The following is a 51,741-nucleotide window of genomic DNA, read 5'->3' as shown; positions in this document are numbered from 1 at the left end:
TAACTTGGGTCAAATGTTTCGTGTAGCCTTCCACAAGCTTCCCACAATAAGTTGGGTGAATTTTGGCCCATTCCTCCTGACAGAGCTGGTGTAACTGAGTCAGGTTTGTAGGCCTTTTTGCTCACACACACTTTTTCTGTTCTGCCCACACATTTTCTATAGGATTGAGGTCAGGGCTTTGTGATGGCCACTCCAATACCTTGACTTTGTTGTCCTTAAGCCATTTTGCTACAACTTTGGAAGTATGCTTGGGGTCATTGTCCATTTGGAAGACCCATTTGCGACCAATATTTAACTTCCTGACTGATGTCTTGAGATGTTGCTTCAATATATCCACATAATTTTCCTCCTCATGATGCCGTCTATTTTGTGAAGTGCACCAGTCCCTCCTGCAGCAAAGCACCCCCACAACATGATGCTGCCACCCCTGTGCTTTACGGTTGGGATGGTGTTCTTCGGCTTGCAAGCCTCCCCCTTTTTCTTCCAGAAATAACGATGGTCATTTTGGCCAAACAGTTCTATTGTTGTTTCATCAGACCAGAGGACATTTCTCCAAAAAGTATGATCTTTGTCCCATGTGCAGCTGCAAACCGTAGTCTGGCTTTTTTATGGCAGTTTTGGAGCAGTGGCTTCTTCCTTGCTGAGCGGCCTTTCAGGTTATGTCGATATAGGACTCGTTTTACTGTGGAGGTCCTTTGCTGTTGTTCTGGGATTGATTTGCACTTTTCACACCAAAGTACGTTCGTCTCTAGGAGACAGAACGCGTCTCTTTCCTGAGCGGTATGGCGGCTGTGTGGTCCCATGGTGTTTATACTTGCATACTATTGTTTGTGCAGATGAACGTGGTACCTTCAGGCGTTTGGAAGTTGCTCCCAATGATGAGCTAGACTTGTGGAGGTCTACAAATTTTTTTCTGAGGTCTTGGCTGATTTCTTTGGATTTTCCCATGATGTTAAGCAGAGAGATACTGAGTTATGATACAGTGAATTATAAGTGAAATAAGCTGTCTGTAAGCAGTTGTTGGAAAAATGACTTGTGTCATGCACAAAGTAGATGTCCTAACCGACTTGCCAAAACTATAGTTTGTTAACAAGAAATTTGTGGAGTGGTTGAAAAACAAGTTTTACTGATTCCAACCTAAGTGTATGTAAACTTCCGACTGCATCGGATGACCTGGCCTCCACAATCACCCGACCTCAACCCATTTGAGATGGTTTGAGATGAGTTGGACCGTAAAGTGAAGGAAAAGCAGCCAACAAGTGCTCAGGGTATGTGGAAACTCCTTCAAGACTGTTGGAAAAGCATTCCTCATGAAGCTGGTTGAGAGAATGCCAAGAGTGTGCAAAGCTGTCATCAAGGCAAAGGGTGGCTACTTTGAAGAATCTCAAATATGAAATATATTTTGATATGTGTAACACTTTGGTTACTACATGATTCCATATGTGTTATTTCATAGTTTTGTCTTCACTATTATTCTACAAAGTAGAAAATCGTAAAAAATAAAGAAAAACCCTGGAATGAGTAGGTATCCAAACCTTTGACTGGTACTGTATGTAAATTTGATATTTCAGTTTTTTTGTATTTATACATTTCCTAAAATAAAAAAAAAAGAGGTTGAGGTCTTTACTTTCCGAATGCACTGTACATAGCCTATACTACGCTGTATCAATGTAAGTTATCACCCGACGTAGGTTAGTAAGATGGTATGCTTCTGATGTAGGTTATGTTCTTCTCATGTAATAATATGTTCTTATTCTCCTGTCTCCCACAGAAGACGAGTCTGTGGGATCCATTTTAGAATAAGGCTGTAACGTAACAAAATGTTGAAAAAGTCAAGGGGTCTGAATACTTTCCGAATGCACAGTGTGTAGGCTGGTGTAGGTATGTAGGGTAATGTATAGGCTCAGGGAGGGAGCTTTAGATCTCTCCCTTTAATTATGTATCTCAAAGCCAATCTGTCTGAAACATTGGAGGGTAGAGGTGCTGTGTTCGAGAAATAGGGTAAAGCTGGAATGAAACTGCCAATCGAATGAAGAATTCCACTGTAATCCACTTAAAGTTGAAAGATATGGGCATGTAGTAGATGCTTTTATCCAAAGCGACTGATGCGGAGTAACAACAAAGACATTTGAGATGTGTATGGGAATCAAAACCACAACTGATATTGAAAGCGCCATGCTCCATTCTATAGAGCCATCAGCACTGCCCCAACTAATCACATCCCTATCTTCCCTCGAGGCAGAACAGGATGTACAACTCCAATCTGCATTGAACTGAGATAGTGGAATTGTACATATATCTACTGTATGTGTTGTATATACAAGGTACAGAGCTGTAGAGCTTTGTGCATCTAATTATGTGTTATAACTCTTGATGTTATTAGTCTCTGTTACTTTTTCAGACTGTTCCAAACTCTCTCTGGCCACAGGAGCATGATGACTACTTTCCCCAACGAGACAGATGAGACAGGCTTCTCCTCCCTCTCTCCGTCATCCCCCCCCTCCCTCTCCTCTCCCACACCGTCCCTCTCCATCTCCCTCACCTCCAACCCTTTCTCTTCCTTCGCCGTCTCCCTCTCCACCACCTCCTTCTCTCCGTCCAACTGCTCCAGCTCTCCGTTGCCCTCCTCCCCTCCCTATAACTTCTACGCTGTGCTGCTGGTGCTGCTCATCTTCTGTGTGGTGTTCGGCAACGTGCTAGTGTGTGTGGCAGTGTCGCGCGAGCGCGCCCTCCAGACTACCACCAACTACCTCATTGTCTCCCTGGCCGTGTCCGACCTGCTGCTGGCCACCCTGGTCATGCCCTGGGGCGTCTACCTGGAGGTGGGTGGGGTGTGTGTGGGTTTGTGCGTGCGTGTTTCTATCCATCTGGCAGCCAGTGTTTTTCTGTCTCTCTTTCATTTGTCTGTCTCGTTCCCTGTCTTTACCTCCTAGTCTCTCTACACTAGTTCATTCATAGGTGTTTCAAAAGCCCTCTCAGATAATGTCAAGGTAGCAGTCAATAATGTGCCAGCGTGTCTGCGTCTCAAATGGTACCCTATTCCCTATGTAGGGCACTCATTTTGATTGGGGCCATGAATTACGAAGCCCTGCTGTCGCGGAGGCACATGTAATAATCACTCACGTGTGTTATTGTTCACACTGTATGTGTCCCTTTCCTAGGTGGTAGGGGAGTGGCGCTTCAGTCTCATCCACTGTGACATCCTCCTGACCCTGGACGTCATGATGTGTACTGCCAGCATCCTCAACCTCTGTGCCATCAGCATCGACAGGTACTCTTTCTCTATATCTATCCCCAGTCTCTATCTATCTAACTACAGTATTTATCTAGAGTATCTATCTTACTACAGTATATCTCTCTCTCCAGTATCTATCGCTCTATCTACAATGTCTGTCTGTCTGTCTGTCTCGCTCGCTCTCCTCCCATCACTCTCTTCTCACACTGTCTTCAAAATCTGGATTGATTTCATTATGCCCTTGCAGCAAAAAACGTATTTTAAGGTGATGGTAATGTCTCCTAATGGGAAATGTCTTTTTTTATGGTTTGCTATTGTTGTTTTCCCATAAAGAAAACAATTTCCCATCAGAAAAACATTTCCTGTCTTTTTGGGTACCCTCCTCACTTCGCAAGTATCATTATCTTCTTCTTAACATGAGCTTTTTTTGTCAAACCAAATCCTTCCCCTTTTAAAACCAGTGAAAGAAATGGACAATTTCAGCAGCCTCAATAGTTGTAGCCTAGTTTGTCCCTTTGTAGATTGATTCGCTCTGAATGGGAAGCCATGTCTCAGGGCTTAGTGTGGGTACTGTTCCTCTTTCGTATCTGTCCCTGACCACCAGCCCTTTGGAGGGATGACAGTCTCCTCTCCTCACACCAGGCTTTCTATGGAGGGCTCTTAGAGTGGTTTGTCACGCTGCTGCACCGTGAAACTGACTTGGACAGCTTTTGTTTGTGTTTGACCGGTGAATGAGACTAACTGACAATGCAACTGAACTGTGTGTGGGCGGTGGTGGGCAAAGTGTTTGTGTGCGGGATTCTTTATGCGCACGTGCGTGTGTGTAGGCGTTAGCTCTAAATACTGCATGTGTGTGTGTGTGCAGATACATGGCGGTGGCGATGCCCATGCTGTATAACACCAGATACAGCTCCAGGAGGAGGGTGGCTCTGATGATTGCTGTTGTGTGGTTCCTCTCCTTCGCCATCTCCAGCCCTCTGCTGTTTGGACTCAACAACACAGGTCTGTCTGTCTCTGTATATGTATCTGTCTCTCAGTTCCTCCCCCCCCCCGGAGAAAACACAATAACTCCAAAACAGTGGAAAGATTGGTCCTTTATGTCCGAATGTCATCAGTTTAAAAGGAAATGAAAAGCTGAGAAAAAGACGAAACACATTTCTGATAAGACCGTTCTTCTTGGGTGCATAGTGTATGCTTGCATAAGTGTCTAAGATAACACATTACACACGCTTTCACATTTTCTCAAGAGATGCTGAAAGAAAGAAATATTTCTCCACTCCTGTTCCCGAGACAACATTCTTAATTTGGTGTTTAATTTCACTGCTTGAAATGCATATTTCTGCAGGAGTTAATATTGTATTACGCTACAGATGAGCGGTTATAGGCCTACAGTCAGGGTTTATATTTCAGTTACTATTCCATTTAACCCATATATTTAAATGAGGTAAATTCTGATTATTCATGGTTCCTCATGAGCGGGATATCAAAGGTGCATGTCAACAGCTCATCCCGGATAAGACCTGAAGCGAGATATGAGCTACTATCCGTTATTCTGTGTGCATGTAAACATGGTCAATGACTAGGCCGAGGCTACAAAGAAAACAATTTTCCCCCTGTCCCGCCCTTCTGGAAACTTCATTCTAAAATCTAAGGATCCGAATCACGTTCTGCGCATGTGTTATTTTACACACATTCACATTTCTCTCTTTGCTCACCCTCAACCAATTTCATCGGTATGATGCTGTAGCCCGTTTCTGCCTCATATTTCTGAAATAGCTGCAATTTGACCGAATGTTCCAAAAATATATATATAGAGGCAGGAACCTTCTCTGTCTGTTGTAACGGATATTGCCGTAGAAGCAAGACGCGGTCTACACATTGCACTGGGGCAAAACAATTAACGTTTTGTATGATGGTGTAATCTTTATAGTTATGCTGCCATATAGCCAGCAATCTGCCTCCTGTTTAGCCAACGTTTCCAATGATGTTGAAAAAAGGACATTAAATCGCTAGACAACCGCCTTGTGTCGTGCTTATGTTTGCCATAGCCTACGGTTACAACAGACAAAGAACTACCTTTGTTTGAACTGTTTTTTGTGTACAAGCGACAGCGGAGTGACTGAGCCTCAGCTGAAAGGAGGTAGGCTAGTGGATCCCGCATGCACAGAAATCTATGTATTTTTAGCAACAGCAAGTCGGGTTCCAGAGAATCCGGAACCGCAGCCACTCCGATGAATCTATTCAATCACAAGTGCTCTAGTCTAATTTACTCATTTAAGTCTAGGGGAGACATAAACATGGCCCGGGAAGCCACGCGTGCAGAAACCCACACTCCTTTTGTTATAAGCTATGTAAAATAACCATTGCGATCTTCCTGTCCATCTGTAGTCAGCCTGGAAGAAGATTAAAGCCCTACAGGATATCTGGGTATCACCAGTTGGTGAGAGACCGAATGAATAATCAGTTAGATAGGCCTACATCTGTTTAATCATGACGCCCAGCTATGCAGTAACTGCAATCACTAACACCACACGCACATGCACACACAGACACACTACTGCTTACGAACAGCTTTCAGCTCTGTGTGCTTTAATCAGTCAACAAGTTTCAATGAAAGAGGGGCTCATTGATTAGCCTGTCAGTCGACATCCACAATACAGAATGTTTATCAGTGATGCGGCTGACATTTTAAGTCGGATAACGTGCACATCATCACGTTTTGCTCGAAATGGTATTTTGATTTTTTTGTTTTAACTATTATTGCACTGTCTCGTCGGAGCGGTAGCTCGTGCAAAAAGAAGCGGGCCGAGGTTTTGAACATAAGCTCCTACCTTGAGGATGGGGCTGAAGAGAGTACTGCTTTCGTATGCAAATACTGCACAGCTTGGTGCAACAACCACTCGCTCGAGCTGGAGTGGCCAACACTAAAAGCCCATTTATTCTTGATCAGAAAATGTGGTCGGAGGCTTCGTATGGAGGCATGCAGAGGCCAAATCCCCATGGCTGTGTGCCTCTCAAATATTGTAACAATGCGGAGGGCTCCGTATCGCTCCGCATTGACATGATTGGTTGAGGGCGGGAGGTCCTGTATAAACACAAACTCACTTCCTTGACAACAGCTCTGTGCTGCTCGGCAAAGCACAAGAAGTATAAATGCCCTGGCTTCTGCAGACGCCATATCACATATCACACTACCTCATCCCCATATTGTTACTTATCCTCTTGCTCTTTTGCACCCCAGTATCTCTACTTGCACATCATCATCTGCACATCTATCACTCCAGTGTTAATGCTCATTTGTAATTATTTCGCTTCTATGGCCTATTTATTGCCTTACCTCCCTACTCTTCTACATTTGCACACAATGTACATAGATTTTTCTATTGTGTTATTGACTGTACGTTTGTTTATGTGTAACTCTGTGTTGTTTTTGTCGCACTGCTTTGCTTTATCTTGGCCAGGTTGCAGTTGTAAATGAGAACTGGCCTACCTGGTTAAATAAAGGTGAAATATAATATATATATATATATATATATATATATATTTTTTTTTTAAACAGTAAATGCTCTACGGCCACTGCAGATATAAGATTGACCATGCAGCGCCTTTAATCTGCCTGTTAACATTCAGTAACCTTCGAGAGCCCCTTGAACACACCTTTGAACACACCGCTGGGAAAACGAGATGATTGGCGTTCAGGGTCACCATGTGTCCTCTAGAAAGGCTATGGTTATACTGTATATGGGGAAGCTTGCGTTTATTGGACCAGACCTACCACCTAAACATCCAATTCAACAGAAAGGCAGTATTTAAGGCACCTTCTTACAGTGTACAGCATATAGTAATTTGCTAGCAGCTGTATACTGTTGAAAGGATTCAACTAGACTGTAGTGTGTTATGCGATAGGCCGTGGCCTGGCCTTATAAGAAGCAGATTTTATATGCCTTTCAGACGTTGCATCCAGCCTGAATATGGAGAGAAACGGCCAATGCCGGATGCCTATGTACCTGTCTTCCCTTGAGCTAAACCAGGCATTTACTTGGTTGTCACACCATTACGGAGTGGACTTTGACATATTTAACAGCTAGGGTTGACATCTTTGGCTATCTGACCAGAACTGTAGAGGAAAACTTCTCTCTTGCTTTAACATTCACCTCCTCCCACCTGTTCCCAATCAACATCTCTGTATTTCTATCCACCTCTTCTCATCCCCTTTACTCCATCAGCCAGTCGGGAGGAGACCAAGTGTGCCTTCGCTGATCCGTCCTTCGTGGTCTACTCATCCGTGGCCTCCTTCTACGTTCCTTTCATCGTGACCCTGCTGGTGTACGCACAGATCTGTGTGGTGCTGCGGAGGCGGGGCCGACGCACCGTGCCCCGCAGACACGGCCTGTACCCACAGGGAGGAGGCAAGACGGGGGAGGGCCACAGGCACAGGAAGGTTCATGATTAGTCAATCAATCTATCAGTCAACTAATCAGCCAGTCATCAATCAATTAACCCCATAAAACAGCCAGCCAATAAATCAGAGGATGAGGAAGTTATGAGGAAGTTAAAAAAGTTAGATTTAAAAAAAACTTTCTATCTCTCATTCTTTTCTCTCCCTTCATCCTCTCAGAATAAGTGTACCCTCCCTGAGGATGTGAAGTTGTGCACTCTGATCACGAGGCCCCCCACCACCGCCCCCCAACACAAGAAAGTGGTAAGTCGCTGGAACACTGTACAGGGGACCACTGTGACCATGAAATTGGATTACGAAATCTCCTACAATATGAGCCTACAGTACATATCTCTGCATCGCTTGCTGTTTCTCTGTCTCTTATTTGTCTTTCCCTCCCTCCCCCCTCCTCTCCCTGCCTCTCTCCCCCTGCCCTATTAGACGTTAGTGAAGGAGGCGGTGGTGCACCCCCTGGAGGAGGAGCCGGTGGGGCGTGGTTTCCTGTCCCAGTTAGACCAGAGCCTCCCCCTGCCTCACCCCCCTCCCCCCTCCGGACGAGCCACCAAGATCTCCCTTTCTATCTCGGTGGTGCCCGCGCCCTTCCCGTCACCGTCGGTGGCACCACGCTCCGCCCTCGTACCCCGCCGTGCCACCTTCGAGGACGGCATGAGTGGCCGCGAGCGATGGAGGGAGCGCAATGCAGACAGGAAGAAGGGAGTGATGGCGAAAGAGAGGGTGAAAGGGACTCTGTCGCAGCAGAAGGAGAGGAAGGCGACCCAGATGCTGGTTATTGTGCTAGGTGAGAGAAACAGGAGGAGACAATGAGGGTGGCTGAATAGAGAATGTTTCAGCCAGTCCCAATTCACTCCTTACCCCTTCCCCTTGGCTCTTCAATGTTTGATGATCTGAAGGGAAGTGGCAGGGAGTGAATTGAGGCCTGCTCACACCCTTTCATTCTCCTCCTTCCTCCATCAGGTGTGTTCATCATCTGCTGGCTGCCCTTCTTCCTGACCCACGTGCTGAAGGCCCACTGTGGCAGCTGCTGTATCTCCCCCTCGCTGTACAGTGCTGTCACCTGGCTGGGCTACCTCAACAGTGCCGTCAACCCCGTCATCTACACCACCTTCAACATCGAGTTCCGCAAGACCTTCATCAAGATCCTAAACTGCTGAGTACAGGGAAGAAGAGGAGGGGGGGGAGAGTGGGAGGAAGGACAAGTGTGAAAAGTGTTTGTGTAGTGGAGGGAGGCAAAAAAGGTCAGAGACTAGAAATAAAACTAAAGAAGGGAAAGAGAGGGGTGAAAACAAAGACAAGAAGGGAATGGAAGGAGAGATGGAGGGGAAGAAGGGGGCAGAGAAAGAGGCGACAGAACATAAAAAAAAGAATCTAAGAGGTCAAACAGACGAGCAAGTGAAGCAAGACAGATATACCAAATCAAAACAGACTTGGGAATTATAAAGAGATTATGTACACTTCTGTAAATCTAAAACATAGCAGGGAGAGAGTGATATTCTGAAGGATCTATGGGAAGAGATGGGGTAGGGCACAAACAGAGGCAGAAGACTGTCCCACTCTTTATGAGGATGACTAAGTAACTGTATTACTCTCTGATACCCCTCTGAAGTATACTGTCAAAGCGACTGCAGACATTGTAATTTAATTAACGGAGTAAAAACAGGACAGAGGTAATCTTTTAAGGAGATACACAATCAATCTGCACAATTGTTCTCCAATAGCAGTCTTGTTGCGTCGTCCCAGTGTAAACAAGCCTGTAAGAGATGTATTATATTAAGAACGTGTTGGTGAAGATATGATGCCATAATAACATGGTGATATGATGCAATATGATGAGCGACTAATCAAGGTTTGTTCATGCAGTATATGTATATATTGTTGTTTAGAGTTAATGTGAGCTCTGCTGTAAATATCTGTATTACTGTTATTGTACAGATAAATGTAATAAATTATGTTCTACTCATATTGTTGCTAGTCTATTTCAAGTGTTCTGTACTGCAGGGTTGGGGTCAATTCGAATTGAAGTCAGTCAATTCTGGAAGTAAAGATATTTTTCATATTTTCATTGACAACTTAATCAGCTGAGGAGAAGCTATTTCAAAAGTCTTCCCGTTTTTGGATTTTAAATTCAAATGACTTCCTGAATTGACTGACTTCAATTCAAATTGATCCCAACCCTGCATTACTGTAGTGGTCAAACAATAGACAGAAATGGATTGACTAATTTGTTTTCAAAACTGTTTAAATACATTTGCTCTCTACATTGATCTTTGGCTCTTCTCTCATCGCTTCTTTAACCCCTCTGGTGGTGAAGCAGTGTGGATGCTCCCCATGCTTGTCTGCCTACACCTGGCCTCTCACATTACTGTAGCAGACAAACAAATGCTGCTGATGTGAAACAGGACACACACACACACACACAAAGATAGTGGGTCAGTGTAAGTCATGGTTAGGTCACTATGACTGTGCGTTTGTGCGTGCCTCCCATTGACAACTCCTGTCCCATCGATGAACATAGACATGGTTTGTATGGGACAGTTTGTCTATGTGTTTTTGTCATACTGTATGCAAACCAACCTAGGAGAATATTTCAAATGAGAAGCCCTTCAAATACGAATGGATTCATTGTATATTTAAAACTTAAGTATGTTTTCATTCAGTATACTGTGTCTGTGTAACTGAGTCCCTGCGAGTGAATGACACGGCGGTGCAGTATACATTACCCTCTGTTGTTAAACTCTGACCCTGGCTCACAATTATTCACATCCATATTTCATGATCCCCGATGACGAGAGTGTACATATCTGTTACAGCCCTACCTTGTCCTGTCCTGCTCGCACCTACCTACAGTACCCCCTTCAGAGGAGGAGAGAAAAATTAAGGAGAGGTAAAATGGTGGAACTCATGAGAGGAGAAGAAGAGGGATGATGGGGGGGGTGAGATAATGAAAAGATTAGGAAAGCAACTAGGTTGGGTACGGAAGGATGAGTGCAGGTAGAAGAAGAGACAACAGAGGAGCGGTCTGGCGAAAATGAACTGAAAAAGACCAAGCCTGGGATAGACAATGCATTTGACAGAATTGTTGCCACTATTTCAAGGATGTTGTTCTTGTGACTTTGGAATTCCAACTTTGAGTGAAGGAATAATAGATTCAGTTGAATAATCCCTGATGAAGTAGAGACACACAGCTCTCTATGGCTTACATTCAGGTAAAATCTATTTAGTAACTACACTTTTTTTGGAAACAAAATGTCCTTGCCTAATCTACAGTGGGTGGTATTTGATTTCCCAGCAAACTTCTAATTTTTTATTCAAATTCCTTATAGCTCTATTATAGCAATTATGCTCTTTATAATAATTTTCTCTTTAACTCTCATTCATGCACAATTCTGTTGATTCTACCGACAGCACAAAACTTGTGGAGGACTTAATGTGTATACAGATATGTTAAAAAATCCTGTGTGTACTTGTTTATAAGAACAGAGATTATATCAAGATGTAAACATTCACCCTCAAAACACATTGTACAGGTTCTTAAAAGCTTGTCTATATCTCTGCTAAAGGGCACCTGTGGTACCAATTCATCTGGGATAGGCCCAGAGCTCCCCTCTCTGGTCTGCTCTCCTGCCCAGCCTCAGACCCTCTCTGCTGGATCCCACTCAGGGCAGACTCCCCCTGGTCAGATCCATCCTCCACCACCTGTCGCACACCTCCAACCCCTACAGCATCAGTCTACTATCACCCCCCTTGCCCAACCACTCCTCACACCACCCCCCCAGAAACTCCTATACCCAGACCTCACAAGTATAGATATGAAGGCCTCCATTTTCCTTCCACGTGCACAACATCCACGCAATGAACCCATCACCCCATCCCTCGGAACCTTCCCCTCGGTTTCCCTCAATGTTGCGACTGGGGGTGTACCAGTGGGGGTATTCCAGGAACCATTCTCTACACTCTTTGCACTCATGGGAATTCCCACTTACCACTTGGGAATGGGCATACCACCACCACCTCCCAATGCCCATCAGACAGACACAACCCCAACACCTCGCCCCTCTGAGGTGAATCTAAAGGCCCAACAGCCCCGAACAGAAGCACAACTTGATCCCCCTACGTCCTCCTCTGAGGTACCCATGGAGGCCCAACCCCAAATGGTAGTCCCCTCGCCTCCCCAACCCCCGGACATGGCCTGCTCAGAGGACCCAAATTCAGAGACCACCTCGCCCCTCCCTCCCTGTGATGGTGGCTCTCTGGAGGTCCCACAGAGGAAGCCATCTGAAGTGAATGAAGGATCTGTTGGGCTAACACTCCCCAAAGACTGCCCTGATGAAGAGCCAGGTAGGCTAATGTGCAGTATTGGAGAGAGAGACTTGAATACCCGGGCGTATTCATTACGGAAACCGTTTACCGTTTAAAAACCAAATGGAAGCAAACAGAGCAAAACAAGAGTTTCTATTGGACAAATTCAGGTAGGTCCTTTCCCGTTTTGTTCCGTTTGCTTCCATTTAATGAAAATCTTGCAACATTTTGCAACAGAATTGGAGTATTGAATATGCCCCAAGTCTTACTGGGCTTTTGGTTGATTAGCTTGTGTTCATGTCAAGCACCACAGTCCCCCCGGCTGTACCATGAACCTTTCCACGGTTGTATAATCCACATTGTTGATGGCATAAAATGTTCCAACCTATTCCTGGGCAACCATGAAAGCTTGCCGACACGTCAACCACACAGGGACAGATATTATACGTCTCTGAAACGTATTGTACTTTTCTATAAAGGTTATGCACGTACTTGTTAAAAGCACTTGAATGTCCAAGGTATCCAAAGAATGCAGCAGTTTATTCAAAATAACGTATGTTTTATTCTATTCCCTTCTTACTGTAGATCTTGAGGCCCCGCTGTGCACTTGCCCCTCACGTCTGACAATGCTGACGACCTTCATCGCCGTCTTCATCATTCTTTTCATTTTCTTCGCCATTTTAGGTAACCTCACTGACAATACAGTGCTTGGCATTGTAGACCCGGGCTGTGTCTGAAAACGTCACGAGCCTTTTTCACTCGACTCCTCTCAAAGCTCGTTGGGGGAGGAGGTCCCTTGCATCTTCTCCTCCAATAAGCTTTGCGAAAGCAAGGATTTTATGGCTAGTAACATTTACAGCCACAATGTCATATCTTATTATATTTACAGTCATTTAGCAGACACTCTTATCCAGGCCGACTTACAGGCACAATTAGGGTTACATTGACAGAGTTTACAGGCGCAATAAGGGCATATCAATTGGTTTTTCACCTAGCCAGGTCAGGGATTCGAACCAGCAACCTTTCAGTTGTATAATATAATCCACATTGTTGATTGCATAAATGTTCCAACCTATTCCTGGGCAACCATGAAAACTTGCAGACAAGCAGACAGACGCTCTTAACTGCTAGGCTACCTGCCGCCCAAGACAAGATGCATTTGACAGTAAAAAAAAGGATGCAAGCATTCAACAAACACCCATTTTACCTCGTCCTCGCTCACTCTCCTTCGCATCTTGTTTGTCTCCTCCTCAGTCAAGTTCCTGTGTTTCCCACCCAATCTGACAGACATTGTGCAGCCATGTGGCGTTAAAGGGAACTGCAGTGTCCCAATGCCAGTCCTGCTGCCCAAGCAACCCATCAACCAGACAGGTAACACCAGTGCAGGTAATGCCATCCGATCCACTGATATATCCGAATTGTATAGGTCTTCTTGGTACATTCAAATTCACAAGCAATCTGTAGACAACTGGCCAAATGACTGGCTATCACGCAATGACAATAAGTAACTGATCCCACAAGTCAATATTGTACAAACGGAACAATGTCTTGCATAACCGAATAACGTGTTCAGGTTATGTCTGTGTTGACAGTTAATTTGTAGAAGCACCCATCCCCCCATCCCACTATGCCTCAGGTTGCCTAGGTCCAGTTGGTGCTGGTCGGAAGGCTTGGAGGATTGTCGGGGGGATGTTAGCAGAAGATAAGTGGGGCTGGCAGAGCAGTTTACACTGGAGAGGGAAACATGTGTGCGGGGGAGCCATCATCACCCCACGTTGGATCATTACTGCAGCCCACTGCTTCATCCAGTAAGGGGGAGGGAAAGAGAATAAATGCTTTATCTATTTATTTATTTTCATTACGGTGTCCATATTAGGACATCCTCAACAACTCCTTTTGACTCTGAGGCTGTCTTAATATGGAAACTGTACTTATTACATTAGATAATATGTGCCTTCTATTTCCCGGCATTCTCCATAACCCAGGTACAACATGTTGCAAGAGTCAGAGTGGCAGGTGGTTGTGGACACGCTCAGTTTGGCAGACACATCAGCGGGCCAACGCTACAGAGCACTGCAGATCCTCTATCACCCCAGCTTCTCCATAAACAACAACGACTATGACCTGGGGCTACTGCGCACTGTGGCTGACATAGACATGGGAGGTGAGAGGAATTCATGATGAAAGTTGTTCAGCGGAGGTTATATGGCTATATGTATGGTTGGTCCTATTCTGATTTAACCTGTTCCTGTTTGGCATTTGTCATGTACATGGTTTCTCTCAAGCATGAAATCTAACTGACAACTTAACACTATGTCAACACAAAAAGAATATCAGTTGGTAGAGCATGGTGCTTGCAAAACTAAGATGGTGGGTTCGATTTGTTATATTAAATGTGAAATAAGTAGAATGAAGTAGAATGTGAAAATACTACCTCACAGAATCGCTTTTGATTTAACCGCTGATTTATTGGGTACATGTGAGCTTATCGTCAGTGCAGTACAGTCAATGTGCTGCACAAAATGGAGAAAACTGTCAGAAACTGAATGAAATGGGGAGGTACTATTTGAACTTGTTTAATAAGGAACCAGTTTTCCGTTGCAAAACGTTTTGCTACGGTGTGTCCTAATTAACATGACCCTGGTGTTGGGTTATGTGTTGCTTTAGGTGGGGTTCGACCAGTGTGTATGCCCAGTCCTAGAGAGTCCTTCCTTCCTGGTGCCCCCTGTTGGGTCACTGGCTGGGGCTTCACTAAAGAAGGGGGTGAGTCACGTTCACAAGTATTCCCACACCACTTCCTTATGATTTTTGATTCAACTGATTGGATGATCACTCTAATAATTCTGCCTTACTTGTCTTCCATTTTTCCCACTTTTTCCATAATCACATCAAATTGCCTGACATTTGTCGCAGAATGAAGACAATGTTCCCTGCCATCCCAAAATCTCATTCAATAACCTGACAATTGTCTCTTCATTCTCTTCGCATTAATACACTCATATTTGTATAATCTCTCATCTGTCTTTAACCCTCCATTCTCTACTCCACCTCTGTCTGTCTGTCTACCTGTCTCTCTCTCTCGCTCTCTGTCTCTCAGGCTCTGTATCGTCTGAGCTGCGACAGGCTCAGGTGCAAGTGATAGCCCAGTCCACGTGTTCCCGCCCGAATGTCTACGGCTCCTTCCTCACTCCCAGGATGCTTTGTGCTGGCACCATGGAGGGAGGGGTGGACTCATGCCAGGTACACACACACAAGCACACACACGCACACCAAGAACTGCAAAACAAAATACTGAGGAATCTGTTTATTCCATGAGAAAGAAAGGCCTCTCTGTTACTCCAGATGTCAATGGCTATACTCAGCTGGCCTATGCTCTCTACATATCAAAATGGTTCCCTGTCTAGTAAGCAGATCCACTTAGCTGGCACCAAATAGGCCTATACAGTATATGGCATATTTTGATGTGTTCTATCATATAAATAGAAAAAAAGAATTACACACATCTTACAAGAAAACTAACATCACAGTGCATGCAGCGCACCAATATGCATAGAAAAAAATATCATATTGATTGATTGATGCATGTACACTGAGTGTACAAAACATTAGGAACACCTGCTCTTTCCATGATATAGACTGACCAGGTGAATCCAGATGAAGCTATGATCCCGTATTGATGTCACTTGTTAAATCAACTTCAATCAGTGTAGATGATGGGGAAGAGACAGGTTAAAGAAGGATTTTTAAGCCTTGAGACAATTTAGACATGGATTGTGTATGTGTGACATTGAGGGTGAATGGGCAAGACAAAAGATTGCATTGCCTTTGAACAGGGTATGGTAGTAGATGCCAGGCGCACCGGTTTGAGTGTGAAGAACTGCAACGCTGCTGGGTTTTTCACGCTCAACAGTTTCCCTTGTGTATTAAGAATGGTCCACCACCCAAAGGACATCCAGCCAACATGACACAACTGTGGGAAGCATTGGAGTCAACATGGTCCAGCATCCCTGTGGAACGATTTCGACACCTTGTAGAGTCCATGCCCAGACGAATTGAGGCTGTTCTGAGAGCAAAATGGGGGGGTTATGCATGCAGGCATTAATTCACGTGGTCTTCTCTGGTTGTAAGGGAGATAGTGGAGGCCCTCTGGTGTGTGAGACAGGGAAGGGGGACTGGAGGCTGGCTGGGATAGTGAGCTGGGGAGATGGCTGTGGTCGGCCCAACAAACCAGGAGTCTACACCAGAGTCACCCAGCTGCTCCCCTGGATGTACAAATACATAGAGGTACATAGTTACAGTAGATGCACCAGCCACACAGAACTGGGTCAGTGCTTCTCTGAATGTGAAAATGCACCACTCCCTGTCATCATTTTGACTCTTTTACAGATGGACACATTTGAAGAATCTGGAACCCCAACAATAATGAATTATACCTCTCTCTGACAGCTAGATTTTATTAGCAGTAATGCGACCACTTAAATTTATGCAAAATATTAAAGTATTATGTATTTTTGCTTGGCATTCAATATTTGTAATTTTATTGAAAGCACATTCTCATTCAAACCATTATGGTTAATTACTGGTAATAATGCATGGATTGTTGGATTCAACTGGGACTGGGTTTGTTTCCTTTCTGGAGTTGCTGACAATAGTCACGTAGGGCAGAAAGCAGTGCCAAATAACTTGTTATATAAATACACCTATGTGCAAAGTCATAGTGACACACTGAACTCTGACTAACCATGACCCTATAAACTCAGCAAAAAAAGAAACGTCAACTGCGTTTATTTTCAGCAAACTTAACATGTGTAAATATTTGTATGAACATAACAAGATTCAACAACTGAGACATAAACTGAACAAGTTCCACAGACATGTGACTAACAGAAATGGAATAATGTGTCCCTGAACAAAGTGGGGGTCAAAATCAAAAGTAACAGTCAGTATCTGGTGTGGCCACCAGCTGCATTAAGTACTGCAGTGCATCACCTCCTTATGGACTGCACCAGATTTGCCAGTTCTTGCTGTGAGATGTTACCCCACTCTTCCACCAAGGCACTTGCAAGTTCCCGGACATTTCTCGGGGGAATGGCCCTAGCCCTCACCCTCCGATCCAACAGGTCCCAGACATGCTCATTGGGATTGATATCCTGGCTCTTCGCTGGCCATGGCAGAACACTGACATTCCTGTCTTGCAGAAAATCACGCACAGAACGAGCAGTATGGCTGGTGGCATTGTCATGCTGGAGGGTCATGTCAGGATGAGCCTGCAGGAAGGGTACCACATGATGGAGGAGGAGGTCTTCGCTGTAACGCACAGCATTGAGATTGCCTGCAATGACAACAAGCTCAGTCCGAAGATGCTGTGACACATCGCCCCAGACCATGACGGACCCTCCACCTCCATATCGCTCCAGAGTTCACGCAGATGAGCAGGGACCCTGGGCATCTTTCTTTTTGTGTTTTTCAGTCAGTAGAAAGGCCTCTTTAGTATCCTAAGTTTTCATAACTGTGACCTTAATTGCCTACAATCTGTAAGCTGTTAGTGTCTTAACGACCGTTCCGCTGGTGCATGTTCATTAATTGTTTATGGTTCATTGAACAAGCATGGGAAACAGTGTTTAAACCCTTTACAATGAAGATCTGTGGAATTTTACGAATTATCTTTGAAAGACTGGGTCCTGAAAAAGGGACGTTTCTTTTTTTGCTGAGTTTATGTGTGTGGGCGCGCGTTGAAGTGTTGACATCTTGCACATGTCCACTGCTCTTGTTTAGTGCTTGGAGGTTCGCAAGGAGTAGGCTCCCTTATCAGATTTTGTTGGACTTCCTGGCTACATGCACAATAAGTCAGTATAGCTACAACATTTGTGCCTACCATGCTAATTTTGTTTTAGGCTATAGCCAAATATACTGCAAAGGCAACGGACCGCTACAAAGGATTGGGACACAACAAACTCGTCGGCTCAGTTCTGGGATTTCTACCCTGCCCGTCGCAGTGTCAGTTAAATCACCGTGGAGGAAAAATGTGTTTAATTGTAAACCGACTGAAACCTGCTCTGGCCTACACGCTGTGCCTCCAAACAACCGGACACTTGCGTAAAGTTCCTGCCCACATGGGCCCGGGCTTACGCACCAGCAAGCAGCCTCTGGAATCAGTCATCATACGACCTTACTGCGCCAGGATGGAGTTGGGAAAAGGGCCTTTCTTCAGGCAGGTGAGTTAGCCACTGCAATAATGTATATATATTTTTTGCTTTGGGCCAACGTTTGGCAAGTTATAGGCTGAAGTTTCAATTGGGCTCCGACTTTTTGGAAGCACTGTGAAAATAGGAATACTTTTTTTCACTGCATGTAAACAAGTATTTTGCAATAGGTCAACGTGAGAATTCATTAAAATGAGTCTTAGCTCACAAAATTAGGGGGAACGTATTTTCCAGACATCCTTAGTTGTTTTGTTTTCAAACAATTGTACAACAATGTAGAAAGCTAGCGGAACTGTAGCAGTAGATGGGGCGTATTCAAATGGGAATGTTTACACATTTTCTGGCAAAAAAAACCCCACCTAAGATTTGTAATAACTCAAATCTAAACAAACCGAACTAGATAACCATTACATTATAACACAAGCACGCCATCTTCATGCTTGTGTGACTCTGGATTTCCCCTGATTGTCTATGCGATTAAAATCCACCCTACCCTCTGTGTCAAAACGGAAATAAGTGTTATCTGAGTTTTTCGGGGGCGAATGACACTGTCTACCGGCGTCCTAGCTAGCTAGTTAGCTACTAGTGTTTGCTGTGTACCGGAGCGTCGTTCACTCCCGCTTGCGAACACCTGCCGTCGTTAGCAGAACTGCGGGAAACCAGTGCCCGACACGCGGGGGCAAAGTACACGGTCTACCGGTGTGCTAGCTACCTCTCCCACCGGCTGTGTACCGGATTCCTAGGTTGTTAGTGTCTTACACGTCTACTGAACAACTATCCTCGTTAACGGAAATGCGAAGGACACTGTCTACCGTTGTCCTAGCTAGCTACGGTTGTTGCTCCCGCTTCTTCTTCTGTGGTGTTTACCTGCGCTTGGCATTCAACTTTATGCTGTATTACCGCCACCTACTGTACATGAGCGCCTCCTACGGGAGTCCTAGCTTAAAAATGGACCAATAGAAAGATACATGGGGGTTCCTGTAGATGCAGGAATGCCCACATGCAGGACTGTCTCCAATTGCTGGCCGCAATTGCACCCTTCTCTTGTATGAAAATCCACCTTGACAGTGACACTTGACACAGAAAACAGCAATACCACTTATCACCATAAAAGACCACACCCACATGTTATCATCCATGACTAATATACAGGCAGGATGTGCGTTAGGTAATAGCATACTGTACTGCGCCCTCACCTTTTATAACCTGTAGTTACTCACTCACTTGTCCTTGCTTGTTCCAACCTTTACAGCTGTTTGAGTCGGTGAGCAGCACTTACACCTATCTACTGGCAGATACAGAGAGCAGGGAGGCAGTCCTCATTGATCCAGTACTGGAGACAGTGGACAGGGATCTGAAACTTGTAGAGGAACTGGGTTTCAACCTGAAAGTGGCAGGTAACTTGGATGTCTCTAAAACATGGACAAACACACAAGCATGCGCTCGCTAACACGTCCACACACATATAGACATGCACACACTGACTCACTCACCCACCCACTTACACTCTAACTCACTCCTCACACACACACACACACACACTAATCCTACATCCATTTTGATCTCCTTGTTTATCGTATTCTTGCTTAGGATGACATACGACTCACACTGTACACTGTTTATTTCCCCCCCGATTAGTGAACACTCACTGCCATGCAGACCACATCACAGGCACGGGACAGCTGAAGAACAGGCTGTTTGGGATGAAGAGTGCCATCTCCAAGCACAGCGGGGCCAGTGCAGACATCCTGCTATCAGAGGGAGATAAGATCAGCTTTGGCAAACATGTGAGGACAGACCTACCTACAGCCATATAGCTATAGAGAATACAGTATGGGTCTGGACCTACCCCAATTTGTGGTCACACAAAATCACTGGTCCTGGAGAGTCATAGGTTTACAGGGTTTTGGTTCAACTGAGTACGAGTGCTGGGCTGAAACAAAAGCCTACACATCATGTACTGTTGCTCTCCTGGACCAGGGTTGTTGATGATGCTTTGGCTGTATTCACCTTCATCTCTCCTTCACACTCCCTTTCTCCTCTTTACTTCCCCTCACTTGTTATCTGTAATCCCTCTTACTGCCTCTCTCGTCCCTCAGTATCTGACGGTGAGGGAGACTCCAGGACACACAGACGGCTGTGTGACGTTGGTGACAGGGGACCAGAGCATGGCTTTCACTGGGGACACACTGCTAATCAGGGGCTGTGGAAGGACAGACTTCCAGCAGGGTAACCTTTTCCACAGTACATAGCTAAACCGAGCAGAACCAAGACAAAATGTACTGTAATGCATTGGCCTGGTTGTCTAAGCTAACACAGTACTATAGTGTGACTCAGTCATATTCTCTCTGATTTTTGGCCTCTGTAGTGATATATCTAGTCATGGAGATATTATCAGGGTATATCACAGACTTTCATCCCTATACACTATTGTTTCCCAATTCTTTGGTCAGGACTTATTTTAAACAATGCATGACAAGTTTGTGGATCATTGCCTCACCCACACTTGTTGGATTGTTTTTGTAGTTATGCTTAGTGGACACAAGGTGGCAGTATTGTAACCTTTTTTTCAGTGTAGTCTGATCACAAATAGTCATTGTACTGTAGCCTACTCCTGGGTTATGTTCAATAGGGCAAGCAACGGGAAAAGTTTTGGAACAGAAAAACGTGAATGAGTGTTTCTTATCGGACAAGTCCAGGTAGTCACTCCCTGTTTCAGTCCGTTTGTTTGGGGTCCAATGAAAACAACCCTGATCTGTTTGTTTCTCTACTTCCCAGGCTGCTCTAGAAGGCTCTATGAATCAGTCCACCAGAAGATCTTTACATTACCTCCTCAGTGTCTCGTCTTCCCTGCACATGACTACAAAGGTTGACAAGACATCCTCTTTATGCAATGTGTTTGTATTCCACTATAATGTGTATATCCTTGTGTATTCCCTGACCCCCTTTCCTTGCAAGATTTCCTTTTTTACATTTATGCTGTTGGGGACAGCCTCACCAACTATTTTGTACAAGCATACCCAGAAGGCTTGTATACTCTCACAATGCTATGACTATCCTTTCCATAGACTTTACGAAGTTAACTTGTCCAGTGTACTGTACCACCACTCTTCACCATTTGTCTACTTTCATTTTCAACTCTGTTCTCTTCTCAGTCATTCCTAAGCCAGATCAGACTGTGTTCTACAGTTGAGTGTAGTCATTGAATCATCATTGGGTTGTATTGCTAACAGGTCTGTTAACCCTGTGCTGTAGGTCAGACGGCCTCCACCGTGGGCGAGGAGAGGAGGTTTAACCCCCGCCTGACCAAGAGCGTGGAAGAGTTTGTGGACATCATGACCAACCTGAACCTCCCCAAGCCTGCTAAGATAGGTATCTCAGACAGTCCCCCCTCTGCAGCGATTCTATTACAATAGAAACTGTTGTGTATGATATAATACTATTCTATTACTATAGGGCCTATTATTATCTAGATTATATGGAACTATTCTATTACAATAGCGTTATTATCGGTCTTTCACCTCACTTGAACCTCATCACGGGAAAGAGCATGACGAAGCTATCCGTGACGAGATTGCAATATGTTACACATACTGTATTCTTTCAAACTGTCCTTTGCACATCGATTTGATTACTTGTTAATGTAAGCTCTTAACTCACTGATAGAAACAAGATGTTGATTTGTTATTTCTCACTCTGCCAGATATTGCGGTGCCTGCAAACCTGGTGTGTGGACTCCATGAGGTTTGAATGTCAAATCGATTTCAGGATTTCACTTTAAGCACTATTGGGAGGAAGAGGGATTTTTTTTTTTTTACCCGGCCACAACTTAATGTTTTAAATGCAATATTTTGTATCTAAGAAGTAACCAAAACTAAATCTTGTCAAGAATGTATATATTTTATTTCCAATATGAACATAAATTCCTCCTTGTTTGCCTATCAAAAAAAGCAGTGTTCATGAGTTGGTGGGTGTACAGATACTGAAATTGTATAATAAAAAATGCATTCAAATACATGATCATAAAACATACCCATTTACATTGACATTTCTAATACAATCTTCTGGAAAAATGTGAACAGTAAAATGACCTAGTTTTATATTAAATCAAGATTGTTCAAATGTAAATGTCTGAATTAACTCTTTCTTTGACTACACCTGTATAAATTGCAGAGTTGCAGTGTAACTTATGGAAAATGCTCTGATGGAAGGTTCCATTCATGGTTTAGTATTCATGAATGCTGGACTGACACAATTAAGCTCTTCCACATGGCCTTTCCAGCATTCCCTAGCCAAGGCAATACGCACGCACACACTGTACAAACACATACTGTACACACACACAGTACTCTGACTGTTGCCAGCCATGGCCTTTTTGCATACCAGGAAAACCTAACTCCTCTATTTGCATTTGAAATCACTGTGGGCCAAGTTTCCAATGCAAGAGTCCTAAACTCGTCATCGCCGTGCCTTTGTGTGCTTGTTTCTCTGACTTCTATCTACCGCTTTATTTATCTGGTATCATCCTGTTATTCTCTCACCCTTCTTTATATAGTACCATATTGTAATGTTCTGCATACATCACCATAATCGGCTTAGCCTTAGCTTTCCTCTTAGCTGTGTATCTAGCATAGCAGCATACTACATACATTTTTGTCCCACGGCCCATTGACTAGTCTCTACCTGGGAGACAGGTTTGGGGAGATGGGAGTGTCTGGCTCTGACTCAACCATGTCTCTTTTTCTGAACCTGCCTGAGCATTTCATAATAATGGTGTACTGTGAGCTCATACATCTCAAAGGTTCTATACCCTTCTGTATGTAAATATTTGAGTATGGTTACTTGAGCAGTTCATGCCTTTGATGCTGTGACAAAAGTGACAGCTTGGTTTGGATTAGAGGTCGACCGATTAATCGGAATGGCCGATTTAATTAGGGCCGATTTCAAGTTTTCATAACAATCGGCAATAGGTATTTTTGGATGCCGATTTGGACAATTTTTATTTTATTTTATGTATTTATTTTTTTACAATATTTTTTTACCCCTTTATTTAACTAGGCAAGTCAGTTAAGAACACATTCTTATTTTCAATGACGGCCTAGGAACGGTGGGTTAACTGCCTTGTTCAGCGGCAGAACGACAGATTTTTATCTTGTCAGCTCAGGGATTCAATCTTGCAACCTTACGGTTAACTAGTCCAACGCTCTAACCACCTGCTTTACATTGCACTCCATGAGGAGCCTGCCTGTTACGCGAATGCAGTAAGAAGCCAAGGTAAGTTGCTAGCTAGCATTAAACTTATCTTATAAAAAAACTATCAATCATAATCACTAGTTAACTACACATGGTTGATGATATTACTAGTTTATCTAGCCTGTCCTGTGTTGCATATAATCACTTAGGTACACGTTGCTCCAACGTGTACCAAACCATAAACCTCAGAGCAACGTGTACCAAACCATAAACCTCAATGCCTTTCTTAAAGTCAATACACAAGTATATATTTTTAAACCTGCATATTTAGTTAATATTGCCTGCGAACATTAATTTATTTTAACTAGGGAATGTGTGTCACTTCTCTTGCAACAGAGTCAGGGTATATGCAGCAGTTTGGGCCGCCTGGCTCGTTGCAAACTGTGAAGACTGTTTCTTCCTAACAAAGACAGCCAACTTCGCCAAACGGGGGATGATTTAACAAAAGCGCATTTGCGAAAAAAGCACAATCGTTGCACGACTGTACCTAACCATAAACATCAATGCCTTTCTTAAAATCAATACACAGAAGTATATATTTTAAACCTGCATATTTAGCTAAAAGAAATCCAGGTTAGCAGGCAATATTAACCAGGGGAAATTGTGTCACTTCTCTTGCGTTCATTGCACGCAGAGTCAGGGTATATGCAACAGTTTGGGCTGCCTGGCTCGTTGCGAACTAATTTGCCAGAATTTTACATAATTATGACATAACATTGAAGGTTGTGCAATGTAACAGGAACATTTAGACTTATGGATGCCACCCGTTAGATAAAATACGCAACGGTTCCGTATTTCACTGAAAGAATAAACGTGATAGTTTCCGGATTCGACCATATTAATGACCCAAGGCTCGTATTTCTGTGTGTTATTATGTTATAGTTAAGTGAATGATTTGATAGAGCAGTCTGAGCGATGGTAGGCACCAGCAGGCTTGTAAGCATTCATTCAAACAGCACTTTCGTGCGTTTTGCCAGCAGCTCTTCGCTGTGCTTCAAGCATTGCGCTGTTTATGACTTCAAGCCTATCAACCCCCAAGATGAGGCTGGTGTAACCCATGTGAAATGGCTAGCTAGTTAGCGGGGTGCGCGTTAATAGAGTTTCAAACGTCACTCGCTCTGAGACTTGGAGTAGTTGTTCCCCTTCCTCTACATGGGTAACGCTGCTTCGAGGGTGGCTGTTGTCGATGTGTTCCTGGTTCGAGCCCAGGTAGGAGCGAGGAGAGGGACGGAAGCTATACTGTTACACTGGCAATACTAAAGTGCCTATAAGAACATCCAATAGTCAAAGGTATATGAAATACAAATGGTACAGAGAGAAATAGTCCTATAATTCCTATAATAACTACAACTTAAAACGTCTTAGCTGGGAATATTGAAGACTCATGTTAAAAGGAACCACCAGCTTTCATATGTTCTCATGTTCTGAGCAAGGAACTTAAACGTTAGCTTTCTTACATGGCACATATTGCACTTTTACTTTCTTCTCCAACACTTTGTTTTTGCATTATTTAAACCAAATTGAACATGTTTCATTATTTATTTGAGGCTAAATTGATTTTATTGATGTATTATATTAAGTTAAAATAAGTGTTCATTGAGTATTGTTGTAATTGTCATTATTACAATTTTTTTTTTTAAATAGTCCGATTAATCGGTATCGGCTTTTTTGGTCCTCCAATAATCGCTATCGGTATCGGCGTTGAAAAAGCATAATCGTCCGACCTCTAGTTTGGATTGCATTGAAAGACACCTGGCACACCCATGTGTGAAATGACTGACATTTTTGGTTTCTAATGTAACCTTTGGATGGAAATAGAGATGATGTATTCAAAGTGAAAAAAAGAACTAGAAGTCTGAAGAAAAGATTACATTGTGTTGTTGTCACATACATGTTCACACCACTTCATCTGCCAGCTGTCGGTCACCGCTGGAGACAAACAGAACATCCGCATTAGGCAACTCTTCTCTCATCTACCTACTGACAGACACGCCTGCATTCATTGTTTTGAAATGCACAGGGTGTAACCAGTGTTGCCATCACACCTAAGCTATGTTTTATTGTTTTATTTTAAACCTTTTTTTACATAAGCAAAAACATACACAGACAAAAACAATTGGCACAGTTTCGCCTGTGGGAAAAAATACCTATTCTTTGACATTGTTGTGCTTTTTTTCAAGTCCGCAGCTGTTCTTTCACCCAGTCTGTACCCTGCCCCTTCCATCTGCTCTCTCTTTTACCCCTTTCACTCTTTCTTTGCCCACTCACGCACTACTACCCACCCTGACTGCAGGCATTCTCTCTCACCCTGTCCACATGCCCCTGTTTAGGGGAAGACTGAGGGAATAACCTATCAGCTCAGTGAGACAGAACTGTTAAGGGGGCAGGGGCCGATAAAGGCCATTGGATATAGTAAAGAGAGTGGAGAGATTTACGTGGCAGCTATTGACGCTTTCCAATGGCCCTTGGCTTTGACAGCGACACAAGACCACCCGCGAGGTGTGTTGTTGGCAGGGTGCCAAGCCAAACTGCTTTTGCGTTAGCCTATAGCGAGCCTATAACGAGGGCATTACAAAGTCATGTCGTCGCGGGAAATCCCAGAATAGAGTTCTCATTTCGGTGCGGAGCCCCCTCACAAATAGACCACAGAAACCGTATAGTCAGTGACGCGCTCAGTCGCGTTTTCACACTAACTTTGTGTCTGTCAGTGTGTCCGCCTCACATGCATTCCGTTTCACATGTTGACGACGACAGCTCACTGTGATCTGTCATTTATACTGGGATTGATATGAAAGGATTGAATCAAACCAGAAAGAGAGAGGAGAACATAGACACCAAAGGTCTTCAGATGGGATATGACAGCCAACAGAAACTCTGAAAGTTCTCTGGATATAGTTGAAATGATTGAAAGCGAAAGCGCGCTCCCCGTCTAAACCCATCACTTCGTTATTTAGTCACTCTGTTTTTACTAGCGTCTATTTTCTTCAAATTCAAGAACAACAATATACATTCCCCACAACAAGAACACTTTTGAAGAGAAAGCAACATATTCTCAGGTAAGGCATGAGTTCTTTGTTTCTGTTCTGGGTCGCTGTAGTTTGATACATTGTAGCTGGTGAATGATCGCGATTTGATAACACTAGGATTCTTATTATTCCACAGTAGCTACCTACAGTGTTAATTATCTACTGAAAGTGGTCGTCTGTTTATAAATGGACTTCATTGGTGTCATGAGAAGGGATGATGTCACTTTGAACTTGACATAGCATGTAAATAAATGGAACACAGAATCTCTATTATGTTTACAGAAAGCCAGTAGGCTACTGTAGGCTACTTTCTAAACTATTTATATAAATAAAATATAGGCCTATGCCATTTATATAAATGGACTATATTAAATAATACAGCTATCATTAGTCTATTAGTTCACACTAAGCCAAAAAGCCTACTTTTAAAAAAACTATGCAAATTGTGTACATACCATAAGTTAAAGAACAACTCTTTGGGGGGTTTATTCGTTTTTAAAATGTCAGAATGCCTGGTTTTATGATGACCAACATCCAGATTCTATGACAACCTTGTATTTGATTACCCAGTATTTGGGACTTTGCGCTTGAGCATAAGTAGTTAGATGGGCTGAAAATGTCCCCAGGCCTATAGCTTTTCAATGTGTCATTTTCACTGTGAAACGATGAGAGGACCATATCTGGTTTTCATTCAGACATGTTTTTCTTAATGTCCCAAACCTCCTTTCCCAGGGCATTGTTTTCCTCAGTTTATGTGAACTCACATTTTGTTTACCCGACTCTTCTGATATCTGTTGTTTATCATTGTTTATCATTTCCACCGGCGCATAGTGTAAACAAAGGGGGGAGTATAGGATGACGCTGACATAGGTGGAGAGAAAAGATTGCCTGGGAGGGTTGCCGTCAGGGGAGTCCAGAGCACATATCTATCTTCTGTCTTCAATCTCTCCTTGTATCTTTTTCTCGCACGCCCTTTTTTTTGGCTGCACTTGTACGAACAGCTCTATAGCTGGGACCTAGCCTGTCATTAATGGGTCGTTATTTCGCTGACCTCAGAACGGAGGGATTTGCTCAGCCCAGTGGAATCTCTGCTAATGTTGTTGAACTAGCAAATATTCAAAGTCTGTGTAATTAGTGGTGTCTTCGGACCATTCCAGTCCGTTTTGCAGTGTTGTAATATGCACAAGTCACGTTTGCATGAATTATTCTATTCATGCAGTGGTATCATAGTGTGATAATCTACTTTATTGGAGAAACAATTAGGCCTATAGGGTAACTTACTTGCTAATGAACTTACAGGAAATACAACGAATCATCTTCCCTAACAATCAATGATCCTAGCTTGTATTTTAATCTTCAACCCTTTGGTCCCCTATAAACAAAAACAATTTTTATTCCCCAACAGAAGCCAGTTGGCCCAGCTACAGTATCATTCTAGGAGTCTAACAATAGGCCTATCTGCCCTCACACCTAGATGACAGTTAGTCATGATATCTCACCTCTCATCTGACAGACAGACAGACACCACACAGAGCTGTCCAGCCTGGGTTGTATTCATTAGGTACCAAACAGAAAAATACGGACTGAAATGGGGAGGGACTTCCTGGAATTATCCAATAAGAAACGCTCGTGCCCTAATGAATATGACCCTGGTTCCTCTCACCTGCTCTTCCTGCTCAGGCCCCTGTGTGATAATGACAGTTTCCTCTCTCAGCCCATAGCCGTCCATAGGCTATAGTGGTATACAGGGGGACTATCTCAGTGGGCTCTGTCATACAGCTCAGACTGGTCACCAGGTATTCCTGGGAACCTGATGTGTCAGGACACAGTGGGGTGATGACAGCTTCCTGATAGCCCTCCATAGACTACTGTAGCCCTCCATATACCACCGAAGCATTGCTAAGTGGGCTCTGAGGTCATACAGCTGAGACTGGTATGGTCACTTCCTACTGGGCGTACACTGGTTAAATCAACGTTGTTTCCACATCATTTCAATGAATTTACGTTGAACCAACGTGGAATAGTTGTTGAATTGACGTCTGTGCCCAGTAGGTAGGGTCCAAAATGGCACCATATCCCCTATACTTTTGACCAGGGAATAGGGTGTCATTTCTGATATACACAAATGTATCATGGCGCCGGAGAGGATGGCTACCATTTTATTGGCTCTTAACCAACCGTGCTATTTTATTTTTAAAAATTCCGCATTGTTTATAACTTATTTTCTACATAATGTTGCTGCTACCATCTCTTATGACCTAAAAGAGCTTCTGGACATCAGAACAGCGATTACTCACCTTGAATTGGACAAATAATTTTTCTTTAATGAGTCGGACGAGAGGGATTTACTCCAAACACCTGAACAGACCCTCATCCCTGTCATTCGCAGGAGAAAGAGAGAGAGAGATTTTGCAGAAGGACATCGGGTTTCCTTGATCAGGCGACGAGTGGCTAATCTGCCTTTGCCATCCGTACTATTAGCCAATGCACAATCGCTGGAAAATAAATGGGACAAACTAAAAGCACGTATATCCTACCAACGGGACATTAAAAACAGAGTCGTGGCTGAACGACGACATGAATAACATACAGCTGGCGGGTTATACACTGTTCTGGCAGGACAGAACAGCAGCCTCTGGTAAGACAAGGGGTTGTGGTCTATGTATATTTGTAAACAACAGCTGGTGCATGATATCTAAGGAAGTCTTGAGGTTTTGCTCGCCTGAGGTAGAGTATCTCATGATTAAGTAGACCACACTATCTACCTAGAGAGTTTTCATCTGTACTTTTTGTAGCTGTCTACATACAGTTGAAGTCGGAAGTTTACATACACTTAAGTTGGAGTCATTAAAACTTTTTTTAACCACTCCACAAATTTCTTGTTAATAAACTATAGTTTTGGCAAGTTGGTTAGGACATCTACTTTGTGCATGACACAAGTCATTTTTCCAACAATTGTTCACAGACAGATTATTTCACTTATAATTCAGTGTATCACAATTCCAGTGGGTCAGAAATTTACATACACTAAGTTGACTGTGCCTTTAAACAGCTTGGAAAATTCCAGAAAATGATGTCAAATGTCATCATTTGAGTCAATTGGAGGATGTGAAATGATGTCAAATGTCATCATTTCAGTCAATTGGAGGTGTACCTGTGGATGTATTTCAAGGCCTACCTTCAAACCCAGTGCCTCTTTGCTTGACATCATGGGAAAATCAAAAGAAATCAGCCAAGACCTCAGAAAAAAATTGTAGACCTCCACAAGTCTGGTTCATCCTTGGGAGTAATTTCCTAACGCCTGAAGGTACCATGTTCATCTGTAAAAAACAATAGTACGCAAGTATAAACACCATGGGACCACGCAGCCGTCATACCGCTCAGGAAGAAGACGCGTTCTGTCTCCTAGAGTTGAACATACTTTGGTGCGAAAAGTGCAAATCAATCCCAGAACAACAGCAAAGGACCTTGTGAAGATGCTGGAGGAAACAGGTTCAAAAGTATCTATATCCACAGTAAAACGAGTCCTATATCGACATAACCTGAAAGGCCACTCATAAAAAGCCAGACTATGGTTTGCAACTGCACATGGGGACAAAGATGACTTTTTGGAGAAATGTCCTCTGGTCTGATGAAACAAAAATATAACTGTTTGGCCATAATTATTGTTATGTTTGGAAGATAAAGGGGGAGGCTTGCAAGCCGAAGAACACCATCACAACCGTGAAGCACGGGGGGTGGCAGCATCATGTTGTGGGGGTGCTTTGCTGCAGGAGGGACTGGTGCAATTATGTGGATATATTGAAGCAACATCTCAAGACATCAGTCAGGAAGTTAAATTTTGGTCGCAAATGGGTCTTCCAAATGAACAATGACCCCAAGCATACTTCCAAAGTTGTGGCAGAACGGCTTAAGGACAACAAAGTCAAGGTATTGGAGTGGCCATCACAATGCCCTGACCTCAATCCCATAAAATTTGTGGGCAGAACTGAAAAAGTGTGTGCGAGCAAGGAAGCCTACAAACCTGACTCAGTTACACCAGCTCTGTCAGGAGGAATGGGCCAAAATTCACCCAACTCATTGTGGGAAACTTGTGGAAGGCTAACCGAAACGTTTGACCCAAGTTAAACAATTTAAAGGCAATGCTACCAAATGCTAATTGAGTATATGTAAACTTCTGACCCACTGGGAATGTGATGAAATAAATAAAAGCTGAAGTAAATCATTTTGGATGCATCCTAGGTATTCCATGGCACCTGATCTGTCAGATGTCACAATGTGCTCATGGCTAACAGGTCAGGTGGGGGTTGGATAGTTCAGCTGTAATCCTCTGGAGAGTACTAGAGACCTGAGCAATACAGTACCTGTAGTCTATGGAAATGCCCTTTATTGTTACTGATGAAAATGTCTTTCATTGTTACAGTTGACCGCTATTGACATTGTGTGCTAGCCCATTGTGAGGCTGGCAGACTAGACACTAGACAGACTAGTGGGTTTGAATGGAGCACAGACTCGTCATAATCAGTATGTTGATTACATACTTCTCCCTCAATATGCATACACAGATGACAGTAAGTTTCTTTTTTGAAGTCTTCTGGACTCAACGAAGAGAGACACTTTAGCTACTTGAACTGCTAGTGGGTTATGTATATGACATTGTAACACCTGATGCCTTTCTTGAGGATAGTGCAGCAAAGTGCTCACCAATGCAGAAAAGACAGGTGTTTTTATGTTTCTCAGGTGAGAGCAGCTCTTGCTCAATATCAGCCAGACAAAGGTTAAAGGCACAGTCCATACATTTGATTTTCACCCTGAAATGCTCTGGAGGACTGAGGGGGGACGTGTTTGCTAGTGTACCCTTCTTAAAAAAAACAAAGAATAAGACAAATATGACCAAACATGTACAAAGAATATACTTATACTTATTGGTGTAAATGTGTTTGTTTGTTTGTGTTTATACTTGGTCTGGCCACCAGGGACAGAAAGAATGTGGACTGTCCCTTTAATTGAATGGCAGGCCCAGGTCAACCCCAAGCAGGGCAGTTGTTCGAGTGTTGTGTGTATAACATGTTTCCCTGGTGCCCTTGCGTTGAGCCCATAGTGAAAACAAACCCTCTGTCCTCTTCAGATAGACAAGGATGATAGGCCAACACATGAGCGGTGTCACCCAGTAAGGGGGTTGATGAGGATTCCGTCAGCTGAAGTTTAACTGGATCCAAACCTGACCTCAAGTGGTCAAAGGAGATAGAGGAAGAACATTGGCTCACACACACACACACACACACACACACACACACACACACACACACACACACACACACACACACACACACACACACACACACACACACACACACACACACACACACACACACACACACAAATCAGTATCCAATAATTGCCCCTCAGCGATGAATAAAGTTGATTGAATTGAATCGAATCCCAGTCCTGTAATCCTGTCAACACAGGTGGGTCAAGAGTGAACGGACTTCCACTTCTTTAGATATGGATGCATATTACCAACTGCAGTGAGAGGGAGGAGGGACTGGTATGAATGAACTCCGATTGTGTACTCTTTTTCTCTTTCTCTATTTCTGTGTGTTTGTGTGTTGGTAGTAAGGATTGTGTAATCTAAATATTGTGGAATCCTTGCTTCTGATCAATCACTGTTGAGAGAGCGTGTATGTTCTTGTGTGTGTAATGTGTGTGTGTACTAGTTGTATGACGCTTCAACTGTTGCTGGTTATTGCTGAGTCGAGGGGGAAGATTAGCACTGCAGTGTGAAAGATTGAGTGAGTCCTCTGACCTCGGACTTGAGGGTAATGCATTGTGTCACCTCCGGATAGGACAGTAGTTGTATAACACACTCTAGAGCTGGGGCTATAAACTGAAAATGATCCACACGACCATGCTGATATTGTTCATTACGATAAGTAGCCTATACTAGAGAAATGTGAAGTTGTTAATGGGACACGTGATGGCTACAGCCATCGAGCTAGTAGTAGTAGTTTAAAGGGTCATACAAAAACAACTGGTGCACATTGTTAGAAACGGATCAATCTATTTATCGGTATCGCATCAGTTCAGGAAATGTAGCGCAACTGGATCGCCCAGCTTTAATCCACTCACTCACTCACTCACTCACTCACTCACTCACTCACTCACTCACTCACTCACTCACTCACTCACTCACTCACTCACTCACTCACTCACTCACTCACTCACTCACTCACTCACTCACTCACTCACTCACTCACTCCTTGGGACTGCCTCTGATTCTTCCACTCTCTTATCGCTCCTGCCACTCCTCTGCAATCAAGACCTATTTTCAGCACATTAACACACAAATGTTCAGCTTCCTCTTCCTCTCTATCATACCTTTGCCCTTTCCCCTTAATTATGTCCCTTTCTACTCGCTTTCTTTTCCATCCTTTTAAGTTAGTCTCTTTGTGTTCCCTCCCTCCCTCCCTCCCTCCCTCCCTCCCTCCCTCCCTCCCTCCCTCCCTCCCTCCCTCCCTCCCTCCCTCCCTCCCTCCCTCCCTCCCTCCCTCCCTCCCTCCCTCCCTCCCTATCTTTTCTCTGTATTGTTGTCCATGGGCCCTGGTAAAAAGTAGGGAATAGGGTGCCATTACAGACTCAACCCTGGTGTGTTTGTTTAGCCTTTGTTTGTTGCTTTTGAATAACATCTGTGTTGACATGAAATAATGGACTTTACTCCTGTGTGACTCTCTCTCCAACACTACAGTCTCTCTTACTGTTGATAGTGTATCTCAGCCGGATAATGCAAACGTCTGTTTGGGTCATATGGATGTGAGTCAGTCTTGGTTTAAACAAAGATTTCTCCTCACCATTATTCACTCTAATTTTGCCCTCTTCCCAAAGCACGACCTCCATATGGTATCCATTACATGTCATATCTGGAATGGAAGTAATAATAACTAATAACTTCACCATATGGAATTTGGCATACGGTATTACTTTGTCAAATATTTATGTGTAATTATGGGTATTGATGAATGGTAGCCATCCTCTTCAACATGCGTGCATCCATACACACACACACACACACACACACACACACACACACACACACACACACACACACACACACACACACACACACACACACACACACACACACACACACACACACACACACACACACACACACACACAATTAAAAACACAGTATCTACATAATTCCTGCATGCAACCATGCACTATTCTTCTATAAACAACATAGTATTGTGTGTCCTGTGTACAGCTCTGTGAAGTTATATACCACACACTCGGACTGTTTTCCATCTCCTCACTGGAAATATGACACTGGCCTCTGACATTTTAGAACCCACTTCCTCCCCCCTCTCCCCTCTCCCCCCACTCGTCTCCTCTCCTCCTCCACTCTCTGTCCCTCTCTCTCTCCCTCCTCTGTCTGTCTCTGTGTCAGTGTGCCAGTCTGTGTTTAGAAGCCCTCACTCATATCATAGTTGTATATTTATCTCCATGCCTCCACTACTCCAGGCCCCATCGCCTAATAAGGCCTGTGCAGGGAGAGAGAGAGAGAGAGAGAGAGCAGGAGGAGAGGAGCGAGAAAGGGAGAGAGAAGAGAGGAGTTCAGGGAGACGGAATGAGAGGAGTAGAGAGGGGAAAAAGATAGGGTGGGAAAGGTTTGGACAATGGGAATCCAGACTATTTTCCCACGTGTGTGTGTGTGCATCTATGTGAGTGTGTATGTGTGTACTCAGTTGCTGCCTGTGAGTGTGTGCACTCGGTTTGCTCGGTCGTTACTTCATATTTGCTGCTATTTTACTACTGCTTACACTTGTATGAGCAACTGACATAAAGACATTAAATAACCTAGTTATTGCTGAGAATTCTCCATCCAAGACCTCAGCAGTGATGCATATCGTTCATAATGTGGCTTTGTGTTGTGAGCAGTGTATAGTACTATGTACAGTGTATTCAACTTCAAAGGTGAATCCCCTTATTTCTATGTATATCTGTGTATGGTTATTGTAAGACCACATCATTGCACTGACTCAAATTTGTGTGCCATGCTTCCCCACAATGCACTTCAAAAGCTGGGAGGTGAATCGGCATTGTTTACTGTACAGTACCCTTTGTCCATACAGCAAAAGCCTTGTGCTAACAGTCCTTGTTCTGAAATACCACCCAAACCACCTTCTCACATCCTGCGTTCTCTCCTCTCTTTCACTATCGCTTTTTCCAGGGTGTTTTCTCCAGTAACAGCTTTTCTGGAAGTCAGGGGGATATTCTGCTTTAAAGTGCTTAGTGCTGCTGACACACTGGTGTACTGCTCATAGTATCACTTCTGTGAACTGTCACCTGGTTAATTTAGCTCTTAACTAAGCAGTGTATTAAATTGCCACTATATTCAGGGTCCTTGCCATCCGGGATCCTTGGGACGTTCCAACTCTGACGATACCCCGTTGAAGTTCACATTTAAAATTGGCAAGGTAAGGGTTAAGGTTAGGGTGCTGGTCAAGGTTAAGGGTAGGGACGTCCAAGGATCCCGGATAGCACTAACCCTATTCCGTCAAGTCATGTTAACAAAGGCCTCCTATACAGTACCACTCATCATCCCACCTCCCATCTCTTTCTATCCTACAGAAATGCCCCTCCACAATATGGACCCCCCGAGGAGCCGATGGGAGCAGGGCTTGCGGCCGCCGTGGGTCGCCCGATTGGCTGGAGGGCAAAGCCCCGCCTCTTCAGGGGTGGAGTCAGACACAGAGAGCAGCAGCACAGAGAGCGAGAGGGTAAGGAGGAGTGGGTCTCACGTTAACTAGCGTCAGGCGGTCGGTTGTTTACACTGGTAATGTGGTCAGAGTCAGATGCTGCTATCCAAAGCGACTCAACGTTCACATCAGTGTATGTGTCCAACGCTGGAATTGAACCGGTAACTTTGGAGTCATCGCACTCTAACCAACTGAGCCATCGGAATGACTTTTAGATCCAGGTTGAATAGTCTCTTTTCAATCGTCTGTGTGTCTCTCGCTACCTCTCAGTCTCCAGCCAAACGTTCAGAGGCGCGGTCACCGAGGATCCTACCGTTGCCCTCCATGCTGCAACAGCGAATCACAGAGATCGACCAGCAGAGGGAGGAGCTAAAGATAGAGGTCAGACACTGATGGATTAATGAATGAACAAGTTAAACCCTCAAGGGCCTGATTGTGTCTCATATCTAACAATTTTAATGGAGAGTGGTGGCTGTTCAGTAAATGTATCTGATGAAGTCTCATTCTGGATCTGTTCACAACAAACCAACTCCTTTTTTCTAATGTCTCCTTCAAAGACACATTCTGCATTCTTCATTGGGGGACTAACATCTCTCTCTCTCTCTCTCTCTCTCTCTCTCTCTCTCTCTCTCTCTCTCTCTCTCTCTCTCTCTCTCTGTCTGCCACTCCAGCTGCAGCTGGAGATAGCCCTGTTGGAGGGCGAGCTGCAGGAGGAGAGGAACGAGCTGCGCAGGCACACTCTGTATCTACAGACACTGCAGGAGGAAGGCGGGCAGGAGGAGACACACAGACAGACGGACAGACAGAAGGTCAGTGGTGCTGTACACACAAGGAGCATAAGGAGCAAGGCAGACGCAGACAGACTGACGGACGGTTAGCGGTGCACAGACAGAGCTCCATTCAATACCATCCAAAGCATCCTGTCTTCAGGCGGTATGTTTGAATCTCACGGTTTGGGACCGGAGGTTGATATGGCCTGTACATGAGTAGCTATAGCAGTGAGGTAGACACTGAGTCACTTCATGTGACACTATAGGCCTCAGCGATGTGATAGTGGAATGAGTTGACAAACAGATGGATCTTTATATAAAGGGATGACTGTTCCCTCTCTCATCCCTCATCCTCCTCTTTTCGCTCTCTCTCACTCTCTCTCTCTCTCTCTCTCTCTCTCTGTAGGAGCGAGCCAGTCTGGAGGTGGAGAGGGCCCGGGTTGAGGAGCTGAGGAGTAGGTTGGAGGAGAAGGAGACACTGATCCCCAGTCAGCCAGAGGGCCAGAGAGAGCAGCTACTGATCCAACTACAACAGGTGATTTACTGATCCAGGAACAGTCCACTGACTGGGGTGGTATTCATTAAGGCACGCAATGTTTTAAAACGTTTTGCAAAACAAAAAGAAAAAGAGCGCTTCTTAAGTCCAGGTTGTCCCTACCTGTTTCACTCCGTTTTCTTCCGTTTGGTACCTTATCAATAGTACCCAGCTAACTGATTTCATGCCTTGCCACTAGACAGCGTGCAAAAGAGAATGCACTGCATCTTCTACCTGTTTGTCTGTCTAGATGTAGTTAGGGTAGTTCACAGGTAGCCTAGCAGAGTGACATCATCTGCCCTGAGACCTGAAGTGAAGTCAACTTTGTGCAGTGGAGAGCTAGCTTTTGGTCTATATACAGTTGAATTCAGGTGCTAGTGACAGCATGGTCTCACACTGCCTCTGGTTAGAACTCATTTCACATCATGTGTTCTAATTCTTGCCTCTCTCGTCATTGTTATAAAGGATTGCATGTTCTTTCTTGTCGGCGGTACTAGTTATCTTTGTAATACCTCTTCTACCTGATAGGTCAAAGTGTCATAGAGGTATCTGAGACAGACATGCAGGCAGGCAGACAAAGGGTTCATTGTGCATTTTGGCAGTGACACTGACATGGCGTGTCATTCTGATGCCAGTGGATGTGTCCCACATGGCACCCTATTCCCTATATAGTGCACAACTTTTAACAAGAGGCCAATGGGGCCTGGTCAAAAGTAGTGTACTATATTGAGAATAGGATGGCCTTTGGGACACAAGCTTGAGACCTACGACTTGGTTTAATGGTCTTGAATGGAGTGGTCCGACCAGTTGTTTTTTGGTTTAGTGTCCTAAGCCACAGGCTCTTTCTGTACTAATCAATAGCTTTCTTCCATTTTCTGTCTGTTCCTATCCTTCTGCATCTTTCTTTCATCACTTTCTCTCTCTCTCTGCATCCCTCCATCACACTCTCTTTTTCCCTCCATCTCTCTCTGTTCCATCTCTCTTTCCCTCCATCTCTCTCTCTCCCTCCATCCCGCTCTCTTTCTCTCTTTCCCTCCATCCCTCTCTCTCTCTTCCAGGAGAAAGAGACGGTGGAAGCAGCCGGCCGCGTGTTTGAGGACTGGGAATTCCGTGTCCTGGAGAGCGAGGCCGGAGTAGAGGAGGAGGAGAGAGAAGGAAAGATAGAAGGGAAGGAGAGAGGGAACGAGGAAGATAAGGAGAAGGAGATCTCATGCCAAAAGCATGCTGTCAACTCAGCGCAGGTAAGCCAGGGTCAACAAATAAGAAGACGACAACATTTCAGAGAATCTCGCAGCTCCAAGCTGGTTCTACTAGTTTGGTTAGAAGCTTATCCCGCACCACAGACTCTCTCTAAATGTCCCCCCCCCCCCCCCACGGTAGTCACTCTCTGTTTGGAAACGGCTCCTCACAAGTACCCCCCTTCCCCCCATCCTCCTCTTCTTAAACTGAGACATGAGCGTGAACTCTCCCTTCTCCTCACACTCTACAGTATCACCCTCCACTGTCACATGACTGCACAAACAAGTTAGGCAATTGCATCAGAGGCCACTTTGGGAGGGAGGGAGGGAGGGAGGGAGGGAGGGAGGGAGGGAGGGAGGGAGGGAGGGAGGGAGGGAGGGAGGGAGGGAGGGAGGAAAGTGGAGAAAGATGTATAGATGAAGGGAGAGCTGGTCAATTGAGGAAATGTAGGAGGAAAGGAGAGGGACTAAAATTAGAGAATGGAGAGAGATGGGAAAAGGGGTATGGTGAGAGTGGTGGGGAGGGATTGAAGGATAAAAGGAAGGATTGTATCGTGAGGGAGCGAGAAGAAAGAAAGAGGATAAACTTAGGATATCATGTGATGAGGTGGAAAAGTGGGAGAATAGAGAGAGAGAGAGAGATGAAACAAGTGATAGTGATGAAAAGAGGGGAGGAGAGAGAGAGAGAGAGTGGGAGAGAGTTGATTCAGCTGCACTGTGGCCTTGCTTGGGTTGACAGCTCATCTCTATACCCCCCCTCTCTCTCTCTCTCTCTGTCTCTCTCTTTATCTCCTCCTCTCTGACATATTAACTGTGCTGAGCTGACATCACTAATTCTTTATTCCCTGTCATCTCTCACTCCTCTCCTCTGTCATTCATCCCTCATCTCCTCTTGTAACTCAAATGGATGTTAGAAGTTGTGCCATTGAACACACCTAGAGTAACTGACTATTGACATAGGTCATGAGACATAACAGATAAGATACTGTGCACATTTAAAACAACAACTCTATAATGCTAACAACAACAACACCATCTGTCTAACACGCCACTGGACATACAGTACATGAATTACAGGAGACAGAATCCTGCGATGTTTAGTATTAAGTGTCTGATATTTCATTTGTCGATTTCTTTTCTTTATTCATTGATTTCTTCAGGAGCGAGTCCAGCAGCTTGAGAAGCAGTTGAAGGAGATGGAGCGAGAGAAGGATAGAGAGATGAATGCCTTCAAGAAGGAGAGGAAAGAATTGCTCCACACCACTCAAAGGGTAATAAAGGGAACAGAGACAGATGATGAGCAAATGTCATAACTTTAACTTAATTTATTTATTATTTATCAGGGAAATAATGATTATGTCTTATATTCCCGGTGGTTCAAGTATGATAAATATGATACATTCAATGATTGTCCCTGCCTGTGCCATCAAACCCCTGCAACTTATCCAGAACACTGCAGCCCGCCTAGTTTTCAACCTTCCCAAGTTCTCTCATGTCACCCTACTGATCTACTGATAGCTACTTTATTGAGGAAAAATGTACTTTCTATGCCTGTGATATGTGGTTGTACCACCTAGCTATCTTAAGATGAATGCACAAACTGCGTATGCTAAATGACTACAATGTAAAATGTAAATTAAGTGCTTGGATGCTAGAATGTCCATTGTTGTCAGTGTTTTTAATCCATATTCATAATGGTTGTCTGAAGCGCCAAAGTGTGTGATTTGTCAACTCCCTGCTTGGACAGTGATATGGTTTGTTGTTGAACCAATGACATGCCTTTGATTAGAATTATGACAGGGCGAGTTGAAAAGGGGGAGGAGACTAGTTAGAGATAGGGAAAGAGCACAACTGAGCATAGAGAGTGAGCGAGAGAGAGAGAGAGGCATGACTGAAGAAAGAGAGGGAGGGAGGGAAGAAACAGGGAAGAGAAAAGCAGAACAGGGGAGGGTGGCTGTGAGGGAGAGAGAGAGTGAAGATAAGCTGAGAGAATTTAAAAGCGTCGCAACAACACCGGTAAGTGGAGAGACACGACAAATCAAATATGCATGCTTCAAGTGTCTTTAGAATGGGTTAATCAGAAATGGGATTTAATACAGGCTAAGTGTGTCAGTTAATACTAGGACGAGGGAGGGAGTGAGGGAGGGAGTGGCAGATAGGGGGAGAAAGGAGGGACACAATGTGTTTCTGAACAACTGTGTCTGAATACAATAAGACTTTGTATGACATGCTAGGGTAGTCATGGATAGTAGTCACTAATGAGAAGAGATGGAAGTGTTTTTGGCAGAGAGAAATTGATTTCGTTGCTCATCCAGACACGAGAGAGCGAGAGAGAGAGACTGAGACGGGTTAACAGAGAATGCGTACCGCATCCGAATTGCTTATGTGTCTGTGAGTCAGGGAGAAGGGGTGGGAGGGAAACCGAGATATGGTGAGAGGGAGATCATTTTTAACTCATTAGGGTGGTTCCTGAGAGCTGGCATGCGGTTTCCATTCTCAGTGAGTTGCAGAATGTCTTTTACTACCTGTTACACTCCTACTATGTCATTTCATTATGTGTCATGGATGTTGACACAACCGTCTTAGTGTGTTGTGTGGTCATCCAGGCCTTATGACTGACGGTCTGTCCTACCTAACTGACATGTCTAGGTTATAACAACAACATTCAGTTGTCTATGTTTTCACTCTCCTCTTCACGGCTGAGTTTATGCCATAACCGGTTATATAACGGTCATACTCCCATCTCTTATCAGGTCTTGAAAGAGAAGAAGCCACTCGCTGATTGGTCCAACATCCCCAGCTCGGTCCCTTGCATGATGTCACTCTCGCCGCTGACCATTCACAAATCACCTCAGGTATGTTGCTGGGCCGTTACCATTGACACGGATCATGTTTTCCAGTTGTATGTGACACATACTGTACATAAACACTGATTTGATTCACTTGTTGTTTTTCTCCCAGTAATGTACCGAAACACGAACTCACAGTGTTATTCCCTAACTTCAGGAACAAGCCAAAGAATCCGCCAGTTTACCCCGGAGACGGAGCTCGCACCGCAACAATAAGCTCGCCGATAGGCCGGTCTCGGCGCAAGGTGAGCTATGATGGGTGTTTAATTATGAATTCCTTTGTGTTTTTCATTTGCTTTACCTCAGAGCATTTGTACATATTTGCTTTCTCTTTGATCCTCTGTCTTTTTGTTTAGTTCTACCCCATCTCTCTCTCGCTCTCTCTCTCTGCTTCTCTCTTTCTCTCTCTGTCTCTCCCTCTCTCCTTCTCTCTCTCTCCGTCTGTCTCACTCTCTCTCTGTCTTTCTCTCTGCTTGTCTCTCCATCTCTTTCTCTCTCTCTGCTTCTCTCTCTTTCGCCATCTCTTTCTCTTACTCTGCCTTTTCAGTTTCTGCTAAGGCGTGTCAGTAGCAGATGTAGCTGTGTGTTATTACCATGCCGTGAGCAGGATATAGCTGTATGAACTGGATGAGCCAGTGGGGCTACTAGTCTATGGCTGTTCTTTAGAAATTCTGTTCAGTTTTTTTGCTCAGCTGCTGCCTAAATCCCATTTCCACGATCTCTCTCTAACCCACTGTGTTTGTGTGTGTGCGCTGTCATCCATTCTCTCCCTCTATTTTCTCTCCTCTGCTCTCTCCATTCTCTCCCCCTTTCTCATGCTCGCCTTACCCTGTCTCTTATATAATATAATACGTGCTATGTGTGCTGTTTTTGTGTCCCTTCCTCTTTCTCTCTCTCTCTATCTCTCCATCTCTTTCACAGGGCTGGTGAGAATGGTACCTGACAGTCCGAGCCCAGAGCGCTTCACTTCCCCTCTCCCCTCCCACCGGCACAGCAACGGGCACAGCAACGGGCACAGCAACGGGCACAGCAACGGGCTCAGACCTGAGCCCAGCAATGGCAGTGATCTCCTCACCCCCTGTAGCAGTGCTAGTAGCTCCCGTGCTGCCAGGTGAGTGGAGGGGGAAAAAAAACGTCTAATATCACAACGTTTAAAGGAACATGTTAGTGTGATTGTAAGTGAATAAGAGGAGGTATCTGATTGGCTGTCAGGAGGAGAGGGAAGGGATGAGTTGTCTGTGGAAGATTGATTGAGTGATTGGGTCAGAGTTGATGTGAGGTGGAGTGTGATAGACCGGACAGGTGAGTTTTCTAGGTGTGTGTGAGTGAAATATAAATGCTGCTCTCAGTCTGTGTGGGCGTGTGTGCATGTGTCTGTATGCTTGTACGTATGCGTCTCTGACGACAATAATGACAATACAGTGAGGGAAAAAAGTATTTGATCCCCTGCTGATTTTATACGTTTGCCCACTGACAAAGAAATGATCAGTCTATAATTTTAATGGTAGGTTTATTTGAACAGTGAGAGACAGAATAACAACAACAAAAAATCCAGAAATACGCATGTCAAAAATGTTATAAATTGATTTGGATTTTAATGAGGGAAATAAGTATTTGACCCCTCTGCAAAACATGACTTAGTACTTGGTGGCAAAACCCTTGTTGGCAATCACAGAGGTCAGACGTTTCTTGTAGTTGGCCACCAGGTTTGCACACATCTCAGGAGGGATTTTGTCCCACTCCTCTTTGCAGATCTTCTCCAAGTCATTAAGGTTTCGAGGCGGACGTTTGGCAACTCGAACCTTCAGCTCCCTCCACAGATTTTCTATGGGATTAAGGACTGGAGACTGGCTAGGCCACTCCAGGACCTTAATGTGCTTCTTCTTGAGCCACTCCTTTGTTGCCTTGGCCGTGTGTTTTGGGTCATTGTCATGCTGGAATACCCATCCACGACCCATTTTCAATGCCCTGGCTGAGGGAAGGAGGTTCTCACCCAAGATTTGACGGTACATGGCCCCGTCCATCGTCCCTTTGATGCGGTGAAGTTGTCCTGTCCCCTTAGCAGAAAAACACCCCCAAAGCATAATGTTTCCACCTCCATGTTTGACGGTGGGGATGGTGTTCTTGGGGTCATAGGCAGCATTCCTCCTCCAAACACTGCGAGTTGAGTTGATGCCAAAGAGCTCCATTTTGGTCTCATCTGACCACAACACTTTCACCCAGTTATCCTCTGAATCATTCAGATGTTCATTGGAAAACTTCAGACGGGCATGTATATGCTTTCTTGAGCAGGGGGACCTTGCGGGCGCTGCAGGATTTCAGTCCTTCACGGCGTAGTGTGTTACCAATTGTTTTCTTGGTGACTATGGTCCCAGCTGCCTTGAAATCATTGACACGATCCTCCCGTGTAGTTCTGGGCTGATTCCTCACTGTTCTCATGATCATTGCAACTCCATGAGGTGAGATCTTGCATGGAGCCCCAGGCCGAGGGAGATTGACAGTTCTTTTGTGTTTCTTCCATTTGCGAATAATCGCACCAACTGTTGTCACCTTCTCACCAAGCTACTTGGCGATGGTCTTGTAGCTCATTCGAGCCTTGTGTAGGTCTACAATCTTGTCCCTGACATCCTTGGAGAGCTCTTTGGTCTTGGCCATGGTGGAGAGTTTGGAATCTGATTGATTGATTGCTTCTGTGGACAGGTATCTTTTATACAGGTAACAAGCTGAGATTAGGAGCACTCCCTTTAAGTGTGCTCCTAATCTCAGCTCGATACCTGTATAAAAGACACCTGGGAGCCAGAAATCTTTCTGATTGAGAGGGGGTCAAATACATATTTCCCTCATTAAAATGCAAATCAATTTATAACATTTTTTACATGCGTTTTTCTAGATTTTTTTGGTTGTTATTCTGTCTCTCACTGTTCAAATAAACCTACCATTAAAATTATAGACTGATCATTTCTTTGTCAGTGGGCAAACGTACAAAATCAGCAGGGGATCAAATACTTTTTTCCCTCACTGTAACTGCTGACGTGTATGTATTTTTCCTTCCCTCTCCAGCCCAAGTCTGGGACTGTTAAACCTGGTGGAGATTGAGAGGAGACTGAGGGAGGCCAAGGCAGAGAGAGAGAGGCTTCTCAAAGAGAGGGTGAGTCAACACCACTAACATCCCTAATCACTTCAGACACACAGCTTGCCGGGTCATATTCATTAGGGCACACCGTAACAAAACATTTAAAAACAGTTTGTTTATTATTGGATGATGATTAACCCTGTTGTGTGACCACTGACTGATTACCGTACATGATTAACATGGCCACCAGAAGAAAAAACACTGTGAAATGGAAGAACACTAAATAGAAAACGAACATACACTCTCCTATGTATTTATTAGAAGCTAAGAACTTGTTTTATGAGGCGTCAGTACAGAATGTCACCTTTTATTTTAGAGTATTTTCATACATATCTGTTTTACCGTTTAGAATTGAATGCACTTTATTTGTCTAGTGCCCCCATTTTTAAGGTGTCTTAAGTATTTGGACAAATTCACTTATAGTGTATTTAATGTAGTCAAAAGTTTAGTATTTGGTCCAATATTCCTAGCACACAATGATTACATCAAGATTGTGACTCTACAAACTTGTTGGATGCATTTGCAGTTTGTTTTGGTTAGGTTTCGGATTATGTTGTGCTCATTAGAATGGTGTCATTTTGCACTCACTTTTATTGTAAATAAGGATAGAATATGTTTCTGACCACTTCTACATTAATGTGGATGCTACCATGATTACGGATAATCATGAATGAATCGTGAATAATTATGAATGAGAAAGTTAGATGCACAAGGATCATGCCCCCAAAACATGCTAACCTTTTAAGGGAATTTGTCCAAATACTTATGACACCTTCAAATGGGGGGATAGATACATAAAGTGCTTTCATTTCTAAATGGTAAAACAGATTTGTATGAAAATACCCTCAAATAAAAGGTGACATTCTGTACTCATATAAAAATATAATCTCAAATCCAAAATGCTGGAGTATAGAGCCAAATTAAGTTTTAGCTTCACTGTCCAAATAAATACGTAGTATGCCTCAGTCTAGATATTGTACTTCATCTTAATCCCCCTGTTGTCAATAAAAGTATGCCTCTTTCTAAAAAAGAAAAAATAATTGAAGAAGGTCTTTGAAGGGAGTCACCTTCTCCTCCAATATGATTGATAAGAACACGAGGAGATAGGATGCAAGGATGCACAGAAAGGATAATTGAGATAGAGCCTGTGTGTTGATCCAGGAGGAAAGGAGGCAGGTGGTGGTGGAGGAGAGGAGGCAGAGAGAGCTGGAGGGCCGAGGAGCAGCAGAACCATTAAAGTCCCAGAGCAGGCTAGTCCCTGACCCAGAGGAGAAGCCAAAAACCATCAGTCCTGTCCCCAGCTCCCCTGAGGTACGTCTGTCTGCTCTGGCTGGCTGGTTGGCCATCAACTCTGTCTGTCTGTCTGGTTGCTGTCTGTCTGTCTGTCTGTCTGTCTGTCTGTCTGTCTGTCTGTCTGTCTGTCTGTCTGTCTGTCTGTCTGTGTGCTCTATAGCGTTATAGATCCTTTCTCCAACCTCTCCTTTTCACCTGCTTATTGCTCTCTCTCTCTCTCAATCTGTCTTTCTTTCTGTCTCCTTCGCACTAACCTTGTGATGTTGGTCTGTTTTATTTGGCATATTTATTGTGAAATTATATACATTGTACTCATTATTCTTCTCAGCGCTCCCTACCTCTCTTCCTCTCTGCAAACTTTGACCTGCGGGCCCACGTGGAGACGCTGGGTCACGGGGTGGCGGGGTGCATGGGCCTGCGTATGTCCCCGCGCCGCTGTGCCGGCTTCTTGACCAAGCGTGGCGGGCGGGTCAAGACCTGGAGGAGGAGGTGGTTCCTCTTCGATATGGATCACAGGCGGCTAGCCTACTACACAGGTGATGGGGCTGAGAGAGAGACTGCGTGTGTGTGGACGTTGGTGTGTATAAGCCTAAATGCTAGGGCTGTTGCGGTGACCCTATTACCGCCACACCGGCAGTCATGAGTCATGACCGCAGTAAAATTCCACCTGACCGTTGAGTCACGGTAATCTCCTGTTATGCACTCTGGACATGCTTTGGTAGTACCCAACTTGCTAATGACCATCAGGTCCTAATGGCCTGGTACTCAGGGCTATATTGTCCCTCTAACCACTCTGACATCAATGCAAATGCCATCGAAAATCACATCAAACACTTATCAAAACAGCATCATGCTTTTAAAACTAACCTCACTGTGATGATCAATTTGAAGAAGGAAGTTCAACAGCAGTTTGAAACAGTGTAAAACATGGTCATTGTAGTTGTTCTTTCAAAACCTAACACAAGGAAATGGACAGCTTTCTAAGGTGATAATTAGTTAAAAACATCCATAGGCATATTATAGTTTATTCATCAAAATCAAATTAAACTTTCTTTTTCACATGCGACGAATACAAATTGTGTAGACCTTACCGTGAAATGCTTACTTACAAGGCCGTAACCAAGAGTGCAGTTCAAGAAAGAGTTAAGAAAATATTTACCAAATTAACTAAAGTCAAAAATAATCAAAAGTAACACAATAAAATAACAATAATGAGGTTACAGGGTGTACCGGTACCGAGACAATGTGCAGGGATACAGGTTAGTCGAGGTAATTTGTACATGTAGGTAGGGGTGAAGTGACTATGCATAGACAATAAACAGCAAGCAGCAGCAGTGTAAAAAAACAAATGGAGAGGGGGGGGGGGCTGTCAATGTAAATAATCCGGTGGCCATTTGATTAATTGTTCAGCAGTTTGATGGCTTGGGGGTAGAAGCTGTTAAGGAGCCTTTTGGTCCTAGACTTGGTGCTCCGGTACCGGTACCGTAGCAGAGAAAACAGTCTGACTTGATTGACTGGTGTCTTTGAAAAATGTGTGGGCTTTCCTCTGACACCGCCTAGTATATAGGTCCTAGATGGCAGGAAGCTTGGCCCCAGTGATGTACTGGGCCGTACGCACTACCCTCTGTAGCACCTTACGGCCAGATGCCGAACAGTTAACATACCAGGCAGTGATGCAACCAGTCAGGATCCTCTCGATGGTGCAGCTGTAGAACTTTTTGAGGATCTGGGGACCCATGACAAATATTTTCAGTCTCCTGAGGGGGAAAATATATTGCCATGCCATCTTCACAACTGTCTTGATGTGCTTGGACAATTTTAGATTGTAGGTGATGTGGTCACCAAGGAACTTGAAGCTCTCAACCTGCTCCACTACAACCCCATTGATGAGTATGGGGGCGTGCTCGGTCCTCCTTTTCTTGTAGTCCACAATCATCTCCTTTGTCTTGATCACGTTGAGGGAGTAGTTGTTGTCCTGGCACCCCACGTCCAAGTCTCTGATCTCCTCCCTATCGTCGTTGTCGGTGATCAGGCCTACCACTGTTGTGTCATCGGCAAACTTAATGATGGTGTTGGAGTCATGCCTGGCCATGCAGTCATGAGTGAACAAGGGAGTACAGAAGGGGGCTGAGCACGCACCCCTGAGGGGCCCCCATGTTGAGGATCAGCGTGGCGGATGTGTTGTTACTTACCCTTACCACCTTAGGGCGGCCCGTCAGGAAGTCCAGGATCCAGGTGCAGAGGAGTTTAGTCCCAGGGTCCTTAGCTTAGTGATACGCTTTGAGGGCACTATGGTGTTGAATGCTGAACTGTAGTCAACGAATAGCATTCTCACATAGCTGTTCCTTTTGTCCAGGTGTGAAAGGGCAGTGTGGAGTGCAGTAGAGATTGCATCATCTGTGGATCTGTTGGGGCGGTATGCAAATTTGGGTGGGTCTAGGGTTCCTTGGATAAGGATGTTGATGTGAGCCATGACCAGCCTTTCAAAGCACTTCATGGCTACAGACGTGAGTGATACGGGTCGGTAGTCATTTAGGCAGGTTACCTTAGTGTTCTTGGGCATAGGGACTATGGTGACCTGCTTGAAACATGTTGGTGTTACAGACTCAGACAGGGAGAGGTTGAAAATGTCAGAGAAGACACTTGCCAGTTGGTCAGCGCATGCTTGGAGTACACGTCCTGGTAATCCGTCTGGCCCTGCGGCCTTGTGAATATTGACCTGTTTAAAGGTCTTACTCACATCAGATACGTCGAGCGTGATCACACAGTCGCCCGGAACAGCTGATGCTCTCATGCATGCTTCAGTGTTACTTGCCTTGAAGCGAGCATAGAAGTTATTTAGCTTGTCTGGTAGGCTTGTGTCACTGGGCAGCCTGCGGCTGTGCTTCCCAACTAAAGTTGCTAAATAACTCTGAATCTAGCATAAATGATCACTTTTACGCTCAACTTAGCCACTTCATATGCCCACTCGCTCCGGAATGGGAAAAATATCCTTTCTATTTTATTCAGATAAGTTCAATTATATTCTTCTTACTATAAAATCATATAATATAAAATAATGGCATAAGACTTAGAAGCATATCTTGTCAGCTAAATGAACAAGCCTAAATCCCATGGCCCTCAAACTCAAGTCAGTGCCACTGCATTTGTTCATTGTTCTCCTCTAATTGGGACTGATTTAGACCTGGGACACCAGGTGTGTGCAATTAATTATCAGGTAGAACAGAAAACCAGCAGGCTCCGGACCTCGTAGGATAAGAGTTGAATATCCCTGGCCTATGACATTGAGCATAGCCAGATAACATACAGTATTATGTTATATAACATAATATAACATAATATAACAATATAACAACTCATATTCTGTTGTTCTGAAATATATTTTCTTCACATCATAATGTTTCTTTAGACCTGCCTAAAATCAATAATTGATTTATTGTGATGGTGTATATTCAATTGATTTATTATACTTTTTTAAATGTAGATGTTGCAAAGGCCTCGCATCAGTGGCTTGTATGCATGGAGGCCTGGAGATGCTAAACGTGTTTATGTTAATTGCCGGTCAATTACTGTGAGACTGGCAGTCTTTTGCATGACAATAACCAGCTGACAAAATGTAATGACCACAACCCTACTAAATGCCTATGTGATTTGTGTCTGTCTCTCTCTCTCTCTTTCTTTCTCTCGTTCTCCCTCTTATTGACTATTGTTTACCTTCAGACTGTGATGAGAGGAAGCTAAAGGGGGTGATCTACTTCCAGGCTATAGAGGAAGTCTACTATGACCACCTGCGCACAGCCACTTCAGTGAGTCCTCATATACAATATTTTATCACCATAGAGAGGGAACAATGTGCCCATGATATCCCCACAACTGTTAAAGAGATGATCATTCATGCATTCAGTGCTTGAAACCAAATCCCAAGAATTATCGCTCTCCCACCAGTCATCTCACTCTCTCTCTCTCTCTCTCAGTCTCCGCGGCCCAGCCTTACGTTCTGTGTGAAGACGTACGAGCGCCTCTTCTTCCTGGTGGCGCCCAGCGCCGAGGCCATGAGGATCTGGATGGACGTCATTGTCACAGCAACAGACGAGCACAGCCGCTACTGACCTTGACTTTACACCTGTCCCCTTTCCTGTGTTTGTCTGACCTACACCTTGGACTGAACCTCCATTCAGCTGGCTGACTTGGCTAACCTGGCTACAGTTTCAGCAGTTGACATTATGTTGGGCAAACTGCAATTTTCAACCTCCACCCTCTGGACCCAGCTAGGCTGCCATTTTGCTGCCTGAACTTTACGTCATATGAGTGGTGGAGGTGAGGAGTGATGAGCTGAACATAATGTTCAGGAAAGCTCTTCCTGAAGGAACCGACATTTGATTCTGGATAGTGTCTTAGGAGCTTTGATGACATGGGACTGAGTGGCAGACTGTTACAGGTTCTGTGTGGAACAAGAGACGTTTAGAGGATGGAGGAGGGACAAGGCCATGGGAATATAAAGACGTGGACGTGCAAGCTCGAGTAACCATTGGCGATCTTAGAGTCAGTGCCAACCATGATATACTGACAGACAAACCTTTGATGTCTTTTTATTAGTCTCAAATCAGGATTTAATGGTTGCTGTCTCTCTAGCAGCTGTGTTTGAGCTCCCTCTTGTGGCCAGACTGAAGAATTGAAGTACTACAGCTTCCATTGAAATATACAGGTAGCTGCCAAAATAACGGAAACACCAGCATAGTGTGTCTTAATAGGTCGTTGGGCCACCACAAGCAAGAACAGCTTCAATGCACCTTGGCATGGATTCTACAATGGTCTGGAATTTTATTGGTGGGATGCGACACCATTCTCCCATAAGAAATTTGATAATTTTGTGTTTTGTTGATCGTGGAAAACACTGTCTCAGGCGCCGCTCCAGAATCTCTCATAAGTGTTCAATTGGCTTGAGATCTGGTGACTGGGTTGGCCATGGCATATGGCTTTACGTCGTATTAATGCTCATCAAACCATTCAGTGACCACTCGTGCCCTGTGGATGGGGGCATTGTCATCCTATGGTGGCATAGCCATGGTAGACAAAATAATAGCCAAAATTATGGCCTGCTCAGCATTTTTATACATGACCCTAAGCATGATGGGATATCAATTGTTTCATTAACTCAGGAAGCACCTGCTTTCAATATACTTTGTATCCCTCATTAACTCAAGTGTTTCCATTCTTTTGGCAGTAACCTGTACATGTATGTCTGTATTGAACATTTGTATATTTTTCATCTGTCAAAAGGGCTGTTCAGAGTCAATCAAAACACTGACCGATCGTTCAGTTCTCAAAATGGATTGTTTTTTTTTGTTTTTTTTTACAATATCAACACAGAAATACTATATGCTTATAAATATGTATTATTATTATGATCATTAAAGGTTATTCATACACTTTTGGTGAAAAACTTCCCTTACTGATTTGCATTGCTTCAATGTCTACTTGAAAACTACTTTTTAATTATGCTTTTTATTTTTATTATTTTAACTTTACTTTCCTGCCAGACAGCTATAGAGCTATACAAACTGGCACCCACAATTGTGTATACATATTTCAATCAGATCTATTAATTATGGTATTGACCGTTTAAAATGGATGGGATTGCCCCCAGCTGTTGTAACATGAAGACGGTGACATATTTATATTAAAAACATATTATTTTGATGATTTTATTCATACTATTTCAAGATATAGTCACGACACAAATCTAGGGTTGCTACCCGAGCCGGCTGGTCGTTCATTCTATCGGTTCGGTTCCTAGAGACGCGACTCAGTCGTTCAGTCTTTTTGTTCTGTATCTAAGACCCAGTCGTTCGTTCTAAATGTTCCATTGCCATACTACCTGGCAACGTTCTTGCTTGCTAGCCAGCTATGGCTAACTGACAGTCAGGTCAAACAGTGCAGACAGAATAACAACAGTAGCTGCATTTGCATTTATTTAAGCTGTTTTCTAGTGACATTTATTTGGCTACATCGATAACAATGAGCTAATGAGGAGCGATTTTGCCTGGCATACAGTAGAAAATGTGTTCTGTTGTTAGGACACTGTTGATCAGAGGAGCTAGCCAACAACACAGCTAACACAATCACTTCAAACTGAAGCTGGAAAGACTGGAAACTAGCTGCACTTCGTTTCGTTTTACCTTTTTACAATTGACATTTCTTTGTATACATCTATAAAAAATTATGCCAGCTGATTAATGATTTCAACTGGCTGAGAAACGCTGCTTGCCTGCTCGTCTCGTCCTGACTCCTGACCCTTTCACGTTCAATTACTATGGGACAGCTGGATATCGAATGTTAATATTGAAACACTGTTGCAAATGTCGGAGAGACAGACAGCAAGGTTTATACAAATCTCTGCTGTTGAAAACTAGATGTTAGTCTAAAAAAAAATGTTAGACAATGTCTAGATGCGTTTTATAGTGGAGATCAAGTGTATAATTTGGTTGATGAGACAGTGGATTACGCAGTCAAATGGAACAGAGTAAATAGGCATTTTAAAGTCATAGATTTATCTGGTGGGAATTTGTGGAAAAAACCCCGGCTGGAATGCGCTTTTAACCAATCAACATTCAGGATTAAACCCACCAGTTGTATAAACTTTATTATACTGCACACTGATTGTACAAAACATGTTATACAACGGGTGGGTC

At 44.0% G+C, this 51,741-nt stretch overlaps 3 protein-coding genes across 3 annotated transcripts; all 3 read left to right on the top strand.

The window, feature by feature from the left end:
* Positions 1-2,325: 2,325 nt before the first annotated feature.
* On the top strand, positions 2,326-9,644 carry LOC106582624 (D(2) dopamine receptor A-like). Its single transcript, XM_014165852.2, has 7 exons — positions 2,326-2,822; positions 3,162-3,271; positions 4,101-4,237; positions 7,462-7,676; positions 7,854-7,937; positions 8,115-8,472; positions 8,649-9,644. The coding sequence occupies exons 1-7, from the start codon at positions 2,433-2,435 to the stop codon at positions 8,843-8,845; spliced, it is 1,491 nt and encodes a 496-aa protein (XP_014021327.1). The 5' UTR covers positions 2,326-2,432; the 3' UTR covers positions 8,846-9,644.
* An 8,076-nt stretch (positions 9,645-17,720) lies between these two features.
* Positions 17,721-22,321, top strand: LOC106582613 (persulfide dioxygenase ETHE1, mitochondrial). The gene is made up of 7 exons (XM_014165844.2): positions 17,721-18,205; positions 19,446-19,590; positions 19,832-19,980; positions 20,293-20,422; positions 20,972-21,061; positions 21,449-21,565; positions 21,897-22,321. The coding sequence occupies exons 1-7, from the start codon at positions 18,014-18,016 to the stop codon at positions 21,941-21,943; spliced, it is 870 nt and encodes a 289-aa protein (XP_014021319.1). The 5' UTR covers positions 17,721-18,013; the 3' UTR covers positions 21,944-22,321.
* Positions 22,322-25,865: 3,544 nt separating this feature from the next.
* LOC106582601 (pleckstrin homology-like domain family B member 3) lies at positions 25,866-50,478 on the top strand. Its single transcript, XM_014165836.2, has 15 exons — positions 25,866-26,502; positions 35,104-35,252; positions 35,502-35,612; positions 35,903-36,040; positions 36,408-36,536; positions 37,595-37,777; positions 38,935-39,045; positions 40,528-40,629; positions 40,781-40,868; positions 41,545-41,734; positions 43,684-43,771; positions 44,918-45,067; positions 45,378-45,585; positions 48,770-48,855; positions 49,024-50,478. The coding sequence occupies exons 2-15, from the start codon at positions 35,106-35,108 to the stop codon at positions 49,156-49,158; spliced, it is 1,866 nt and encodes a 621-aa protein (XP_014021311.1). The 5' UTR covers positions 25,866-26,502; positions 35,104-35,105; the 3' UTR covers positions 49,159-50,478.
* The last annotated feature ends 1,263 nt before the right edge of the window (positions 50,479-51,741 follow it).

The sequence above is a fragment of the Salmo salar genome, chromosome ssa02 (assembly GCF_905237065.1).
Source record: "Salmo salar chromosome ssa02, Ssal_v3.1, whole genome shotgun sequence".
NCBI classification, from domain to species: domain Eukaryota; kingdom Metazoa; phylum Chordata; class Actinopteri; order Salmoniformes; family Salmonidae; genus Salmo; species Salmo salar.
The sequence above is the reverse complement of the archived record's forward strand: the minus strand, read 5'-3'. Positions and strand labels throughout refer to the sequence as shown.

What these genes read in the sequence shown, in the direction of transcription:
- LOC106582624 (XM_014165852.2), top strand. Translation starts at nt 2,433, where the DNA reads ATGATGACTACTTTCCCCAACGAGACAGATGAGACAGGCTTCTCCTCC. An exon ending in GTTTGGACTCAACAACACAG is followed by an intron (nt 4,238 to 7,461) that starts GTCTGTCTGTCT and finishes TTACTCCATCAG; the next exon opens with CCAGTCGGGAGGAGACCAAG. An exon ending in CCCCCCAACACAAGAAAGTG is followed by an intron (nt 7,938 to 8,114) that starts GTAAGTCGCTGG and finishes CTGCCCTATTAG; the next exon opens with ACGTTAGTGAAGGAGGCGGT.
- LOC106582601 (XM_014165836.2), top strand. Translation starts at nt 35,106, where the DNA reads ATGCCCCTCCACAATATGGACCCCCCGAGGAGCCGATGGGAGCAGGGC. An exon ending in ATGCTGTCAACTCAGCGCAG is followed by an intron (nt 37,778 to 38,934) that starts GTAAGCCAGGGT and finishes TGATTTCTTCAG; the next exon opens with GAGCGAGTCCAGCAGCTTGA. An exon ending in TGCTCCACACCACTCAAAGG is followed by an intron (nt 39,046 to 40,527) that starts GTAATAAAGGGA and finishes ATCTCTTATCAG; the next exon opens with GTCTTGAAAGAGAAGAAGCC.
- LOC106582613 (XM_014165844.2), top strand. Translation starts at nt 18,014, where the DNA reads ATGTGTTTAATTGTAAACCGACTGAAACCTGCTCTGGCCTACACGCTG. An exon ending in AAGGGCCTTTCTTCAGGCAG is followed by an intron (nt 18,206 to 19,445) that starts GTGAGTTAGCCA and finishes CAACCTTTACAG; the next exon opens with CTGTTTGAGTCGGTGAGCAG. An exon ending in TTTCAACCTGAAAGTGGCAG is followed by an intron (nt 19,591 to 19,831) that starts GTAACTTGGATG and finishes CCCCCCGATTAG; the next exon opens with TGAACACTCACTGCCATGCA.